General features: G+C 43.6%; 2 protein-coding genes across 4 annotated transcripts; both read left to right on the forward strand.

The window, feature by feature from the left end:
* The first annotated feature begins 22,389 nt into the window (after positions 1-22,389).
* Positions 22,390-54,565, forward strand: ALDH3B1 (aldehyde dehydrogenase 3 family member B1). Its single transcript, XM_063116833.1, has 11 exons — positions 22,390-22,504; positions 34,314-34,701; positions 37,562-37,724; positions 37,865-37,975; positions 38,203-38,323; positions 38,460-38,545; positions 41,561-41,642; positions 44,324-44,710; positions 44,958-45,124; positions 51,523-51,622; positions 54,240-54,565. The coding sequence occupies exons 1-11, from the start codon at positions 22,495-22,497 to the stop codon at positions 54,431-54,433; spliced, it is 1,809 nt and encodes a 602-aa protein (XP_062972903.1). The 5' UTR covers positions 22,390-22,494; the 3' UTR covers positions 54,434-54,565.
* Positions 54,566-60,453: 5,888 nt separating this feature from the next.
* Positions 60,454-69,470, forward strand: NDUFS8 (NADH:ubiquinone oxidoreductase core subunit S8). Of its 3 annotated transcripts, none has more exons than XM_063116845.1 (7): positions 60,454-60,551; positions 61,721-61,784; positions 63,641-63,703; positions 66,195-66,284; positions 67,231-67,403; positions 68,479-68,607; positions 69,254-69,470. In XM_063116845.1, the coding sequence occupies exons 2-7, from the start codon at positions 61,745-61,747 to the stop codon at positions 69,383-69,385; spliced, it is 627 nt and encodes a 208-aa protein (XP_062972915.1). In that variant the 5' UTR covers positions 60,454-60,551; positions 61,721-61,744; the 3' UTR covers positions 69,386-69,470. The 3 variants fall into 3 exon arrangements, with proteins under 3 accessions (XP_062972915.1, XP_062972917.1, XP_062972916.1); XM_063116847.1 differs by lacking the exon at positions 60,454-60,551 and adding an exon at positions 60,838-60,992; XM_063116846.1 differs by lacking the exon at positions 60,454-60,551 and adding an exon at positions 60,838-60,973.
* Positions 69,471-71,834: the final 2,364 nt, after the last annotated feature.

Consider the following 71,834-nt stretch of genomic DNA (forward strand, 5'->3'; position numbering starts at 1 on the left):
GAGACCTGCTGCTCAGTGTGCATATCTGACTTAAATATTATGAAAAACATTTGAATAATACCTGCATGAATATTGGGGGTTCCAGGTCACCACTGGTGGACATGTTGCATTTTCTTTCTTCCTCCAGTGCCATTTGTGCAATTTCCTGTGTATGACTTGAAGTGGCAGTTTTAAGAATCCTTTGTTGTTCATCAGCATTTAAATGCTTTGAATTTATGGCTTAGCCTTATTATCATGCTTTACCAATTAAGGTATTATTATCTGCCTAAGAAAGATGTGGCTTTGCTTTGAGTGTAATAATGTGCTAAGTACACATCTTTATGGAATTTAAAGGCAAGTAAAGTTCCAGCTTGGGAAATCTTTGTTCACCGACATCTAGTAGATGTGCAGATTAATTATCCTATTGGTAGTGGAAAATAAGCATCTATGGATAACGATACAGAAAAAGTATCAATAAACAGCAGATGGTATTGTCTTCCTTTTTAATACAAGGGATCTTCGGTTTAATTTCATCATCTATACAAAAGTACACAATCAAATTAAAACATCAAAATCCAAAAACCTCAAGTTGGCAGAGAGAAGGAACAGCTACAGATTGCATACTATTAGCCAAATAGGAAGGATGGGAGAAGTATCGCATTATGGCAACTGAATATTTGAGTCAGATTAAAAGCCAGAATCAAACTATAGTGAACAAAGGGTTGTTCCTTATTTGATGGACATAGGTGCACATCTTGAAGGCTTTTTGGTGGATGTTCAATTTGTTTTCAAGGACTTTGGTTCAGTAGTCGATGTAGTAACACAAACGCTGGCTGGGATTCTGGTATGGCGGCCACTTACACATAGCCCAAAAAAGAAGCAATGCATCAATAAAAAAGGAGGAAAAAAGAAGACCCCAATTTGTATATTATTTACATATATTAATTAATATTCATAGATGCCAATCTAGAAATAATAACTGTAAATACAATACAGCTCACCATAGTGGGGAAGACTGTGACAAGGTGGTCTGTTTGCTTGCTGCTCAGTCTTTTGCCCAGGTGCTAATTGTGGATGGGCAACTTAGAATCATAGAATAGTAGAGTTGAAGGGGCCTATAAGGCCATCAAGTCCAATCCCCTGCTCAATGCAGGAATCCACCCTAAAGCATCCCTGACCCTGACAGATGGCTGTCCAGCTGCCTCTTGAATGCCTCTAGTGTGGGAGAGACCACAACCTCCCTAGGTAACTGGTTCCATTGTCGTACTGCTCTAACAGTCAGGAAGGTTTTCTTGATGTCCAGCTGGAATCCAGCTTCTTGTAACTTCAGCCCATTATTCTGTGTCCTGCACTCTGGGAGGATCGAGAAGAGATCCTGGCCCTCCTCTGTGTGACAGCCTTTTAAGTATTTGAAGAATGCTATCATGTCTCTCCTCAATCTTATCTTCTCCGGGCTAAACAAAACTTCAGGGCACCTTCTGGTCCCCTTTCCTATGGTGATTTATGTTTAACCATAAGAAGCTATTTTATAATTGTTTTGAACTGCCCAGAGGGCTTTGGCTATTGGGCAGTATAAAAGTATAATAAATTAATTAAATAATCAATAATTGTCCAGAGTTGGACCGGACAACCTTTTAAACAGAGAACACCTTTAAATACAGGTCTGTCCTCTGGCAGTTCTTCAAATAGATGACTGACCCTAGATTCTGGGAACTCCAAGAATATGTCAAAATTACAAGTCCTGTAAAGCAATGGAGAAATGTGTAAAAGAAAGAACGAAAGAAAGCACACATACAGTACCCTCGGCTACCTCACAAGCTTAGAAATACCACCAAAATTAATCATAATACATCCTGAGAATGAGGTAGAACAATGAACCCCTTTTCATGAAAAAAGAAAACTTTCAGGAAATTGGAGGACAGATTTTGGCACAGCATGAGCTCCATCTCTTCCCTAGAGCTAGACGCAACACTACCCTGCTCATACCTGCATTGCGGTAGATGCAAAATGGGGGCCAGTTGATGCTGCGTGCCTGCTCAGAGTGTTGGGCAACTTCCTGGCCCCCGATCTGCTCTCCCTTCTTGCAGTTATTTATCTTTAAATTTGATTTGGACTGGACAGCCCTTCAAGTCGAGGACCAACTTATGTAAAGTAGAACATATGCATAGACATGCACAAGGGGTGTGCTGGGTGTGCCCAGGCACACCCTAAAGTCTCAAGCAATAAGCCCCGAATTGAGGGAGCCATTGAGTAGGGATCCAGACACAGCAGAAATGGTCCTTTGGCTGCGCTCTGGCTGGGTGCACACCCTAATGTAACATGCTGCGCACACCTATGAACACATGGCCATCCCATGCCCAATGCTTGGGCCCTGAAGTTGCCTTTGTATCTGCAAATAGAAAATGCAGAATCTCTGATTGGAGTCTGGCAACCTATTGATGCCCTTTTCTTGGTATGGTTTCAAAACAGGTGAGCTCACAGCTCTCGTGACTGGAGCAGATTGGCCAACAATGAGCTCTTCAAACAGTAGACTGCTTAGTCTACTTTTTATTCTTATCTACCTCAGCATGTGGTTTGTTGTTGTTTATACTAGCCAATGTCTAAAGTGTTACAAGTGCTTGTTGGTTCACTCAAGTTTCTTGAACGATGTAATCAGCAATTACTTCACCGTTCAAAACAACAATGCCAGCACTTAGCAGAGTTCTCTGCCGGGATTTATCCTGTAATTCAGAAGTTTTGTCAGAGCTCATTAACAAGCCAAACAAGACTGAATTTTCTTTTTTTATTATTAAAGGTTTTTTTTCAACAGCATCTACACAAACATCACACATAGTACATACAAACAAAGGTACATATAACAACTACAATTACACTAAAAAAAAATTAAGGGTAAGGTTAAGATATATTTCTTCTTTTGCACTCTTCATGCCAAAAATGCCCATTAATTTCTTAATTACCATTTACATATCCATCCAATTCAATTTTTCTTGTAATTTATCTAAATCTCATACAATGGATTCACAGAATTATGCTTCTTTCCTCCCCTTCTCCTCTTAATACTAAAATCCATAAACAAATACACTTTTCTCTATCTCTTTCAAATATTCTATCAAAGGTTTCCATTCCAACATAAACATAGCTGTTGACCTTTCTCTCATTATCACTGTAAGTTTTGCCATCTCTGCGAGTTCCAACATCTTCAACATCCATTCATCCATTGTTGGCATTGTTTCATTTTTCCAGTTCTGTGCGAATAGCAATCTTGCTGCCATCGCCATCAAGTAGAACAAAAGAAATTTAGAAAAGGGATGTGCATCTATCGTACAGCTTTCTAAAATGGCAGTACAAAGGGCTTTCAAGAATAGTGCAGCTATTAACAAAACAAAACAAAACTCTGAGCCAGGGGGGACCTGGGTTAGCAGGTGGCGAATGTGGTAGCTGGCTGAATGTTCCTGTCTAGGGAAAAAGAAGACTATTAATCTCATCCACAAGTGACAATACTTGAATTTAAGGTGTGAATAAAGAAATTTAAACTCAAACCCTTTTGTCCCTCTGCTTTTCATCTTCCTTAACTATTTTGAAACATGAATAGGGAGCAGTCATGACTCCCATCAACCCTGACCTCCCTAAATGGTGCCTGTCCCCATTATGTGGGATATTTTGGCCACAACGGATTGCATGAAGTTGCAGAAAACCTGTTCTGTGAGAGCTCCTAGTAGGCGCATTCTCAGGGCGGCACTCAGCCAATCTCTCAGCCAGCAATCCAAGAAGCCAAGTTTGGGGGCCTTGCTAGACCTACCTTTAAATCCGGGCATGTGGAGGGGCCAGCCCATGCTAGAAGTAGCATGGTCCGTCTCTCCTGTCTACACATAACACACGACGGGGTAAAGGAAAGCCCTGTCGCATCGGCCATTTTTTTCCATTTAAAGGGGCTATGTGCGCAGGAGCACACCAACGATAAGGTAGGCTTTTTTTTAAAAAAAAGGGTTCCCCGCTCCCCCCCCATGATGTCTGATGCCCCCCCGCCTGCCCGCCCACCATGTCTGATGCCCCCCCGGCCGCGATCTCCCCATCTCTCCCACCGGGTCCGCTCTTCCCCACTGGCTCCCATCTCTCCCCCCCGATTTCCTCCCTGGCCCGATGGGCACAGCGCTCCTGTGGAGCACTGTGCCCAGTGTGTGGCTTCTCCCGGCTACTCACGAGTAAGCTGCGTAGCCGGGAAAAGCTGCGGAACAGGCTAGACCTTCCACAGCCCCGGGCTCAGTGGAAATACTGGGCCACAACTGGTGCCGGTTATCCCAGGCCAAGAGAGGGTCTAGTACGGGCTGACCCCGGGATCCCTTGTGCTTCATCTGGACACAAAGGGGTGAGCTCGGATATCAGCCTGGGCTAAACCCTTGTCTAGCAACGGCCCCAGTCTTTACATTTGGTAAATCTGGCCTCCATAGAATCATAGAATCATAGAATAGCAGAGTTGGAAGGGGCCTACAAGGCCATCGAGTCCAACCCACTGCTCAATGCAGGAATCCACCCTAAAGCATCCCTGACAGATGCTTGTCCAGCTGCCTCTTGAATGCCTCTAGTTTGGGAAAGCCTACAACCTCCCTAGGTAACTGATTCCATTGTCGCACTGCTCTAACAGTCAGGAAGTTTTTCCTGATGTCCAGCTGGAATCTGGCTTCCTTTAACTTGAGTCTATTATTCCGTGTCCTGCACTCTGGGAGGATCGAGAAGAGATCCTGTTCCTCCTCTGTGTGACAACCTTTCAAGTATTTAAAGAGTGCTATCATGTCACCCCTCAATCTTCTCTTCTCCAGGCTAAACATGCCCAGTTCTTTCAGTCTCTTTTCATAGGGCTTTGTTTCCAGGATTTAAACATTTCCCCCTATTTTCCCTGGGACAGGAAGCTTTCTCCATGCCTATCTATGTGACTAGTAGACATGGCTATGTGTGAAAAGTGGGCCCTTTCCCTCGCGGCATGTGGCAGCTCTGTAGCCCACTCCAGGCTCACCTTTCAGACACCTGCTGATTACAGTAACCATATGAAAAGGAGGACAAAGCTCCTGTACAGCTAAAGTGACCAGATACAAAAGAGGGCAGGGTTCCTGCAGCTTTAGCTGTTGTGATGAAGAAGGAATTTCACCAGTTGCTGCATGCATACAAATGACACCTGCTGAAATTCCCTTTTCTATACAACTGTTTAAGATACAGGAGCCCTGTCTTCCTTTTCATATGGTCACCCTACTGTTGATAGTTATTATCCATTCTGGACTTGCCCTCTGAAAGGTTCCTGATACCCCAACCAGGCAATGCCAAGCCTTTGAAAGTGTTCAAAGCACCTGGCATATATTATCTTGTAATTTTCACAAGAACACAATAAGTTAGATCTTGCCTTCTCCATGAAATGGACCTCGTAACTGAGCTGGATTGGCCTTTGGTAGCCACCAATGAACCAGCTGGCCGGTTGACCAGGGGGATGTCTATACGGCTTCTTTACCCCAATGTAAATGCGCAGATTTGCATTTTAGGACACATGACACAGCTGTCCATTCACCACAGCGCTGGGTTTTTAACACGATAATGCGCATGTTTGCATTTGCGATTTACTGCGACTTTTGATCAACGTCCGGGTTTGCACCGCATCATAGTTATGTGTCCTTGGGGGAGTTAAATTGCATTTTGACATGTGGGCATAACTTTGAGGGCAGGACAAAGTGATTGGCCGATTTTCCCCCTTCCCACCTATCGTGTCCTCTGGCTGCCTCATTCCTTCCTGCTGTTTTCATGTTGAATTTAAAATGAAAACAAAGAGGGGGAAACGGGCAGCGAGAGACAGGAGACCTGTTCAGTCCCCCTCTGGCATCCTCCTCTGCTGCCTCATTCCTTTCCCCACTCACTTTTCCTCTTCTATGAATCTGCAGAGCTCCGCAGATAGAATTTATAGCTTTGCTCGTCTATACTCCATAGCATTGTATACGCGATAATGTGATAATGTGCATGTGCACATTAATAACTATAGTACAAAAAAAATATATCAGGAGATAAATCACTGTTGCTGCTGCAGTGTGATGCTCTTTACCTAGATTCGAATCAACAAAAATTCAGGTTTATATTCAATGAGGAGCAACCTCGTTGTCATATAGACGTGGGCCAGGTGACCCATGCTTTGTCCCCAGTCTCCAAGTAGTGTTCTAGCTCCTATGGCCATACCACCCTGAACATGTCAAATTCCACCTTGATGGGCCCAGAGAGTATCTGGATGGGAGACTCTGGGACCCCTAGGATGCCACTGGTTATCGTTTTTACCTATTATATGGAGGGGAAAGCCAAGCTAAGCAAGCAGCGTTCTTGGAGGACAGACTGCTTATGGGGGTCCAACTGGGCCATCAGGTGCTACGTAGGATGCTTGGGGTGGATTAGGTTCCTGAATATAGTTTCAGCTGAAGCAGCACACCCTGCAGTTTACACTGGGGCAGTTATAATCAATTCATGAGACTGGACATCATTTTATATTTGGTAGGGCTTGACTTGATTTTTTTTTAATTTAGGAAAGTTTTGTGTGTGTTTTTAAAGTTTGAAAAATCCCAGAACTGGTGGCTGAAGTGGTCTGTTTGTTGGAGTTTGCAGATCTACCCCTTTTGTGTTTCTTGATGGTGGAATGGTAAGCATTTTAAAGATCCGATTAGAACTTCTCCAACCATGACTCATAAAATTGCAGGAATTGGCAATCCAATAATAATGCCTTCTAATTGAGAAATTATGTTAATGTTCAGGTGGGGATGAATTAAAATGCACATGTATATGATGGCAGTGTATTCATGTTTACTAATAGGCAACCAGCAGCTACCCAACAATTCACGAACAGATGTTGCTGTGTGTTTCAGCATCCAATGTTTTTGCACTGAATGCTTAAATGACAAATGTGAAAGTTTTAATGGGTAAGTTAATAGGGTAGTTAGGTGAAAAACTAAAGGCAGATGGAAATATTGTTCAATAGCTACAGGCCTATGGAAATTAGCTATGATGTCAAATTTTCTGTTATGTGATAACACTGATGATGACGACAATAGCTAATGGCTAAAAACTGGCTCTTACATCTCCCCACTCGCCAAATGGCTATCATGTCATGGAACGTTAATCAACATTCTATCTTCTCATGATGAATGTGTCATCAACAGAATGTTGAAACTGAAACTATGCAGTTCCTGTGAGATGCAGGAGAGCCAAGGAGATAGTGATTCCAAGAAATTGATGTGAAGGCTAAATTTCACATAATTTATTTCAGAATCAAACTACACAGACAGCAAAAATTAAGCCTATTAAACTCAAATTTGAACTCACTAAATTAAAAAGATAACTTTCCCATGGAAAGTGTGTATGTATGTACATTAAAACACAGTATTAAAACATGTCTAACTATAATAAAGGAGCAGTAAAATGGAATGGTCTATTAACTTACAGAACAGGGAAAGCCTGGATGAATAAGTGAATCTTCAGGAGGTGTTTAAAAGATGCCAATTTTTCTGCTTCCTGAACTACATGAGTGAGGGTTTCCCAAATAGTGGGTGCCACTACAAAGAAGGCCCGCCACCTGGGTACTTCACGGAGGCATTCCGTCCCTTTCGGAAGGGGTGCATATTTGAACGGGTGGCATATAGATGGGCATATAGATGCCACCTTCAAATGGATACTAATTTGCTTTTGTTGAAGCCTATGTATGTCTGCTTGAAAATTGTATGCACTTCATGTGTATTCATTGCTATGGTTATATACAAATCCATGTACGTATTTTAAAAATGGTTGTTGTTTTTAAAGTTTTGCGGGTACCGACGAGTGCCATTAGAGGTGCCCGTGTTGGGTTCTGCGTTGGGGACTTGAATTAGGGCATCTGCCAATTTTTACCTGAGCATTGATATACATTAAATTCATATTCATCTGAGATAACTGGCTCTGAACTCATTTTGGTGTTGTAGTGCATAGGAACAGTAAAAGCATCACCCAGTGAAAGGTAGGCATGAAGCGTGTGCACTGACCACAAGATTCAGCTCAAACCCTGATTTTGTGCTTTCAAAAACAGCCTAATTCAACTCAGACCAGTATGGTGGCTGCCTGATTTGATTCAGGTCTGAGCCTGAAGCCAGTTTTGGAGTAAAGCTGTTATCTCCCATGGACTATTTATTTCTTTATTTCTTTATTGCATTTCTATACCACCCAATAGCCAAAGCTCTCTGGGCTGCAGGTATAGTAAACCCTTCTGAGTGTCTGAGCCCTGCCAATTTTAATTAAAAAGTAATGCAGGGCCTTTGGTGTGAAGCTCCTTTAAAGTTTGGGTTTAAAAAAAGAAAAAGAGAAAGGCTCCTACAACTTGTGTATGCGCAGTCATCCCGCTCACTGCTCTGTAACCCTGCCCTCATCTTCACGAGTTGCACCCGGTGGTGTGAGCCAGGGTGCAGCTGCATTGATGCGCCTTCCAACCATCTACATAGGAAGGAGCACAGTCCCGGGCTTTCCTGTCGGACTGGGTATTTTTCTTTTCTTTTTTTAAAAAAGCTGTAAATGCGAAGAATCACATTTACAGCTAAAGGGGGGAAACAAAGGGGTAGGAACGGGGTGCTCCCTCACTACTGGGATTTCCACCACCCCCTTTATTTTTTTCATTTTTTTCTTAACAAAGCTTCGCAGAGCCTTGCTCCAAGCTAAAAAAGTCGGGGTAAGTCCCAGACTTTTTTAGAGCGGAGCTTTGGGACTTTGCCCCTGGATAGCATCGGAGTGGCGGCTGCGTCATGTAGCTCACCTGCCGCCACTCTGAAGCAATCCAGACACAAAGCGCCCATGTGGACAAGCTCCCTCATGTACGTCTGACATCTAGCAATGCAGTGGAGGGGAGCGTCCAGTACAAAGCAGGGGGAGGGGAAACTCAAAGTGGTCGGTGGCTGCAAAGAGAAGGAACTTTAGGGATGGCGGTTATTACTTCAGTAGAATCTGAAGCAGTTTTTTTTTAAAGATGTTCTCTAGGAAGGGAAGTGCCAAAATAAAGGATGAAATTGGCAAAGACATTGACAAGAAGGGGATATCAGTATACTTGGCAAAATACAGGCAGTCTTACCTACTTGTGCAAAACCTTGGTGGGCGTGGGGGAATCAAGACCTGAGAAAATTATTTCCTTTTTTTTTTGTTTTTGGTATGATCTGATGCAGGATGGGGAGTTTTGCTCAGCAAGCACCAAAGTTGTAGAAAGAAATTGACAAAGACATTAAAAAGAGGGCTATGCTGGCAGTCTTGTGCAAGACCCCTACAATAAAATAAAATTAAAGTTTGTGAATGTGTTCCTGCATTCATAATGGCTCAGAAACTTACATCACTTTGGCAATTGGATATGGGGAGGGGGGAGGTTCCCTTGTGACCCAGCAAGCCCAGCAGACCAGTTACAGAAAGGGTACTGACCTAGGGAATGAGGAAACAAAGATTTCTGCTGCAAAGCCCCCTGGGATATGTGCCAGGGAGGACTGAGAGGGACTAAGAGAGAAACACACTACAGCAAGCCACTGAGCAGGTGATCATGTGAGGGAGTAACAGCAAGCCACTCACCCACCATGGATTATTCTCAGGATGGCTTAACATGCCGTGAAAACTCACCCACAGAGCTGTCCCTTGTTAAGAAATCTGACAAATGCCAGGAAGATAGGTGCAGGGATTTTAGTACTAGGCACTATCAAAGTTGATTTTATTGCTGTCCGAATCAGCTCCCTGTGAGTAGCCACTCATGTCGACAAAAGAAACATTCCAGTGGTGGTTTGAAAGAAACTTTACATGTGGTCAGCAACCTAAGAGGCAGGGAACCAGAAGAAGGAGGAAGCAGAAGGGAGGAGGCAGGAAGGGAAAGACAAACACCCCAGCAATCCCCTCCCACCTTGTTCAGGTACACATTAACTCTTTAGCTCCAGGTTCAGTGACCTGTAGTCCAAGTTCTGCTAACAGATTTTAGGAGTGGGAAAATATACAAAATGTGAATGGAAAAGAAACTGAAAGAAAAGGTTTAGGAAAAGAACTAGGAAGTTGGAATAAGGAGTAATGGTTGGAACTGGAGGTATAAGGAATCAGGAAGGAGTAAGTACAGAAGTCAGCCACAAACAATTCCTCCCAGACAAAGCTGTTCGACATGTTTTTGCTCTAGAAGAGACAGAAACAGCAAAAGGAGCAGAAAGCAGCCTTGAGGAAAAGATTTATTAGGCTATGGTCAAATATTGAGTTCTCCCTGTGGGGAAAAATGTCTTAAACAATGGCCACAGCTAGACCTAAGGTTTATCCTGGGATCATCCAGGGTTCGCCCCTGCCTGAGCACTGGATCCCCTGTGTGTCACCTAGATGAACAGGTTTGACCCCTGGACGATCCAGGGATAAACCTTAGGTCTAGCTATGGCCATTGTCTATGAAAGAGGAACCCAAAGAAAACAAGAAAAGAAAAAAAGAGCAATGCAAAAGTAAACACAGCAGGCATTCTAATGGAATTTCACGAGTACTCCAATAACCGGACCCGGAATATTTAAGAGAGAAACATTTCCATCAGAACTGATTAATGGTCAGTAGTCCATAGGCCACTTAAAGTGAAGCAGGTCCAGTAACTTCAGTGAGACGTCCACAGAAATAATGACTATGAATTGAAGATCTAATAGTTAGCACCTAGAACAAAGGAGTGGTTCAAAATAATTTGTGTTAATTGTCATATGAGTAATAGTCATCTGGCCACACAATGAGTGTGGATCTAGTTCACAGATTTTGGCGGAAGAACATGACATGGAGGATATTTATTCTGCACTCTGAAGAGTGTGCCTGATGGCAGGTAATGAACAACTAATAAGCCCATACATACACAGTTATCTCCACTGGATGGAGGCTTACATAGAAAACACACATGTCTCCTTGGCTCAAAGGTTCAAGACCCACTGAGGGGAGAAGGTACCTGTGGGGAGGGACCCTAGCTCAGTGGGAGAGCACATGCTTTGCATGGTGCTCCAGTCCCTGGAATCTCCACTTAAGAGGCTCCGGAAAGATGTTCTCTGCCTGGCACTCTGAAGAGGGTTGCCAGTCAAGAGTAGAGAACTCTGAGCTAAATGGACAAATCCCTGGTTCACAAAATTTAAAGCCACAAATTACAAAAACACAATATAAAATATAAAACCTGAAAACTACAGTATAAAAGTACAATTAAGACCTAGCAGCGATGCATAGATTTAAAATAGAACAGCAGATTTAAAACGACAGAGCTAGGAGACGGGGATAGCAATCCTAAGGCCCTCTAGACAGTGTCTAGGGGGTCATAGGATTGTTTGGTTTCCTGGCTCTGAGGTCAGAGAGAGGGCTCTGACATCAGAACCTGGAAACTGTGTTCCCCTTGTAGCCAGCATGGAGAGAACCACGCCGGCTACCTCTCCATTCTTGGAAAATAGAGCACGGAGACGGGGAAATGGTGCATTCCTGGGGGCAAGGAGGGGAGGGGTTTGCTGCAGGACACCGTTTCCTGTGGCCTCCCCAGCTTCTTTCCCTTCCCCACTGCAAGGTGTCACTGCTACATCAGCAAAATCGCTCATCAAGGAGAAATGCTGGGCGGCTGGAGTGCGGAGGTGAAGATCACCGCCACTATCTTCCCGTCCTGCATTGGATACTGGGAAGCCTGTGAGTTCAGAGGCTGCTGGCTATCCATGTAGCAATACTGTGGGGTTTGGCGACAGAGCAGCACTAACATGGCGCTGTGAAGGCAGGATCCTGGACACTGGGGAGCGGGCAGCTGGGGAAAAGATAAATTATATTTCCCCTGGAAAAAGTATTATTCCCTTCTCAGGTGTTCATGGCTAGATATCCAGGTATCAAACAAGAAAACTGATGTTCTGTGTCAGGCTTCTCCAATTTGGGGCCCACTAGATGTGCTGTGACTACAACTCCCATAATCCCACTGGCTCAGGGATTATGGGAGTTGTAGTCCCAACACATCCTGAGGGGGCCAGGTAGGGAAAGACTGATCTATGTTTCTGTCACTAACAGCTCAGATGTCTTTGCTCCATCAGAACGTATTTTGTCATCTCCCGGATATTTTTTCGCACCACCCAAGAGCTCCAGAATATTTTTTCAATGCCGCTCAAGTGACTTATACAGAAAGAATTAAAAAGAGAGTGTATTATTTCCCTACCCGCTAACTACAAACAGCCCCTGAACTCAAGGATGGGAGAGAATGTCAGAGGATATGACTTCTAGGCATGCTTTAGCCCTTGCATCTAGCACTTTACAAATTAAGAGGTTCAAATGTATCCAACCCCCATCCCAAAATGTTCCCTGTGCCAGTATGGGCCAAGTGTTTTGGTTTTGTGTGAAATCCCACACATCGCTCTCTCCCTCCCACAGGGGTCAAGGAGATTTGATGCTCAGTCACATGAATCTCTCCCCCCCTTGAGTCTTCTTCTTTCTTCCTCCTCCTCCTCCTCCTTCTTCTAAAGCTGCAGGCTGCATCTTTTCTCTTGTGGGTTGAAAAGCATGAAGTTGACAGGAAAAACAGCCTACTAGAAAAAGTCAAGTGCCTCTCCCTGCCCCTTGTCTTGGGCAAACTTTCTCTCCAGACATCTGTCTCTCACTTACTGAAAAGAAAAGAAAAAAGGCGGAGTGGGGAAAGGAAAATATTGACACCAATTAATAGCTCATATAGTTCCATGCACAGGGTGCAAAATAGTAATAAAAACAAGGTTGCTATAAAGATGGAAGAGATAGGCATTGGAGAACACTGAACAATTAAGAGCTGGAAAATAATTAGTCATGTTAATCCTCAGGATGAGGCTATGCTCAGCTTCCAGTGAGTTGCCAAACACATACCAGGCCAAATAGCAACTGCTTCGCTGCTTCAGATGACTTGGCGTTTCCGCCCAGTTCTATATTGAGTCACGCTTAGCAGCAGCTAAATTGTTACTTAACGCATCATGAATAATCTTTCAGGGGCAGTGTACATGGAGGATCATGGGGCCATTGTTGTATCCAATGTTAGTCCTACTTAGAGTAGACCCACTGAAGTTAGACTAACTTGGGATAAAACCCATGGGATTTAACCCTATGTCCCCAGCAATTATAATAGAATGTCCACATGTTAACCAACCTACTACCTTGCTTCTCCTGTCTTTTCTTGGTCATCTCCAAGGAAAAACTGTTATTTTGCTGAACTTCCACAGGGGCTAAGGACGGGCCAGATCTACACCAAGCAGGATATGACATTTTGAAAACAGTTTGAAAACTGTATATGGCGTGTGTCCTGGGCCCCAACAGTTGTCACTACTGTTATAAACTGTTTTAAAGCAGTAGTGTAGATCCTGCCCAGGTCACCACTGAACAGCTGAAAAGTGGCAAGTGTTGGAAGGGAGATGCAGCCGTAAGAGGAGGGGTGCTCAACCCTAACCGTGTCTCCTTTGCTTGCCCAAGCCACTTTCCGCCCAGCCACCTTGTCTCCCCTTGCACCCCTCTTCTGCCACTTTTCATCTGTTTGGAGGTGACCCTTTAACGTGTAACATTAGAAAACTGCTTCTGTTCTTTCATCTATGCCTGTTTCTCTACACGTGAAGTGGTTTTCTAAGACGTTGTAGACAGCTGTTAGAGAGAAAGCTCAACTTGTTCCATCTGTGTTTGTGTCTTGATTAGGTCAGGAGCCAGAACCAGGTAGATGGACATTTGCCACGCTGAAGACTCTTCCCCTGGTGAACTCCAATTGGAGGATGGGTCTATGTGGAACCACCAGGAGCATGCTCTCGGATGACTTCAGTGACCGGGCAGGTTGGTAGGAGAGAAGGTGCTCTCTCAGGTATCCTGGTCCCAAGTTGTTTAGGGCTTTGTACACAAGTACAGGAACCTTAAACCTGGCCTGGTAGAGAATAGGCAGCCAGTGCAGTTCCCTCAAGAGAGGAATTACATGCTGGAAAGAGGCAGCTCCATACATAGGAGATCATTTGCCTCTGGAGAAAATTGAAACTCTTACTTGAATTGCCCTGAAGGAGGACTCTAATAGTCTGAAACGTATCGGCATATACGAATAAATAATTCCTAGAAATATCTCCGTTTCCACCCCTTGCCCCTGGCTTTTTTTCACTTACTATGTACAGCACCATGTACATTGATGGTGATAAATAAATAAATAAATAAAGTCCATCGAGGCCCTCTAGGGCCATCAGCATCCATAGAGGCCAGCCAGCAGTGGAGGACCAGAGCAGGCAGCTCCAGTGCACAGACTGAGCCTGGGACATGCAGAGGTAGGCTTTATATAGGCTTCCCCCAAGCCATGGAGTAGTTGGCTTCTCTGTAGCTCTGAGATGCCTGCAGTCAGCACCTGTAGGCAGTGCAGCGGTAGGTGGAATTGGGGCACCTGCTATCTCAGGGAGCAACATCTCTTGGGACGGCATCTTCCCCTTACCTCTCTAGAACTAATTCAGGGCTGAGTCTCCATTAGGCAGGGTGAGGTGCTAATTTTGGGTGTCATGAATGAGGCATCAAATTATTAATTAATCTATTGATTTATTGCATTTTATTGCCAGGAAATAATAAATATAAATTATAATAATGATCATAATTTTTATTCTGCTGGCATTTTCTATCAGGTGCCAAAACACTTGACCTGCCTTGGTACTTATGCACCTTGACTTGTGGAGAGGGGGCATTTGCTGCTCCACCTCAGGCAACAAAATGTCTTCTGCTGGCCCTGGAAGCAAATCTGATTTAACTCTAACTTTGTGCAATATAATCCTACTGGTTTGTCTTCCCCCTTTGTGGATTTGGCTGGCCAGAGAGAAGGGCCCCAATCTCACTGAAGTTTAATATACATAAATTCCAAGCACACATTGACACAAATTAGTCACAACTAACTTATTCTAAGGCAAACATAAATTGGAGCCCAATTGGCAGAAGGAGATGCCTGGGGAAGGGGTGGGGTGGAGTGGAGTGGTGAAACCGGTGCCTCTCCACTTTTAATTCCTGCTTCTGAAGCAGTGCATATATAAACCCAACAGCATTAAGGCGTAACTACTAAAAGACAGGTATTAGGTTAGAGTGTCAAACTAGCATCAGGGAGATGTGACCTCAAGACCCCACTCAGCCATGAAACTCCTTGGATAACTTTGGGCTGTCACCATCACTCAGCCTAGTCTACCTCATAGGGTTGTTGTGAAGATAAAACGCCAGTTCAACTCTCACACATATCGGCTTCTATCACCCCACTATATTGGAGATGGTGCGAGGAGAGGGAATTTTTTCTTCATATATGGTGGGACTGCAACCTTCAAAAACACTTCTGGAAGACTGTCTTTAAGACAATTTCGGATGCCACTGGTCAGACAATTCTGCCAGAACTGAGTCTGGCTCTGTTGTCCCTGCCAAATGTTTTAAACCCGTCCCTCATCCATAAAGAACTTGTAACTATCTTGCTAACGGCAGAGCGCCTAGAAATTGCTGAGCATTGGAAAGATTCGAAGGGACCCACATTAAATGGCTGGAAGAGGAAAGTATGGGGCATAGCCTGTTCTGAAAAGTTAACGTACCGTAGGGTCTTGTCGGGGCAACTAAGACATGATCCTTTTGAAACAATATGGTCCCCTTTTGTAAACTATGTTAAAGATTCCATTGACTGAATTAAACCTCTACATAATTTCTCCTTTACCATTGCTACTATCCAATGAGGTTGAAACGAGATTGATATATATATATATATATATATATATATATATATATATATTAGATAAGATAATGCTTTACTGTTAAAACCTTTTAGTATTTTAATTACTGTAATCATGCTTTGTAGAAATAACTGTAAATATATCTTTATCTTGTAATAAAATATTTTTTTAAAAAAAGATAAAAGAGGGAGCAGGAAGACCCTTGTACACAACCTTGAGCTCCTTTGAGCAAAGGCAGGGTGTAAATGTAACAATTTATGAATAAAATAAAAATCCAGAGACATAGAGGGGAGATTTTTCTACAGGGGCAGAGATATGCAGCAGAACCTTGCGCAACCTTGTTGCAGAAATATACCATGGGTAGAGGCAGGTGGATATCCCTGAAGAGGTGCAAGTGGAACCAGGAAGTTTATGCCTCTAATATTTCATCCTTTGACTCATTCAGCATACATCACAACATGATACATCCTCATTAATCTGCAGAATTCCTGTGCTATACACATGGCATAGCTTTTATTTAGTGGCAGTGGCATAGGTTCTTTCTCCAGAAAGTAGCTGGGGAAATGAATAGCCAAACACAGCCATACAGGACGGAAAGCATACACCCCCCATTAACAAATGAAATGTGTATGTACTTCAGAGAAACTAAGAGGTTCTTGTGAAATTCTCCCCAGCACCCAGGACCCTGAGAAGCTACTGAAGTCCCTGAAATCAACATGGGCAGGACACACCTACCTTACCACAAAGCATTTGGAGCATCTTGGGGTTGTTGGTTCTTACGCTACAGGAGCAGGATATGATCTTGCTGTTTTAATGCTATCAAAATGGCGTAGAACGAAGCCACACAAGAGGTTATGTAACTGGGTAGCTGTTGGTTATGTAAACAGCAATCAATGTTGCATTGATTTATTTGGGCAGGTATTTAAGATAGGCAGCCAGTACTAAAGCACTGGAAAGGCATTTGGGATATGGGGATATGAGGAGGGAGTGGGCGAAGGAGGTGGGGGATAAACAACCAAGGGATTGAGAGAACAAACCTGCCAGAGAAACCCTGGCTAGGACAACAAACCACAGTTTAAGTAAACAAATGCATAAATGTGATGGGCAAATCCAGCCTTAGAGTGCTTCCAGATGGAGGGCTCCTACTGTTACCCAGCCATTGCTTTTCTGCTGTAAGCTACTTGAGGAATTATAATTGACCTTCCCCACTATTTGGGATATTGCAATTTTTATCTGTGGACACCTTATTATGTTCTGTCCACAACAATGGGTATAACATAGACCTGTGGATATAGAGGGGGACTGTCCAATTCAACTGACAATTTTTAAAATCATCTCCCCACCCCCACCCACTGGCACAGCCAATCATATTCTTTTTTATAAAACACCACCACCACCACAATTACTTAATTTGCACAATAGCACTTATTTATATTAAGCCAATTGTGACAGTCATAGACTTTGGGATTTGTGTTGCTTTTTGTCCCTCTAGTGGAGGGTGTGACTACATGGAAGCAGAGATGGGGGTGGGAGGGATGCCATGTAATCCTATTATCAATGCTAAAAGGTTAATTTCTTTCTCTCACATGTGCTGGGTGGGGGAACAACCTTCAAAACCTTTTCCTTCTGGGATCTCTCTCTGTGTGTGCGTGTGTATGTTAAACACTTTTGTGCAAATGTTGCAATTGTTTTTTAAAGCTAAAATGGGTGGGGTGGGGAGGTGCCCAGAAGTGTCAGGAGCCAAGTGTCTTCACTTTCTTGTCTTTATGCTGCTCAAGGTAGCTAGAAGAAGGCACAGTACAGAGAATAAAGTTAGTTAGGGTGACCATATGAAAAGGAGGACAGGGCTCCTGTATCTTTAACAGTTGAATAGAAAAGGGAATTTCAGCAGGTGTCATTTGTATGCATGCAGCACCTGGTGAAATTCCCTCTTCATTATAATACTTAAAGCTGTAGGAGTCCTGCCCTCTTTTGTATCTAGTCAGTCTAGTATAGCTCCTGCAGCTTTAAGTGTTGTGATGAAGAGGGAATTTCCCCAGGTGTTGCATGCATACAAATGACACCTGCTGAAATTCCCTTTTCTATTCAACTGTTAAAGATACAGGAGCCCTGTCCTCCTTTTCATATGGTCACCCTAAGTTAGTTAGCAGTTGCCTGGCAGCATCCAGAAAACAAGTAACAAAGCAGTTTCCACCTCTGTTCAAGCCAGTCTGGAGAGTGGGAGGCACAGACAAGGGCACCAGCACTCAAGGGAATTGTAGGTTAAAGCATCTGGAGGACCACAGGTTGTCCACCCTTGCTCTGTATGATGAAGGGATTCTTTCATATCCTGAAGCTGTACAATTATCTGTACAGCACTTGCCCTTTTACCAGTTCTCATAAGAGTGGTGGCCCTTGCATCCATAATGGAGAAGGTACAGTCTATAAGGCCCCTTCTTGCTATAGTGGTTTTTTGCTGGTTTGTGCTTTGGTGTCTTGTTTGGTACTTTCCAAGCATGGTTTTGATGTGTGTGAACATCTGTGGACATAAAAAGCAGTGCAGCAGTACCCACCTTGCTGAAATCAAAGGATCAAGCTGCCTGCCCCACTTGAATTTTTTGGACATAAAGTTTAAATTGCATTTTATTTTTCATTGGAGGATTGTTTTATTGGTTACCTTTGGGTGACAATTCTATTGAACATACATAAATACCATCTGATGTTATTAAGCATAAGCTGCTGAGTCTCTGTGAAAAAGTGGGATAATTTTAAAATTAATTAATTACTTTTTTCATCACCTTTACTAAAAAGCAAATGTGTAAAAAAGCAAACTTTTGTATGCCAGCCACTAGAGCAGGACATTATGTATTTATCAAATTCACTAAATACATATAGTACTGTTATAAAATAGCTACCTGGATAATCTGCTGATCTATGGCACTTTTATTTAAACAACAAGACATTGGCTCAATGGACCTATTACACAGAAAACAGCAAGCTGAGTTGAACTAATATTTGGAGCTTTTAAAGCAGCTGTTCCATTATAAGCATACAGAGGAGCTACTTGATTGACATGGACCATTTAGGAACTGTTGGCTGGAACCAGCTGATCCCATAGCTTTGTGCTTGGAAAAGGTTTTCAGGTGGCATGAAATTGGCCAGATCTGCATTTGCCACAGGAAAATGCAATGTGGATCAATGTTGTGTCATCAGAAAATGCCAATTAGCTTTGTATCATCTTTATGATATACAGCAGGGATAAGGAACCTCTGGCCCGTGGGCCAATTTGATCCTCCAGGCCAGCCTTTAGGGCCACGGGGCCTGAGCTGAAGCCCCTGCCCCTTCTCCAAAGCACCCGCTTGGAAGGTGAGTGGGGAGAGGAACCCCTGCTGTTATTTCTAATTATTTATTGCAGAGAACAGCAGGGACTGCCCTGAACACCGCTTGCCTCTCCAATTGGGAGGATGTGCAGCACCCAGGGGAATTCCTGCTCTTATCTCCAATCAGTGACTGGATTCCTCTCGCCAACGGCTTTGCCTGCCCCATATCCCCCTCACCCCCCAGCTAAGGAAAGTCTGCTTACTCCAGCCAGAGTGCTTCAGCCAGGGGTCACATTATGACATTTGTTCTGCAGAGGGTGGTGGTGGTGGTTTTGTGGACCCCCCCAAGCCAGTTTGCCATCCTGATTACAAAAATATGCAGTAGTAACCTACACAATGCACTTTGTACCTATGTACTACATACATGCTTATTACAGTGAACTATTTATACTGGGAAAGACTAGAAAACAGTTGCAGATGAGGGCAGTGATTAAGGACCATGAATAGCCAAACAAAACAAAAAGCATCGCCCACAGAAATACACCAAAGATGGGTTAAATCCTGCAGCCTGAACCTGCAAGCCAAATTATCTTTCTGAATGGCTAATGAATTGCATTGGGATGAGTTGGATCCTGCACCCTGAATAAAACCCAGAGTAAAAAGCATGTCATCAAATTGATTTATGAATGCCCATAGGAATGCATTGCTATGAATTTTGTAAACTGAATCAGTTTTCCCATTATTGGGGTGAACTCTCCAGTGTGAACCTTTCAATCTACCTTCTTGTGTCCTGAAGGGATTCAGTCTGCGGACTCCTTCAAGATATTTATTGTACGGTTAGCTCTTAAAAGCTTGGAAGTGGCTAAGAAGAATAAACATAAGAGCTGATCCATTATCCATCACACTTTAGCTTCTTAGCTATTAAAGGACTGGATAAATTCTACTTGGGGATGTTGTGTGTGAGAAAGGTAGCCTCTTTTGTTTGTGTTCCAAGGTGACCTTAGATTGTCTAGAAAGGATGGGCGCTTCCACACTAGGCTTTTAGTGTGGAACTGCCATGCTTTGATCACTCACTGTTTAATGCTGTCATTTAATCACTGTTACCTTGTATTTTCCCTTTGGCTCTTGTCTTTGCACTACTTTCTGTGATCTGAGAAATCCCCACTGGTAAAGGGTACTTCTAGGTGGAGTGCTCGTAGTGCTAGCAACCAGAAGGCATTAGGGTGGCAGTTCCATATTTCCCCTCTCAACAGACTTTTTGCAGTAAGGAAAAAGATTGAAAAAGTGGTGAGAAAACACAGAACTATGAGTGATGTTGTTATCTGGAACCTCCATACAATGAAGTAGGATGATTGCTCCATAAAACCCTTATCTGGAAGCACCCCAAGATGCCCTTAGCACTATTCCTCTATCTTTCTTAAAGAGCAGGGGTTTGAAGTAGGCAGAGACATATTGACCAGGTAAACCTTTCACCATTCAGCACACATTCACTATAACCCCTTGTGGTGGGCACCATTTTATTACCCTGTTTATTTTAGTAACTGATCTTTAAAATAGCATTAAAGTGCTTTTCCAGACATAATTTCTAAAAAATAAATATTAGTGAAATACCACTTAACAATAAATGAAGGAATATTAGAGTGCTGTGTCTCTACCATGTCAATTTGTTTAAAACAGGTTTGGGAGTTTGTTGTATTTTAAAAACCTTTTCTAGCCACTGCCATTAAAAACATGGTCACTAGAAAGTTTTTTTTTTAAGGATGGTCACCAGAAAGTTGTGTTTTTGTTTTTTGTTTTAAAAAAGAGCATTATAGTGCTGTTAACGCCATGTGTACTTCCAGACAGAGTGCTCTTAGCAACACCAATGGAAAGGCATTGTGCTGTTATTCCATCTTTTTCCTCCCTGACAATGTTTTTGAGATAAGACAAAAGGTGGAAAAGGTGTTGGGAAAATACTAGAGGGTAACAAACGGAAGACAATGTCATCTGGAACCCCTGTAAGCCCCTGCTGTGTTTGAGGCAAGGCAATTGCAGGATAAAAGTCTTGTTTGGGAATACCTTATAATGCTATTTTTAAAATCACATTTTTTGTGAACCGCCCAGAGAACTTCGGTTGTGGGGCGGTATATAAATGTAATAAATAAATAAATAAATTATAGGGTGTTCCCAAATGAGACTTTCCAGTAATATGGATTTCCCCCTTATTAAACAATCTCCACTTCTGATCCAAAGCAAACATTACATACTTTGTTTTTGACATTTCATAGGTAATAATGGACAATCATGCTTAAAATAAGAAGTACATAACACTAAATTATTTTTTTAATGATTGCTTCAAATCCCCACCACCACCAATGGCTACTCAGGTGAACTGGACCTTCTTCCCCTTCCCTTCTCATGGCAGCTATGTCACACCAACTGGTGTGAAAGAAACACAGAGGGATGAACAGACAGAAAAGTACAATATCCCTGAAATTCTGCTTATGGCTTACAGTGGAAAATCAATGTTTCATTAGTGTAAGGAGTCATCTATCGGGAAGTAGCCCATGACTGCAATTTGCAGATAGTCTTGGTTTGTGACAACATGCCAATCAGACTCCATCCAAGTGCCACACATTGCTAAGAACGTCATTAGATAGATTCTTGTGGCTGCACAGGTGACTGTACCCAGTAAATGTGTCAAAGATTTTCCAGCCCTGCCTGTTCCTTCCAACACAGGATGCTCAATTAAGAGTGTTCTTCAAGAAGATGAAGGCTCTAAAACTCTCTCATTATGTGCTAAAAGATGACACCATTTAGGCAACTTAATTGTTTTCAGGTATTTGGAGGAGTGGGGAGGGGTTGGGCAAGCAAGGTTCCTTTATCACATGAAAGACTTGATTTGGAGTGCAGTGTTTCAAGTTTACTGCTCATTCCAGTATCTCCATAAGGATGATAATCATAATCCCAGCATCTCCACAAGCCAGAGGGGGTATCTGCTCAAGAACATTTCCCCTCTCCAGCTGATGTAGGGCAGGAGAGGCATTCTGAGGAGCAGAGTGAATGGCAAGGAGAGATTAACTTCTAGGCCAAAGGGGCACTGTCACCCGGACAACAATGAGAAATGGACAAAGAAAACCATACTCTAAAACATGAAGGGGTTGCCTCATTGAACTCCCCAGTCTTTCTTGGCTCTATCCATCCAGTTCCTTGAGCACACCTCAGCCTCCACGTGCCCTGTATGGATTTATCTCCACCCTCCCAGTCATATCCTTTGCACTGAATATGCCTTCTTATCCTTGTGGTTTTGGCAGAGGCTCCTCCCTGCCTTCTTCAGCCCCAATCAGCACCTAGATGGCTTTGGACAGCACCCAATCACCGTGGCCTGGGAGGAAGTCCAGGGAATACAAAGCAGCAAAAATGTGCTGAGTGAAGGCAGTTCTCCAAGAAACAAGTACATTGCTGAGACTTCTACTTTCCAGTTGCACCCAGAGCCAGGCAGGCATAAAGAAGTAGAAGCACGGCTGAGGAAAACAACAGCAGCAATGGAAAAAGGTACCAAACAAGGATATAGGCTGGAGAATAGCCAGCTTTTTCTTCCTAGGGGGTTCTAGTTTTGGCTCAGCTACAGGTTTATGGGATTGGCAGGCTGAAAAGGAAGGAGACTAGCAAAAATAGTTCTCTTCTAAGATGAAACAATTCTGCCTGCATATGTAATAAGAGATTCAAATGGACACAGACGGGAGGCGTCAGTCAGACAAAAATAATGGATAGCATATTTATGCTCTTGTATTGGATATGAGAGACTGGTTACATTCCCAATTCCAACCATTGGAATTCACTGCAAGGCCTTGAATATTTCTGCCTGTCAAATGGGAACTGCCTTACAGCATTGTTGTGAAAATGAGTATCACAAGGAAATGTTGTTGCATGGCTTGAGCCTTAGGGATAAACATGATTATTCATTTTTTTTATAGTTTAAAAAGATTTATGGGATGCCTTTTAGGGGACGCCCAGGAGGGTGTACAAAATTAAAGCCATAAAACACAATGAAACAATGATCAAATAATGTTACAAATAAGACATAATTTTAAGAATTAAAACCAGCCAAGGATGCTTTCAGACAAAGGCTTCGAGCACCAACAATCGCAAGGAATTGTGCAGCTTTTCTGGATTTGGATGGATGTTCTGCCTTCAGAGAAAAAGTGGAAGAAGTGGTGAGAAAACACGGGAGTATCACGAGTAGAAGAGCCTATCTTCTGGACCCCCTGAAAATTTCCATGAACGAGGCAGGGCAATGGTGCCCTAAAAGGATTTTTGGCCAGGATCTAGTTAATATTGTCATGGATGAAGTACAGAGAAAAGAAGGCATCAAAATGTGCAGAGTCAAAGGCAGTTCATTTATTTAACCAATTTTTTTTCTCCTTAAGTGTAGCTTATATTAAAGGAACTGGAATGGCTGACAATGACGGCATGGGCTATTAAAGGTTTCTTTACATAGGGCAAGGCCACAGGAATATATCAAGGTGCAAAGGAGCCTATCTACTGATTTGGGGGTAGCAGGTACTTCAGCCTCAGATTTTACAAATTTTTAACTTGGGAGGTGTCTGACGGGTTAAAGTGCCTATCTCTGATCTGTGTCAGGATGCAGGGGATCTACATAGTGTACTGAAGGCGCACGCAAGCGCCTTCAGTGCGCCCCCAAAACGATTGTGTAGATCCTGCCCAGAAGAGACGCAGGAAGAGGTGGAGGAGGCGGCGGCTGGCCCCCAGCCAAAGCCCCCCGAAGCGCAGCGAGGAGAACCAGGCCGGGCCGCCTCCCTCCCTCCCTCCCTCCACCTAGCAGCAGCAGCAGCTCCGCCGGTCCGGTCCGCACCAAGCATTCCCTTCTCCGCCGCCGCCGCTGCGGCTCTGCTTAACTTACTTACCAGCAGGAGGCCGGCGAAGGGGCTGCTTGGAGGGAGGGAGGGAGGCGGCCCGGCCCGGGTCTCCTCGCTGCGCTTCGGGGGGCTTTGGCTGGGGGCAGCAGGAGGCCGGCGGGGAGGTGGGCGGCGGCGGCGACAAGGACGCGGCTGGATTCCCCAGCCTCCTCCTCCTCTTCCTCTTCCTCCGTCTCTTACCAGCCAGGATCTACACGATCGTTTCCGGGGCACACTGAAGGCGCACACAAGCGCCTTCAGTACGACGTGTAGATCTCCTCCCAGTCCTATTCTACCAGGGATCACTGCTTCTCAAAAAATGCTATCCCCACCCTGCAGGCTGGCTAAACAGGGACTTCAGGGAAACATATTGCAAACAATGGCTATGGTGGTGGTGGGTAAACGTGAGCAAAGGGACATTCAGAAATCTGCTTAGTTGGTGGTAGCAACAGTGACTTTCTTGTTTGCCTTTGAACTGCAGCCTATGCTGTCTTTTGCTACTGTGCCTTAGCTTCTCATTAATGTGGCCCTTTTACCCAGGGGACTGAGGAGGAGTACTTTGCCTGTGAAGCATTTGGGGCTCCCAAGATGAATGGTGCCTGAGACCTGCCAAGGGTCAGCACTGTTAGTCCCTGTCTAGGCCAAAGGACAAATCTTGTGCCAGATCAAAAGTCCACTGTTTGCAACATCAGGCAAGGCTCCCATTGCAAGCAATATCCAGAGGCCGCGGATAGCAGATACCAACTGCTGGATTTTGTCTGCCTTTTGCTTGCTATTTACCAGGGAAAATGGGGAAAACTAAATTATACTAAACAAACAAACAAACAAGCACATTATAGTATTTCTTGACTATAATAAGAGAAATTATTGCAGTTTTGTGACAGTTTTTCAGTTATCTGGGCTGCTTATTTTAAGTCCAAACAAAGCGCAAACATGTTTTAGTGGAACCTTTGCTAAGGACAGGCAAGTGGTAGTTACTGGGCTCCTTGGGTGATGCCACAGGGGGTCTCGGTGTTAAAGAGAACCCTCAGTGATAAAGGGATGTGGTAGGAGGCAACTTTTGGAAGGAGAGGATTGTGCTCTGGCCCTCCCTTAGGCTGCTCGTGAGAATGGTCCCTCAACAAAACTAGTTGCTAACCAGGGTGGTGCTCACTTGGGTTCCTCATATAGAAAATATTTTTAAACAAAGAAGCCAACAAACAAACGAACTCTAGCAACTGAGTTTAGCAAGTGCAAGGAGTGAGTGTGGTATGGTGCTTAGTGTTGGACTGGTAGTTGGCAGATCTGGATTCTAATCCCCACCTGGCCATGGAAGCTTGGTGGGTGACTTTGGGCCAGTCACAGACTCTCCACTCAACTTACCTCACAAGGTTGTTATGAGGATAAAATGGAATGGATGATTATTATGTATGCAATTTTGGATTCCTTTGAGGAAAAAAGACAGACTATAAATGCAATATTGTTATTTTTAGCTCAGGAAAGATGGAAGATGGCCCACCTAATTCATGGGCATTTTGAGAGTTGATGTAGATGGTAAAGACTCTGAGGGCTGCTAGTTGATGTTGCTGCACATGCATATATAAACCTCTGAATTTTCCTTTAAATTGCATTTGAGCAAAGTGTGGGAACAGACCGAGTCCCAGCTTCTGTGTATTTTAGGGTGGAAAGATGACAGTTGTTATACATGTGTGCCTTCATATCTGATGTAATAAGAATGCATTTTGTACTTAGGTACAGGCAATACCTGCTTACTTGCAACAATTTCAGACCTACCAAATCCATTGAAATTTTAAGTTTCTAGAAACCTAGATTCCTATTAATCAGCTGATTTTTACTGATTAGTTTTTACTGATTGGGTCAACAGTAATTTGTCAATTGAAGGGTAAAATCCAACATAAATCCTACCCAGAGTAGACCCATTGAAATGAATGGGATTTAAGTTAGTAATGGCTTACTTTTGATTTCTAAACAGGATATACGTTGGATTTTTCCCTAAGGCAGGAGTGGGCAACTAATCGCCCCCAGATGTTTTGGCCTACAATTCACATCAGCCTGAGTTGTAAGTCAAAACATCTGGAGGGCCACAAACTGCCCATCCATGGACTTTAAGGTCTTATCAACAGGTCAACTTTATATTGTAACATGACCGATATTAAAAACAAATCCATATGCAATACTGTTGACTACTGCTACAAATGCACTTCTGAAACAAACAATACAGATAATACTGTGTTGACTAGTAATTTGAATTTGGTTAATGAATTAAATATGCTATATCTCTATCTATCTATCTATCTATCTATCTATCTATCTATCTATCAATATGAACATATTATGTTGTATGTATGTGTATACAAATACACATGTATCATCATCATCTACATACTATACACACCCCTTCCAAAAATCAAATAAAGTTGTATATAGAGAGGTCGGTGTTAAGTGTTCATTAAACATTTCTACTAGGTTTTTTAACCTTGAATTTAAACCAAAACAGTATTGTTTTAAACAATCACAGTTTGAATAAGTAACTAAAATATACTAACTTACACAGCAATGGGCTCTGAAACACGAAAGCTTATGTCATAATAAAATCATTAAGTCTTTAAGGTGCCAGAAGAGTCTTTGTAGAATTAAAACTGAGAGTGTAGCAGTTTTGGTTTTTTAACCACTCTGGTAAAAACAAACTCAGGATGATAAAACTTGCCCGAGTGAATAGCATATCAAGCTGATTCTGAGCATCCCTCTGCTCTGCTAACCAAGGCACAACCTTTGCTCCAGTGTAATAATAATAATAAATTTATTTCTTACTCGCCTCTCCATTTTGATCGAGGCGGGGAACAACAATAAAAGATAAAATACATAAAACTGAATTAAAACATAATATACATTGTTAAAAACATCCTAAAAAACATCCTAAAAGCATCTTAAAATTCCACTGGATAGGCCTGCCGGAAGTAGTCCACCGATAATTTCCTGGATCAGTGGAGACTCGTATTTCAGTGGGGTTGTGAATCTGTTATGGATTTTAGTCAAAACCAATCAGAACCCTAAAAGAACTTTCCAAGGTGCTGAACCCATTTTGAGGATAGGGCCCTTTCTTGTGCCAGTAGCAGTTTTCTAACAACTTTGGCAGAGATCTTCTGGAAATCTGCTGATAGAGCCTTTTAACTGAGGATGGGGATCTTAACTCTATCAGCCTCCAGTGTTCTGGGAATATGGAGCTAAGTTCTTTCCTAAGGGGGAATCAACTGCACAGTCAATTGGCAGGGTAATGGGAAACACCCTTTGCAAAACTTCTGGCAAACCATAAAAGTGTTCTCTTTCACAACAAGGCAGTTTGGGTACCTAACAGTGCTAGAGGGGGAGACATTTGCTGCTTCTGCAGAAAGAGACAGCTCAATTTACTTAATTCTGTCTGCATCACTAACCCATATTACCTAGGAAGGCTGTTTGACTTGGGCTGCAATCCTAAATGCACTTGAAGTTCCACTGATTTATTTATTTTAATTTTTTTTAGTTCCTACTATGCTTTTCAGGGAAAAGCTCTCCCAAGGCAGTTCACATCCGCAAACAAAACCATAAAACATATCCATCTGCATTTGCTTTCAAGTAAATCTAATTGGGACCAACTTGAAAACAAGAAATATACCACACATGCTGTGCGCCTGAGGGAAATTCAGGTGTTTAAGGCATGGAAATTATGACAGCCCTGTAATTACCTACATTGTTTACACCTAGAAATTAGATGTAAAACAACTCTCCAACATCAACCTCTGTAGGAACCTGTCTCTTACTGGAAGATGATCATAGTAGTTTCATCCAAGTTCCTTCCTGCTCTTTTTTTTCTGCTGCAGGTCACACATATCCAATGAGCGTTTTATTGCACGCTTGATACTGGGCACTCACGGAGTTTGCTCAGGTCCCTCACATGACATTATCTGCCTCCCACCCCTTCTGGCCTTCCTTGTGCTTCCAACCCCCCCCCCCCCCCATTAAGTCCGATGTTTTTTAAACTCGGAATCACTGCTCTCTCCTGCTGTGTGCAGGAGAAGCAGCGCCATTAGAGCAGCAGACTCAATGTGCCTCCTGCTGGTTGTTTACTTCCTCTTTTGAAAGAGGAAGTAACTGAGGAACATAAACACGGGTGGAGAAGCGAAGGTAGGGAGTGTGTTAACCCCCAGTATGATGGAGCTTATAGTGTCATTCTTTCTTGAGATTGCTAGAAAGCAGCAAAGCCAAGTTGGTAGGAGGCACCTTGCATCTTTCAGCTTTGATGTGGCTCTCCACCAGCCTTTTCTTTCTCTTATATTGCACATTCCCCTTTCCTCTATGGAACAACTGCTCTTTTCTGGTTTGCATGCAGACGGTTCCAGCTGCAATCCTTTGCATCTTCAGTTAAAAGCCCCTCTCAGTTAGACGACTTGAGGAAGATCTCCATTGAAGATTTTAGAAAACTGCTATTGGTTGGAGCAAGAAAGGGGAGAGGTATAGAGCTGGGGTGTAGATCTTCAGGTGTCGGGACACCAATCCTGGCCTCCAGTGTTCCCCAGAAAGTCACACCCCTTTCTGCCAATGAGTGATCATTTGGTGGCTTCCTAGCTTTTGTGCAGCCCCCTGCCCCCAATTCTAAATGGATGAAATCCCTCTCCTAAGGCTTAGTTACTGGAAGTCAAGAGTTTTAAGTTCAACTATGCTGGTAGATTTGGCCCCACCCTTTTTGCCCCACCCAACACTGGAACGTGGCCACTGAGAGCTTCTCTGAAATGGAATTTAGCCCTCAGGGTTAAAGAGGTTCTGCACCCCTGGCATAGGGAACGCCATGACAGAAAAAACAGAGAAATATGAGAAGGAAGCAAAGGGGGATAGTAGCAGATGAGACAGGATGGAGCCATAAGTAAGGTGACATGAAATATAGTTAGGTCAGAGGACTGGAGTTAATACATCTAGGCATGTTAATTGCTCATTGACTCTTGCATTTAAATATGAGAACTGCTTTGCTGGGTCAGATTAAAATTCATCTGGCTCTGTTTCTAAAAGCAGATAAATGAATACTTGTAGAAGCTCACAAAAAGAAAACAGAGGTAGGGATGGACAGCTCAGTCCATCCCCAGTCCACGTCATTTTCACATGTGTTCGTGAGTCCATTCCATCCCGTTTCTGCATGAATGTGTAATTTTTTTTAAAAAAAACCAAACAACTACACAAACTTATGTTCTTGAACTTATTTTTTCACAGAATACACATTTTTCTAAATGCACACATTTATAAATGTTTTAAAAGTGGGACAGCAGGGACGTAATGTTGTGAAGGTGGAGATTTAAGAAGAGAGATCATAGAACCAGAAGGAACGGCTGTAGCTGGGGCATTCATAATATGCGGTCCTGGCTTCAGGTTTTGGAGGGCCTTTGGGCAAGATACTCTCAATGGGCCTCCTCCCTCAGTGAGTCTACCTTCTCTCTACTCTCAGCTGCCATTGCTCCTCATCTTTTTTCTCATCACTGCTACCACTTGCTTGTTTTACAAGTGTAGAGTCAGTGAGCAAGTTGGCTGCAGCATCTGCTGCTCCTCCTTCTCACCACCAGTGTAGTCTGGGCCAAAGCAAGAGGCAGATGAGCAAGCAGGTTGCAATGGTGAACAGGCGGAGCAAGTCCAAAAGAGGGAGATATTGTAGGACTGAGGCCCACTAATGGCTGTGGTGCAAGAATGGAGAAGGTATGTCCCTCCTGTTGTTTTTGGTCTCCAACTCGTATCATCTTTCACCATTAGCTATGATAACTAGGGTTGATAGGAGTTGCAGTCCAACAACATCTGAAGGCCCACACATTCAATATCCTCGCTGGTGTATAGTGCAGATATGCTGAGAACTGTCAGGTCTCAGAAGGATGAGCAAGGGCTTTAGGAGTAGATCAGAGAAGAACAAGTAGATCTTGGAGATATAAAAAGGAAGAAGTGATGGGATTTAGTGACTGCACACAAAAGAGAAGGAATGGAAGAAGACAGAGATTACCCCTATCTTGTGAGACTAGTGAATGAGGGACATTGGCTTAGCTCTACTACATGAATGCATACTGGGGTAGGTAACCTGATGCCCTCGAGATGTTTTAGACTACAACTCCCATAAGACCCAGCGAGCATGGCCAATGATAAGAGATTATAGTTTAAATAAAAACATCAGGTTGCCTAACTCTGAGTAGGCCAACCACAGCACTTTCTGAGTCTTAGAAGTCCCAGAATTTGGCGAGGGACCCAGCTTCCCCTAACGAGGCTGTTCCTTCATATGCTTGTGCTTTATTGCCTCAAGACTAGTTTGGCCAGTTCTACAGCAGATATAGTTATAATAATCTCAAAATGTCACTAGGCTAGCGTCTGTGTGACACATCACACAAGTCCTTGGCTAAACACAGTGTTAGGAGTCCAATTCACAAGCAGATTCCTGAGAGCTTATCAAGGGCCCATCATTTCCCCTTCTCTTCAGGCAGGCTGTTATCTCCTACCTTCCATTAAGGGTCTTTTCACACATTTGTTTTTATGTCTACAAACAAAACATGCCTTATATAATGCAGGGATCCCTGAATTCAGCCAAGTGAACAAAACACCACTATGGGATGAGAGTCAGAAGCCAAGTCATGAATCTCCCTGCTCTAACCATTGGGAGTGGAGGGCAGAACACCACATTCTGTGTTAGCTCTAATTATCCTGGTATGCTGACTCACGCAGGTTACTTCAGTCACTGTAGGGTTCAAACTTTTCAGGCACTGCTTTTGATATTAGCTAGTAAGCAGTGAACATTTTATTTATTTATTTATTTATTATTTATTTATTACAGAAATTTGTATACCGCTTCCGATAAAGTCATCGAGGCAGTTAACAGGGTAACATTATAACAGACACACATCTTGTAGAAACAAAACTGCAAGGGTAGAGGCAAGCTGAGAATGCCATTTCATAAATTTAAAAATGTAGGTCACAGTGAGCAGCTCTTAAGTCAAGGGAGATGGAGGAGAAGACACAGAAATAGGCTCTTCATTATTTATTTATTTATTTATTTATTTATTACATTTCTATACCGCCCAATAGCCGGAACTCTCTGGGCGGTTCACAAAAATTAGGACATTAACTTGTCCTTTGGTTTTTTGAGCTGTTTTTAAAAAAAAAAAAAAAAAAAAACACCCAATATGTCAAGCTTCCAATTTTTTTATGAAGTTCCCATGGAGAAGAGTTGGTTTCTGAAGGAAACTAACATTCCTCTTTATGAAAATACCCCAAAAAACAGAATTGTTGTTAAAAAGAACCAGGAAAACCAGTTCATTTCAGCGGTCATGTAAAACTCAGTTAGAGTTTTACTCTATTACTCTATTATTTATTTATCTGGACTCCACTTCTTCCTCAACTGTCCTTTTTTAGCGTGTTTTTTTGTTTTTGTTTAAGTTTCTCTCCTCTATGCTACTCACTCATTATCTCTGAATTGAATTCCTCATAGTGTCCTCTTATTTAATTATTCATTTGATTAATTTCTACCATATTAAAACAAAGTGTTGAGGTGTAAGCTGCCTTGATTTCAGTAGTGCAATGATGCGTAGAAGATTTCCACTAATTTATCTTTCCATGGTGGGAGGAATCAATTTCTAAAAATTAATTGTTTCATAAAAATAATTCATAACGTAATTAATGGATATTAATCCAGTCGAATTGGGCAGTCTCAAAAAGTAATTAATTCCACACAGTCAATTTATTTGTAAATGGGGAAGGGGGGTAAACTGAAATGAATTGTTTAGTATTTCAAACATGTTAAATCAGATTTCAATCTATTTAGAACACTGGGAAATTTTCCCATTCAAAGTTTTCCAAAAAACCAACATCCCTCGAAAGAGCTTTAACCACAATCTGTCTCAAGATCTGTCTCTAGAATGTTCTTAGGTCCTGAGATCAAAACATTACTCAATTTGATTTCACTGGGGGTGGCTTTGAGTAAATCAATCACAGCTATAGAGATACAGATAATCTGCAATACAGGGGTTGCTTGTGCAGATGAATGAGATTGTACAGGTACCTGAATATTAAAGATGCTATAAAAATCATGGTATGTTGTGTGCCAACTAAAAATAATACCATAGAAAAATCTCAAGCACTGTTGAACAGAGAGTTCAGTATTTTCAGATGGCTACCAAGCCACATGATTAGAAGCCCTTGTATCTGTTGCTGGATTTACTAAGAAAGGCTAAATTAGTTCAGGATATAAAAAGAGGTAAGATCAATGAAAGGCCATGGGAATCAGAAGCCAGTGTAAAGTAGTGGCTAGAGTGTTGTACTTGAACTGGGGAGATGTGGGTTCAAATCCTCTCTCAACACATGAAGCTTACTGGATGGCTTGGGGTAAGTCACTTTCTCTTAGCCAAGCCTAACTTACAAGGTTGGTGTGAAGATAAAATGGAACCACACCTACTGTATGTACTGTACATGCCGTCCTATGTTCCTTGGAAGAAGGACATGGTAGGGTGGATTCCTGCATTGAGCAGGGGGTTGGACTCGATGGCCTTTTAGGCCACTTCCAACTCTACTATTCTATGATTCTAAATACAATTAGATGGACAGATAGGTCTGAAGTTATTGAAAAACTTAAACACAATAATAACTAATGAAAACACTATTACAACCTATGCTTCTGTAACTTATTCTGTTTTTCTACCTACACCTCTTCTATTGTATAGAAATATTACTAAAACAATAAGGCCTGTCACTACCGTCCCTGTTGTTTCCAAATATGTCCCAGGCAGCAAAGTTCTTCACACAGAGTTAAGGTTGCCTTTTATCTGGTTTAGTTTATTACATCCAGCACCAGAGCTCTTCTGGCCCTTCCACTCACTGCCAGCAGAGTACATTGGTCAGTTAATTTGTCTAACGTTGCAATCCTATGCACACTGACCTAGGATTAAGTCCCTCTGCTCTTAATAGACAGATCTCTGAGTACACACAGGCACTCTGGACTTCCAGAGCTGCCTCTGACTGTCTTCACACTCATCAGAAGTATGTGGTAGAATGGACTGTACCACTTCGGGCAGCAGGTGTGGGGTGGCACTTACAAATGATGCCCCGTATTTAAACACAAACTCACACTGAAAATCTAAGAACAAAAAGAACATGAAGAAGAATTTTTCTAGCTCAGCTCTTTGCCCGCTGCACAAAGAGAGCATAACATAAGAGAGCACGCAAAAATGTGACACCCCCCCCCGCCATCTAAAGTGACACAATCGATTCTACCAAATCATTCTGCTAACTGCAGGCCAGTCTTGCCTTCCTAGCTTGTTCTTCAACTGCTCTTCATCCATTCTTTTTTGCCTATAAATAAAAGCCTCAGCCTACTATGCTGGTTTCCTATTAAGCGAGGCCAATATTTTATTTCAAGACTTACCGCTGCAGGGCAGATGGTGGAGACCCACTCCCATGGCGGCTCGTTCCATTCTGACAGAAAAACACATGTAAATGCAACGGTTCACACAGAAGTGGGTACAGGAGTGTTCTGGTGTGTGGGAATGTGGCTGGCTTTCCCTGGAACGCTTGTTAAGCACCTGTGCGCGTCAAAGCTGCCATTTTGGCATAGGCTTGTCGCATTTCTACCACTAGTTTCAGGTTTGACCTGGTTTATATATTGGCCCCTCAACCCAGGATGAATGTCTACAGTTTCATCAATCTTAGTTGGGTTGACGAAATGTCATACAACTGGAACTGGGCGCCAGTTGGCCTGTGGAGAAGGACAGCAGGGCTCTGGCATCATATCAATACATTTACAGGCAAGAGCAGCCACCTCACATTGCTCAGTAGAGGAAAGAGCACATTATGTCCGAGTTAGGTTGATGTGACAATGAGAGTGAGTGGCAAATGCAGAATGTGATTGTCTGCAAACGGAGACAGTGGAGGTGCAGAAAATAAATGTTCTGCATTGCACAAGAAGGAAGTCTGTTTGCCAGCATGATAATAATGTTTGGGTTCACTTGACAGCCCTGCTGTTTTGCCACCCAAGCACACACTGCAATTTTGACTCACTTCTCCTCAGCCCCACCACTGCAGATTAACTGAGTTCCATACAACCTGTTCTGCCCAAATCTTCCCAGGGCATGCTAAGCTGGCTCACTTTGCGCAGAAAATATTCGGGGTCATTTAAAGTGTATCATACTATTGTGTGTGAATGGTGGAGGATGCTCTGAAATGTGCCAGGGCTATGGCCACAGGCACTCCCCTCTTTAATACAAAATGTAGCATTATTTTGAGCCCATGGGCATAGGATAGCCTAGTGGAAGCCAAGATTCACCTGAACCAGAAGTATTGCAAGAACAGAACAGCGTCACCCCTGTTTGTTTGTTTTTGTGGGAGGAGGAGGTAATAATTTCTAGTTAGTAGCCAACAAACCAATAAGAGTGTACTTGATTTATTGTCTCTCTTTCTAGCTGGAGAAATAGTGCAAAGTGTATTCTCTGGACAGTGGGACCTAAAGCCAAAACGCAAAGTTCTGGAAGTTCCCAGCCAAAGCGAAGACACGCAGGGCACCATCTTTGTAGGGCAGCAAACACAACAACAGAAATTCCAGGATGTTCCCCTCCAAAACAAAGATAAGCAGGGCAGCCTCTTTGTAGGGCAGCAAACACAACAACATAAATTCCAAGATGTTCCCCTCCAAAACGAAGACAAGCAGAACATTAGAAGACAGCAGAAGCTTCCAGACCTTCCCAGCCGAAGCGATAACAGGCAAAGTAGCTCTGCAGGGCAACAGAACACAAGACAACAACCCAAAGTCCAGCAGGTTCCCGAACAAAGCCAAGAACAGCAGAATGCCAGGTAAGGAACTGATACTGAGGTTAGGAGGGGTCTCTCTTATTTTGTTTTCTATTTAGTTCAGGGGATGTGAATGGCTAAAATGGCAAAACCAGAGCCTGAAGAGGCACAGAGCCTCTGTCAGGAGAAACAGTAGCAACAGTTGCTCAGCTAAGCGATAACTGAAAGAGCTTTTGGCTACATTGCTTTCTCTCAGCCTTACTTTCCTATCAGTAAAATCAGAATGACAATGACTGATTTTGTAGGATGGGATGAGCAATATAAAATTGTAGACGCACCTTCCATTTTAAAGGTGTAATTCTAAATGTAGTATGAACTAAGTCCTACTAAACTCAGTGGGAATTACTGCTGTGAAAACCTGTTTGGGATCAGACTATAAAAATTCAATCTAATTGCACTCTAAATAATTATTAACAAAGCAATAATATATGCTGGGCTGTGCAGATTCTGTTTCATGAAACAGAAGTAATGGGGGGCTTTCAGAGGTACACGCAGTGCCTTACAGAGTTCCCTTCTCTTTGTTCACATCCTTCTCATCTGTCAAAGCTAATATCTTCCCTCTTCCTTGTTCTGAACCATCTAATATATTACAAAATATTCCAAATGGGAGCTGGGGGTGGGGGTGGGGGGATACTAAGCCATAATACTAAAGTCAGAACAGCCTTTCCCAATCTGATGCCCTCCAAATGTTTCGGACTTCAACTCCCATCAGTTCCAGCCAGCAGAGCTACTGGCTGAACTGGGAATGATAATGTGAAACTTCTGGAGGGCACCTGGTCGGGGCAGACTGGAATACGGTATACACATTTAACTATTCTTTTTAACAAGATGTTGAGTTTCTGGAGCAATGTATACCTGGCCTTGCATTTATTTGTGTAAGTTTGAGAAACAGTCTCTCTACTACAGTGCAGGTCATTTGCGCATGTGTATAACTTATTTCCATTGTACATTCTTGTTTTTTCTTTAACTTACCATTCTCATCTGTCTACTTCCACTCTTCAATTCTGTTCAAGAAGTGTGAGAGGCTGTTGACTTCCTATTATAAATAAACTGACCACACATTGTACCAGGTTGCATCCAAGACCCTAGTGAAGAAGGCCCCATGCTTACTATCCAATTACACTATTTGGATTCCTCCACAACCATTCTCTTTGATAGCCATGACAACATGGTTCACAATAATGTCCTCCAATGCATCTTGTACTTCTCTGCAGCCAGCATGAAAAACCCAAAGGGTTTAAACAGCCACAGGTTCATAACAGGAAGACTCTTATAATGGGAGCCAGTCCTGCAGGTTACTCAGCAATTGCATTGCATCCACCTGACCTGGTCAGCCAGTTTTGCTATGCCTCAGTCTGCTGATCAGTTGGCAAAGACCTGTGTTGCTTTCATACTTCCATGTTGTTGATCAAGGCAAGGTCTCGGCCCTGGAATACATGATAGATTAGTAAACACCTTTGAATAGGTACAGCATCCCTACTGAGTAACCACAATTTTGAATTACTGGGAATGGCTTCCGGGGGAGATACTGGGTTGTATCCAAAGTTAGACTAAAGTCCCATTCATTTCAATGGGCGTACTCTAATTAGGACTAGCATTGGATACATCCCATTGTGATCTCAGGGCTGGTTTAAACATAAGAAGTTACTTCTATTCAGAGAGAGATTATCAAGTGCATCTGGTCAGAAGAAGCAGGTTAAGTGGGGAGAGGCTCATTCCTGGTAGAATGAAGCCAAAATATAGCCTGGTACAATTAAAGATGACCTGCAAAACAAGTTCCTGGATTAACAGAACCACCGTAATGTCAAAGTGAAAATAAAAACCTGCAATTTGGTAGGCAGCTTTTTAACTGGGTCAGGGCGAGGAACCCCAAATTTTGCAGAAGTACAAAAAAAAAATAACAACCCCAAACAATCCTCAGTGAGGATTGAGCATGCTCAGAGGCCTTCAGGAGCTATGTAATGTTTACTGATTTAGACATCCATAGCCACTTTTCTTTATAAAATAAACACAAAGTGGCTTCCAAAAAACCCATAAAATGTGTCAAACACAGAAGGTAAAACAAATCCAACAGCTAAAATCAATTTCATACAATAAAACCAAAAGGAGAGTAAAACGATTGAAACATAAAACACAAACTAAAAGTTCATTGAAACAAAGCTGTCATAGCAGTTTGCCTGAAGCTGAAAAGAGAGAGTGCCAACCTATCTAGAGTGTCAGTTGGGAAACAAACAAAAGCAGAAAACTGGCAGGAGGGCCCAGTGGGATGGTCCACTTAAGCCCCTTATGGCTTATGGTACGTTGGAGGAGGGCATGAGTGTCTGGCTGGCACTGGCTGGAGCTTTAAGGACTGGAGCACTCCTGTTAGGTGGTTAGGATATACGGCAACGTTTTGTTACAGGTCCCATTTGTATTCACATATTGCTGTTTTAGTTTTTGATGCTAGACATGAAGGAAAATACTTGGCAGCTACCTGGATATTACCAGCTGAGTTTGTGAGGAAAATATGGTGTGGTGACTGCTTCCAACATGATGAGAAGCTGCTCCTGAGAGAAGGATAATGGCAAAAGTGTTGGTGTGAAGGGGCAGGGAGGAGGGATACAGCATTGACCCTTCCCTGAGGTACAATAGTGGTTTGTGTACCTTGCTACTGCTGTGTAGGTGGGTTGGGAAGCTCTTGAGCAACGGATGAAGCTCCACGGGCTACACAATCGAAGAAAGGCAAAAAGAGATATCCATCAGAGCTGATATCATTATGGGTATCATGCCTGATTGGAATTGTGTAGACGGAGAGGACCCATTTGTGCATGTGGGGGTCCCTTCTGCAGCCCTTTGACTCTTTGAGCACTTGCTTTCTCCCCAGCACGAACCCCTATGCGGTCCAGGTTGAATGCCTGCGTACCACCTGGCTATCAGGAAAGACACGCCCTATTGAGTATCGGAGAATGCAGCTGGAGGCGCTGGGTTGCTTCCTGGAGGAGAGGAAGGTGGATATCATACATGCCCTTTATGAAGACTTCCGCAAGGTGAGGGTGGTCATCCAGCCAGAGGTTCTACAGGGCCTCAACTCTCCTTCAAATCAGAGGAACCGTTATTGCATGGTTAGGCTCTTGAGCCCAGTGTGGACATCACTCATGCCTCCTTCATTTTTTTGTCCTCCTCACAGCCTGCTTTTGAATCGGAGATCTCGGAGATTACTGTAACTAGGAATGAAGTGAACGAGGCCCTTAACAACTTGTGCTGCTGGACGAAGGACGAATGTGTGAACAAAAACCTAGTAAGGAGGTCAAGCTGAAAGGGGAGGACATGTGACCTCACATGGGGGAAAGGGTGGCTGTGCATGATGGGGAGGAAAGACTAGAATGAAAGATTAATTTGGGAAGCACACTGGCAATGGGCCTATACTTCGAGGCCGAGCAAGGGCTTTCATTTCTACCACTTGCATTATTATTTTTCCCTCTGCAACACTTGCTTCACAGACCTCCTGCTTCCACCCCCTTTTAGGCTACCAAGCTCGACTGTGCCTACATCCGCAAGGACCCCTATGGTGTGGTAGTCATCATTGGAGCCTATAATTTCCCCATCAACCTTGTGTTGGTGCCTCTGGTGGGGGCAATTGCAGCTGGTGAGTGAGAAGCTACCTGAGGGCTGCCACCCTCAGCTGCTGGTCTGTTTACTGTGGCTCCTGCTGGCACGTGGTGGGTTTGTATCAGTTGCTACCATGATGGTGATGATGATGATGTGTTCTTCTCTTCCACCAGGAAACTGTGCAATTATCAAACCTTCAGAGCTCAGCAGCAATACTGCAAGGCTCCTTGCTGACACGTTGCCTTGCTATCTTGATCCGGTGAGTTCCTCGGTCAAAACCTACTCCAAACACAGCTGATGCTCACTTCCTTGCCTTTTTCCTACTGCTGAAAATTAAGGGGGAAATCCTACTCCTGGAAATTAAGGGTGGTGTTGAGATGTTAGCATGTAAAGGGTTGCACTGATCCCATCTCTCAGGAGGGTGCGGGTGGGAGAAGACTCTGCAATTTGAGGTGTATGAATGTGATTCCTGCAAAGGGGTCACATGCAACAAGGCTGGGAAGAAGGTAGATCATGATCTACTGGTAGGTCTCTTGGTGATTTGTAGTAGATCAGGGGTACTGAAGCTCAGGCCCTGGGGCCAAATCTGGCTCACCCAAGGTCCTACTCTCCAGGGTTCCTCAGATTGCCATGTCTCCTTCTCCATGTCACCAGGTGGCTCCCATTCTGCCACCATGGACCATTTGGTGGTTTCCTGGCTTTTATGCCTCCCCACCCCATTCTAAAAAGTTGGTGTGTCTTTCCTAAGGGATAGTTAAGAGCTTCAAGATAAAATATGCTGGTAGTGTGTACAAGCCAGAAAGAGGTTCTCTGACACTGGGGCCCTTTCTACACCATGGATTTTTCCTGGGGTCGTCCCTGGGCCCTCTCTGTGTGTCCAAATGATGCATAGGGGATCCTGGGAGCAGGCAGGGATGGCCCCTCTGTTTTCCCACGATAACTGCTTTTGCAGTTATCCTGATTTTTCCTGCAGTCCCAGGATGATCCCTCAGACCGTGGGCGGTGTGGGCGCCCATCCCGGTTTCTTCCCTCTTCTCCGCGAGTAGCGGGGGTCAGCAGAGGGAAGGAGCCGGGCAAAGGGGTGGGGGAGTCCAGGGACATCAAGGGTGGGAGGAGAGCAGGGTCGGGGTTTTTTGTTTGTTTGTTTTACTTACTTTTTGCTTGAGTGCAATTGAGGCCACCATTTTTTTAAAAAATGGCGGGTGCGATGTCCCTCTTACCTCCCGGGAGTTTCGCTTCCATTTGGATGCCCAGGAAGGATCAAGGAAGCAGGTAAGGGTGTGATCCTCCCCCCTCCCTCCCTCTACACCCTTAGGTGTAGAAAGTGCCTGAATTTGGTCCTGAGTTCAAAGTTCTTTAATGTCAAGTGTATGTCTTTTGCACCAGGTTGCTTGATCTTGGGGCTCTAGTAAAAAACAAAGAAGATCCCACAAGTCTGAAGTCTGCCCATCTTGACACACACATAAAACATTCCTTGAAGATTTGTTGTCCCTTAACATGCCTTAACCACCTTTTTGCATGCCTGTGGATGAAGTGGGGCTTCTAAGTTGCAGTGATTTTCAAGTGTAGAGTTGTAATTCCTGCCAATTCATTCATCTCTATTAATAAGTCGTCACATTCTTGATATCATGCTGGTATGCATGTGGTTAGTGAACGGTATGTAGAGGGCACAGGTTCATTATGGGATGATGCAATTTAAATTTCCTCCTATGGAATTCCCTGTCTCTGGAGGTCAGGCAGCCTCCAACTTTGTACTCCTTTCAGCACCTCCTGAAAACACCTTTATTCCAGGAAGCCTTTCCTTAATATCCAGCCTTGAGTCACTGTATTTGCTTCTTTTAAATTTTGTTTTAAGTGTTTTATTCTGTTTTTATTTTCATTTTATCTTGTACACCGCTCTGAAATTTTCAATGGGGAAGAAAGGAAAGGAACCTCTCATGCAAGCACTGAGTCATTACTGACTCTTGGAGGGATGCCAGCTTTTGCTGACATTTTCTTGGTAGGCCTTATAGTGGGGTGGTTTGCCGTTGCCTTCCCCGGCCATGATTACCTTTCCCCCAGCTAACTGGGTACTCCTTAAAGATTTGTTTTATCAGCTCAGGCTGATATACCAGCTGCGCCCTTATCTGGACAGAGATAGCTTAGCTACAGTTATCCATGCTCTGATAACCTCTCGTTTGGATTACTGCAATGCGTTATATGTGGGGCTGCCTTTGAAAACGGTCCGGAAACTTCAACTGGTGCAAAACAGGGCAGCACGCTTACTAACAGGGACTGGCCGACGAGACCACATTACGCCAGTCCTTTTCCAGCTTCATTGGCTGCCAGTCCAGGTCCGGGCCCGATTCAAAGTGCTGGTATTAACATTTAAAGCCCTAAATGGCTTGGGGCCAGGTTATCTGAAGGAATGCCTCCTCCCGTATGTACCTGCCCAGACCCTAAGGTCATCTTCAGGGGTCCTTCTCCATGAGCCCCTGCCAAAGGAAGTGAGGCAGGTGGCTACCAGGAGGAGGGCCTTCTCTGCTGTGGCACCCCGGCTGTGGAATGAGCTCCCTAAGGAGGTTCGCTTGGCACCTACATTATATGCTTTTAGACGCCAGGTGAAGACCTTTTTATTCTCCCAACATTTTAACAATCTATAAATTTTAAATAACATGGTTTTAAATTTGTAATTTTGCATTGCTGCTGTTTTTATCTGGTTGAGCTTTTATATTGTATTTTATATTATGGTTTTATACTGTTGTTTTATATTTTGAATGGTTTTAATTTTTGTGAACCGCCCAGAGAGCTCCGGCTATTGGGCGGTATAGTAATGTAATAAATAAATAAATAAATAAATAAATACTCATTTTACCGACCTGGGGAGGATGGAAGGCTGAGTCGACCCAAGCCGGCTGCCTGAGAACCAGCTTCCGCTGGGATCGAACTCAGGCCGTGGGGAGAGTTTCAGCTGCAGAAACTGCTGCTTTACATAAATAATAAAGGCCAGGCATTGTATTTTCTTTCCTTTTAACATCCAAGGGTGCTATAAATGGCTGCCTACATCTTTCCCACAAAAATGTGACACTGAGCCCTTATTTAATGAAAAAATGCTTCGGGAGGGGGAAAGTTAGAAAGGAGGACAGTCATTGGTGGGCTCACTTAACCTTTTCCACCACACCTGATATTTCCCTGCTCCATATTGCACTCCAAGAGCCTTTTCAACCAGCAGGGTTCCAGCCTGTGCATGTGCAAGCAATCTAACTGCACATGAACCTTCTCCCTTGTTTCACAGGAAGCCTTTGCTGTAGTGACAGGCGGCCCTGAAGAGACAGGCAAATTACTGGAGAACAAGTTTGATTACATCTTCTTTACAGGTGACCTCTCTTTTTAAATCACCTTTTAAAATTATTATAATTGTTGTTGTTCTTTATATTATTATAATTATAATTATAATTATAATTATTATTATTATTATTATTATTATTATTATTATTATTATTATTATTATTAGTGAATAACTACAATGAGTTTTCCCATGTCTGTGCTAATGACGGGGCTGAGGACAGCCTTCCCCAACCTACAGATGGGTTGCATTACAACTCCCATGATTCCCAGCCAGCATGGCCAGGGCTGGCTGGGAATTATGGGAGTTCCCGTCCAACAGATCTGGAGGGTGCCATGTTGGGGGAAGAGTGGCTTAGGGCTTCTGGATCCCATAGTGTGACTTATCCCATCAGATCTAGATGCTTGAGTCCTGGCACCTCTCATTTTAGAAAGCAACCACCAAGCCAGTCCCAGGCTAATATAACATTTCTATGGCTGGACATGTGAAATACTGTATGGGGCGCATGCAGGCCTGTATGTACTCTGCAAGTTTCAACAACTAGCATATAATCCAGCGTGGAATGTAGAATCCTGAATCTCTTACACCTTCCTCCTAAGCTTTGCAATGCATGCTCCAAAGTTGCCTATCCCTGCCCTGAAGGTATTTTTCCAATCCCCATGGTGGCAGAGCAAAGTTTGGAAGTCTTTCACCCATATTTGGTGAAGGCTCATGAACAAGAAGGGGACTTGTCAAGATTCCAGTTGTCTGTGGATTGGGGACATCCATTTGTGCAGAACTGCCTGTCCCAAGTCTAGTAGTTTCTGTCTCCCGAACCCAAAACTCTTGTCCTTTTCCTTTCTTTCCCCATTTGTTGTCTTTTACAGCATGTAAGATTTCCATATTTTCCCTTGAAAAGAAACCTTAATCTGAAAAGTTCAATACGTTATGCAAAATATGTACAGGCTAATTACTTGTGTCTAATTATTTTGTAAAATATTTTTATTATAAAAATATTCAAAAATATTACGTGTTAATTGAAGGAAAAATGCTATTAAAACTCATATTACTAAAACCTTGTAAGCACTGTTTTTTGTTACCTGGATTTGCACTGATTTCCTAGATCAGTGCAAAGCACTTCCACTGTGGGTAGCACTGCAAATTCATCTCTAAAAACCAACTGTGGAAGAATTTGATAGCATTTGTTGTACCTAGGATAGGAGCAGATGGGCATTAATGAGTGGGAATGGATACATCTAAATGCAAGGAGACAGTTCTCCTAAAACGAGTAGGAGACAAAGAGAACTGATCTGCTTCCTTCTGTGACATGCATTCATGCACAACAACAATGACACACACATACACAATCACTCATAATATTAAAGGCACTGGAACTGGCCTTCCCATTTGGCAAATGGAACATTTGTCCCACACATGGGATCTTCAGGGCACACCATAATTTTGTCAGTTGTGGTCACAACAATATCACACACACAAACAGCACCTACATTTTACAGGGTGATGTGTATACCTGGGAAGGCTCCTGTCCTGATTCCCTGAATGCCTAAAGCTAGCTCCAGGGAAACATGATTATTTCAGATGGAATCACCACCACAGGGCATCCAAACTTCCTCCCTCTGTTTCTCACAAAAGCAGGCTGATTTTCCCCATCACTCATTGTACCAGTGACATATATCAACTCCTCCTGCCTCTTAGACAACACACTCAGGCACACAATTCAGTGTCAGGAATTGAAAGACATGGGCCACAGCTAGACCTAAGGTTTAAACTGGGATCATCCAGGGTTCGCCCCTGCCTGAGCACTGGATCCCCTGTGTGTCACCTAGATGAACAGGTTTGACCCCCGGATGATCCAGGGATAAACCTTAGGTCTAGCTATGGCCATGGTATCCAATCATAACACACAACATTTACAATTTTCAAAGAACAATATGAAGTAAAAACAGAATCTGTATGTATAATATAATTGTTGGACTTTATCTTGAAAACTGTTATTCAAGAAATTTATAAGTGGGGACAATATTTTGACATATCTGCTTGTAACGTCTTCAAAATAAGTCAATTTTATTATTAATGCAATATCCCACATTTTTTAACCAGTCTGTGATTATAGGAATTTGTGTCAATTTCCAGTGTTCTGCAGTACAAATTCTTGTAGCAGCAAATAAATGAAAGTTATAAATCAGTGATTTTAGCCGCCAGGCTCAGATGTCACTTTAAACCATGATGAATTAATAAACTACAAACAGCTACTTATTTTGAAAATAAGCTACTGTTATCCCCCATACAATCAGACAAATAAGCTACTGTGCATAATCTGAGTCATCACACATCATTTAACTGCCCATGGGTTATCATGTTGTCTGAACCCAGTCAGCCTTTCCTTTTAAATAGCCCAGAAGGTTTATCTTGAATCAATAGAATATCATAGCTTGTTCTTTCTTTGACTTTATCCAAGGCTATCCTTGAAAGCCTTTGTAAACGTGGATAGATTTTAAAAACCAAGCAGAGTTGCATTGCTAACAATTGTTAATAGTTTTTGAATAAATTTCTGATAATCTGTGTGGAACGAGGTGCCACTCATAGACTGTTTGATCATTCTTTTCTAAGCACAGAATTTATTTCCTTGATGTTAGAGGTGGGATTGGCGTTTTGGGTGTAGCAGCCTACGTATCTCACCATGATTGCCCTAATCTTGCCATTCCTCTGTAGGGAGCGTCCATGTAGGAAAGATTATCATGACTGCAGCGGCCAAAAATGTGACACCGGTGACTCTGGAGTTGGGGGGCAAATCTCCCTGCTATGTGGATAATTGCTGCAATTTCCAGAATGCAGCCAACCGAATAGTATGGGGGAAATTCTTCAATGCTGGCCAGAGCTGCATTGCTCCAGACTATGTGATCTGTACCATTGAAACCCAGGAGAGGCTGATGCCCTGCCTTCGCCAAGCGATCCGTGAGTTCTATGGGAACTGCCCCCAAGATTCACCTGACTTTGCCCGCATGGTCAACGACAAGCATTTCAAGCGTGTCCGAGCCTTCTTGGAGTGTGGCCGAGTGGCCATTGGTGGAGACTCAGATGAACATGACCGTTACATTGGTAAGTGGACTGGTGCTGTGGGGGGGGGGGGAATGGGGGGGTGTAAAAGAGTGGGAGGCCCTCTGCCATTGAGGAAGCTTGCTATGAAGTGCTTAGTCTATGTGGGTGAGGATTAAGACAGCAAGAAGCCCTGCATTTGTAGGCTTGAGCATGGGGAAGTGTAGCCTTGGGGAAAGTTCAGATCCATAATGGAATGGGAGGATGGCACAGGAGCATAACATGTCTTGATGAGATCTTTTGCCCACAGCCCCCACGGTGCTGGCTGATGTGAAGCAGTGGGAACCAGTCATGCAAGAGGAGATTTTTGGGCCCGTCTTGCCCATTATGACTGTGGCAGACTTTGATGAGGCCATCAATTTCATCAACAGCAGGGAACGCCCACTGGTTGCCTATGCCTTCTCCTGTGACTGCCGGGTATGTTTTTAGACTTATAGCCCACCTTATCCAGGAAGCTCATGATTATTAACACTAACTCTCCTCAAGCTGGCCAACAATGAGAAAGGTCTCATGCTGCTTTCAAAATGTGCTCAGGCAAGGGCTGTGTTCAACCAACACTGGGAGGACATTCCGTTAGAATGGAGCAAGCTCCCAACAACAGTGGCATTAAGGACAGCAGCGAGACTTTGAGGAAGAGGCAGGTTGCACATGTGGGCATATGTTTACATGTCTGGTGTATGTTTATGTGTCTATGTGATAAATGAATAGCACAATCCTATGCTTGCTTATTCAAATGCAAGTCCCGTTTGGTTAAAGGAGACTTATAATGCAAACTGATACATGTCTGTTCAGAAGTAAGTCCCATTGAGCGGGGAAGGAAGCATAGGGTTGCAGCCCAAGCCAAAAAGAGGAGGCTATATCTGTACCCTGAATCTAGATGATAGGATTGCCAGATGCAAAAAAAGGGCAGTGCTCCTGCACCTTGAATGGTTGTGTGGAAAAGGGAATTTGAGCAGGTGTAGCTTATATGACTAACTACATTTCCTAACATTCCCTCTCCTACACAACTATTCAAGGTGCAAGAGCCCTTTTGCATCTGGCCACCCTACTGGGCATGTGTTGACCATATACCAGTCAGCACATGTCCACCAAAGCTTTTCTTTATTTACCAGCAATACAACTATTCACATTAAGTACAACCAACCCAGTGTGCAGCTGTTAGAAAAATAATGTATATACTTGCAGTTCAGAACGTGTTCTGTGGGCAACTCTCTGCCCATCTCTTTCCCATTAACTTAGCCTAAAATTGAAAGGTGTTCATTGAATAAAGGAAAACTTAGCCGTAACTGGAGCTGGAAAACTAGAACGTTTTAAAAAAACAGTGTGATATACTATTGGGAATGGGAGAACTAGCAATTTTTGAGCTTGCCTAAATTCTCCAAAAATAATTTCAAAACTCGTTCCCATTTTCATTTCGACCTGTTTTCTGGTTCATTCAAACATTTAGTGTGCATTTCAAACAGGAAAAGTGCATATTTCTGTACATATTTTTCAAAAGTGCACACTTTCCCCTCATTGATTGAAGTGTGAAAATGTGTACATTTCAAAGTGCACATTTTTTTTTAAAAAAATACGCATTTTTGAAACATAATTGCAAATTTGGGAATTTGCAAACATTTCATGGGGAAAAAAGTACCCCTGGTTGCCTTCACTTATCTGATTGGAAACAGGACATGTCCTCATGATTTGTGAACAAACATCCCTATATACCACTTCAACTTGATCCCTTCAGCAGTGGATGATAAATCTGAAAAATGGGACCCCAAAAAATGGGACTCTGCCAGGGTTGTTCCAATAAACTATGAAATAACCAGAGGCTTTTTTTTTAATCCAAAGGTACGCAATAAGAAGATATGCTGAATCAGACGAAAGGGCTGTCTAGACTGGCATTGTGTTCACACAGCGGCCAGCTAGTTGCCTGTGGGAAGCCCACAAGTAGGACATGAGAGCAATAGCATCCTCCTGCTCATGTTCCCCAGCATTGAGAGGCAATGCATATCTGTCATGACTAGTCAGGGCCGGTGCTACCATAGAGGCCACTCAGGCGGCCGTCTAGAGCACCATGCTAAGAGGGGCGCCTGGCACAGCGCAGCACTCACGCACGTTGGCTGTGAGCCGGACCGAGGATTCAGCTGGGCCTGGGCGGGCGAGATGGCGCCCCACGCCCGCCCAGCCAAAGCGAAGCCTGGTACGCTGGGGTGGGGGTGGGGCAGCTCCACGTTCGGACTTCTGCCTGGAAGCTACACTCCCAGAGCCGCTCTAGCCACCCGGAAGCTGCCCTCCCAGAACCACCACAAGAAGAAAAAGCACGTGGTGCGCTCAACCCTGGCCCAAGTCAGCCTCTGCCTTACTCCCGAGGAAAGGGCACCGGGTCGCCTCGCCTCTCTCCTCAAACAGGCCTCGATGTCCAGGCAGGCGGGCAAGCGGGACTCCCTCTCTCTTCCCCCAGGAAAGCTAGGGACTTGTGGACTCCTCACAAGGCAAACTCTCCTGCTTCCTGATCCTGCGCGCGTGGATCATGGGACTTGCATCCGAGAAAGCGTGCGGCCCGATCCACCTATGCCTCCTTACTCGGAAGCCTTATTCCCCTGAGTAAACGTGCAGAGGGGATCAGGACGCCAGGCTGCATAGCGGGTTGCGTTCGCACGGAAGTAAGTCCCAGTGAATTCCAAACGGCTCGGTCCCAAATTGAAGTGAGCCAGTCCCAGCTCTCCAGTCGGCGCACACGTTTGGACTTCTGCGCAATTTTGGGGTGTGTGTGTGCAAGTAGCTCGCCTTGCCTAGGGCACAAAATAGTCTGGCACCGGCCCTGTGACTAGTAGCCATTGATAGCCTTATCCTCCTTGAAAACTCTATAAACAGTAATAGCTTCTTATCTCTAGTGTACACAGGTAGGTGGAATATCCTCCTCCTTGTATATACTCAGTGACATTTGAAGTGAGCCAGGGTGTGTAGTTGAACCGCCCTAGAATTTCTCTGCTGTGCAGAGGAGGTTATTAACAGCTTTAGATATCCACAGTTGCACAAACAAACGTTAATTATAAAGCCACAAAGACCAAATTACAACCAACTACCAGTTATTATTTACATCTACTCAGAGGCTTTATGATCTCAGGGGCTTACAGTCATGAAGTGAAGAGTGGGAGGAGGAAAAGAGACGATCTTCACCTTCTCATCCTCCTGCTCTGGAGAGGGGGAAGGAAGGAAGCTGGAGAAGCCTCAGGATAATTCATATCCTGGCCTATCCAGTCTCCGTCCCTCCCTGCCCACCAGAATACCTCCTTTATCCTCTCTCCAAGCACGAGTTCCCACAGCCGAGGTCGGAGTACTGTTTCCACATGCAGATCCGGGATGCTGTCTAGGGGCCATAGAATTGCTCCCCCCATGTTTAGTGTGAAATGTTTAAAGATCAAGAAGTTTTAGAATGCTTATCAGTGAGCTGTAGCATAGCCTTTGCTTTTCTATTATTTTTTAAAGAATTCTTTTTCTTAGGATATTTCTACAAACTAGATGCTTAGGATCTCTTTCACAGAATCATAGAATAGTAGAGTTGGAAGGGGCCTATAAGGCCATCGAGTCCAACCCCCTGCTCAATGCAGGAATCCACCTTAAAGCATCCCTGACAGACAGTCTTTTGGGTCTTTTGAGGCAGTCCTATTCACTTGGGAATACTGTGTGGGGCAAGTGGCTATGTTAGCGTTTGATGCGCTTATTGGATAGTGGCTATGACATTACTGCATAATTCCCTAGCCAGCCTACTTGTGACGTTTTGAGCCTGCTGTCTATTTTTTAATTCCCAACATTTTGCTTCTTTTTGTTTTAAAATTCCCTCTGGAGACTGTGCACTTCTGCCCATGGCTGGTGTTCACACACATACACACGTTTTAAAAGGCTGTGCTCTGCACTAGCCAAAGAGAAGACTTTCTGTCTGGAAAGGCCTTAGAAAGTTTTAAAATCCTAGAAAACCTTTTGAGTTGAATGAATACATGAAGATGTCTCCTTTTCAAAAATACGTATTTCACCTGTTACTTAAACTGTAGCAAAATGGCTACTGCAGCACAATCCTATGCATGCTTATATGGAATTAAGTCTAAGTGACTTCAGTGGAGGTTTACTTTCAGGTAACCATGCATGGGATTGCAGCCTGAATCTATTAGGCCATAGCTAGACCTAAGGTTTATCCCCGGATCGTCCAGGGGTCAAACCAGTTCATTTAGGTGACACACAGGGGATCCAGTGCTCAGGCAGGGGCAAACCCTGGATCATCACAGGATAAACCTTAGGTCTAGCTGTGGCCTTAGTCTTTAACATGCCATCGGTTTCTTCATTGTTTTGCTCAAAATTTCAGTTTACATTGTTTAAAAACAAACAAACACACACCTTATGATTACAGGTGGGAGAACCTTAACCAGTGTGTTACAAGCTGTTACAAATCTTTAGGGTGTGTTACAATGCTTTAGGGTGGATTCCTGCATTTAGCGGGGGGTTGGACTCGATGGCCTTGTCGGCTCCTTCCAACTCTACTATTCTATGATTCTATAAGGTATAAGGAAATTAAGAGCTTCTAAATTTTACATGGGAACAATCCCCTGGAAAGTTTTCCTTTGCAAACTTCATTGAAATGAATGCAGACTGTGCAAGAATTCATGCCCAGATGTACATGTTTTATTCGTCAGATTTAATCCTCTCCATTTCTAGCCACAACAAAGCCTTCACGGCAGCTATGCTGCTTATCTGCAGCCTCATCTCTGCTTCACCCACATTAAATGGTGGGATGACCATAATTGCCAACCACGGTTTGCTCATCCCAGCTCTGTGGGAAGTGTGCCTGTTTGAGACGCACTTTTGCAAATGCATGTTTGCTGAATTCACAACACTCCATTTTTTACATGAGATGCTTTTGAGTTTGTACCTTCAAAATGCCCTGTGTGAAGAAGGCCTTGGTGTCTGTTCTCCACTGGGGGCACTAGGCTCGCTTCCCAAATATAAGAAGTTCCTGCCTCATCTATTATCAGGGGCCAGTAGATGGTGCCAGTGTAGCACTTTTTGTGACAGAGTTTTAGTTCTTTTATGAACCTCTTTTCTCACCAGCTTTATTATCTGCCAGAGGTCTGTGTTGCATAATTTTCTTTCTCAGAATCCAAACCCTGTTAATGTGTGAGGTTGGTATATTGGAAGAGGACTGTAATTTCTGTAGTGCATCAGCAACACACACACCTTTTGTAGCTCCTTTAGATTCAATACAGTATCTTCAGTGTCGAATTTTCCATGCTTAGAGCTTAAGAGTAGAAAATAAGTCACAATTGCCATCGAGTCCCCGTCTATACGACAACGGGATTGCTCCTCATTAAATATAAACCTGAATTTTCGTTGATTCAAATCTAGGTAAAGAGTGTCACACTGCAGCAGCAACAGCTATTTATTTCCTGATTTTTTTTATAGTGCAGTTATAAATGTGCACATGCGCATATACGATGGTACAATGCTGCGGAGTAGAGACAATGGAAGCTATACATTGTATATGCGGAGCTTCGCAGATTCATATACAAGACAGTAGAATCAGAGAATTCAAACTAAAAACAGCGTGAAGGAACAAGGCAACTGATAGGTGGGAAATCGGCCAATCATGTTGTCCTACCCTCAAAGCTCTGCCCACATGTCAAAATGTGATTTAACTCCCCCAAAGACACATAACCATAACGTGGTGCAAATTCAGACATGATCCAAAAGTCACGGTAAATTGCAAATGTGAATATGCGCATTTAAGTCGAGGTAAACAAGCCATATAGACAAGACCAGGGATGCTACGGAAGATGACCTCTCACTCATCCTGGCTGTGGTTGCAATGTGTAGGAAGTCTCATCATACTAATTGGGGAAATCTTTTCATGAGTCTCCTCTCCACATCCTTCTTTCCATTGGGGCAAAGAATGCAGAGTGGGAATGTAGAGAATCAACTGGGATGCTCAATTTCACGTAGCAAGTACTACCTCACCTTGTAGTTGGGCCAGGGACACTTTGCCACAAAGAGGACAAGATTGCCAGCATTCCAGCAACATTGTTAGAAAACAGACAATTGAATACTGCCTCATTTAGTGGTGGAATGCCTGTGGCATGAACTGGACTGTCCATTTGGGTTTTGAGATACAAAACATGTTCAAAACATACATTACTGGACCAACTTTGTAGGTGCAGTTCTTAGATTACACCAAACTCCATGTTGCCTGATAATCCAAGATTTGTAGAACTCAAAAGCTTGCAAACTTCTACACTCTCAGTAACCAAGGTGTGTTTACACAAGTGATATATAAAGCATCTCTCTTTTTTGTACCTCTATTGGAATATTACTTTAATATAGAGAGATATCTCCAATATAAGAGAACAGGAAACTTTTTTGAGATTCCGTGACTGCTAATATTTAATTTTTTCTCAATAATGTGAATTTACTTATTTTATTAAATCTTGGTTTTTCTTGTAACTTTAATTAAAAGAGTTACATCAGAAAATGCCATTTCACTTTGGATACGTGAGTTGAGCTTCGAGGCATAACCCAAAGTGACTAGGTCTCAGAGCAAGGTGTTTCTACCATTCTTTTCCCTATTGAAAGGTGTTTTAAAAGCACTACAGCTCTGCAGAATAGAAACTGTTGGGAGACCTTGTTGGAAGCTCCTGGAACTATCTCAATTATTGCCCCTCATTTTCTACAGAAGATTCTACATAATGTCCCTTATTACAACTTGGAAACCTGTCGAAACCTTTGCTTGGAGGACCACAGACAGGGCTCCTGATACTCTTGTGATCTTTTTCTCTCCATAGGTTGTGGACCGGGTATTGGCTTGCACCAGCAGTGGCGACTTTTGTGGCAATGATACCTTGCTCCAAAACACATTGATCAACCTACCATTTGGCGGCATCGGTATGACTAGGCCTCAATTTCGTATGTTATCTCTGTCCCCTGCCTCTGCACTCACCTTTCCTCCTAATCTGGGAGCATGTAAGGCTGTCTTTGCGGCAGCCTTCCCTCAAAATTGATCCAGGGACAAGGAGGGGCAAAGTCTTTGTTGGCTTCTGCACTACCCTTGGCATGTTATTTGCAGATCAGGTGCACAAAATGCAAGAAAGGAATTAATTCTATCCCATCACGTCATGCCAAGCTGCAGGCTCATTTGCATGCAGAAATCCGGCAGGATATATTGCGGTCTAATTAATGTCGCTGTTAAGTGGAACATAGGCAGTGGCCTTATACAGAGTCAGACCATTGGCCTATCTAGCCCAGTATTGTCAACACTGGCTGGCAGCTTTTCAGGGTTTCAGGCAGGATATTTCCTAGCTCTACTTGGAGATGCTGGGGACTGAACCAGGGACTTTCTCCATGCAAAGTGGGTGTTCTATTAACTGAGCCATGGCACCTCCCAAAGCGGGGGCAGAGTGGAGAGAGGTTCACTGTTTTTTTTTCTAAATAAAAGTTTAGAAGTGGGATCAACTAGAACAGAAGCTGCTTGGTAGGACTATGGTCTTGGTAGCAGTCTGGAATCCTGTCTCTCTCTCTCTCCAGCATGCCCACTGCTGTGGAAGGCTTTAGGCAACTTGCCACTTGAAATGGCATGTTAGTGGCAGGCTACGAGGGAGGCAACCCCCTGGATCGACATCTAGCTTGCTATTTCAAGCAGCAAGTTTATTGCGGGCAGGATTCCTACTGCGATGTTTGCCCAGACATCATGACAATTATTGTGGGAGAGGCGAGTACCTATTTAACGAAGTACTCTTTTGCCAGGGACACTGACAATTCCCAGAAGCGCAGTCCCTTTTGAGGGATTCCGTGCAGAATATGGTGTAGGTTGCTTCAACTTTTTTTAGAGACTGGAAAATTAGCTGATAAAGATACTCTGAACTGGTCCACATGATTAAACAACTCACAGTTTGTTAACAGAGAGCTTTGGCTATTGGGCAGTATAGAAATTTAATAAAATAAATAAATAGAGGAGTTTGGAGGAGTGCGTTGGAGCGAGCTGGCTTCTTTTGCTAAACAACCCTGGAGAGCCTGTTCCTGGATTATGCTCTGTGGCATTCAAACTCTGAACTCTGGGTTGTTGAGGGAGAAATGACCCAGAGATTTAATGCAAGAACAAACTATAGGTTAAAACTCTGGGTTGGTTTTTTTTAGCGAAGCAGGCAGGAGAGTCAGCATGCTTCTTTTTTCCAAAACAACCCATGGTTAACAAACCATAGGTTATTTAATCATGCAAACCAGATGATAAGGACCACCCAGGCAGAAATTAAATACCCCAAGCTTAGAATGCTGCATAGATAACTGCACCCTTTCCTGCTTGTGCTGGGAAAAGTTTACTTACCTGATAACCATTAGAATTGGCTGGTCACTTCTTGCTTCTGGGGCATTTCAGTTTGTATTGGCCCATGATCCTCCTTTGTCCATGATTCCTTGGAGTCCCTTGCTGTGACAAAGGCCATGGCTAGACCAAGCCTATATCCTGAGATCATCCCTGTACATCCAAATGACACACAGGGGATACCGGGAGCAGACAGGGATGACCCCTCCATTTGCCTGGGATAATCTTTAGGCCTAGCTAAGGCCAAAGTCTCTGTTCAGTTCAGGGCAGGTCTGAGCATCTCTAGGTTCCAGGAGAAGTACTTGCATTCATGTCATAAGTAGTGCTTATGTACACATTATACTTTTGCAACATTTACCCTGGATAACTATCTATCCCCGTAGGAATATTGCACACATAAAAAGGTGGTTTTATATCCAACTGTGCTAGAAAATAACCTCCTTTCCCCCTCCAATATTCATATATGGCACACTTAATAAATGTTATGTCACATTTATTATGCATATTTACCCAGAAGTATGTCCCAGTTTGTTCAGTAGGCTTCCTCCCAGGCAAGTATGCGTAGGATTGCAGTCTTAATTTCTTTTACATTACTGTCAAGATTGCTAGAAAAGAATTCGTATTTTAAAAGCTGTATGCCATTTTTGGAACATGAGTCAGTTTTACTGTTGACAAGACAGTGGTGAAGACTGTCCCTACATCTCAGCAAATCACCTAAGTATATATTCTACATTTGGCTGCTATTCCATTTTGCTGGAGGAAGGCTGTTTTTATTCCTGCAGAGTCTCAGTTGCTTCTTCTGGATTATTTTAGGAACTGCTAGCCTTAGAGGCAGTCTTGCAGTGGCCTGAAGGTACAAAACCTGGGAAATTGCCTGCAGAGTAAATGCCAAGGGCTATGGATAGAGAGCACTTTATGGGCATACCTGGAACCCTGCCTAGGTCCCTGTCTTTGCAGCAGAGGAAAACGTGCGAAGGACTTGGTGAACCATTTCTCCCTCTGGCTGCCCGTTCCTCCCCCCCTTTCTTTTAATTTTTATTATCTGTATCTGCAGAACTCTGCAGATATAGATAATAAAAAATTAAAAGGGGGGGAGGAATGGTCCCTCTCCCCCCCCCCCCCCACCAGGGTAGTTTCTGCCAGCAGGCAGAATTTGATCTGCATCTTTTCCTTCTTCCTTTGCAGGGCTGAGCGGTATTGGCAAGTACCATGGCAAGTTCACCTTCGACACGTTTACTCACCTGCGGGGCTGCCTCTCACGCTGCATGGGCTTTGAGGCATTGAACATGATACGCTACCCACCCTACAATGAACAGAAGTTGGGACTGCTGAGGACGGCTCTCGATGTCAGGCGCAGGGGCCAGTGCACCTTGTTGTGAGCTCCCCCAATCGTATGGGCCTTACGCCCCCGGGAGCTGTGAGGAATAACCTTGGCTGCTGGAGAGAGGGATGATAGTTCCTTCATCAGCTGGCCCTGGGATTCTGCCTCATCTCCTGAAAAGGCTTTTGCCAAAACTCTACTTTCTAAAAAACCAAAGAAGCCTTGCCCCACCTACTGGCTTGGTTCTTTACCATGGGTAGTATCCAATGTTATTCCTACAAAGAGTAGAACCATTGAAATGAATGACACTTAAGTCAGCAATAATTAACCTATGTCCCAGTCATTTCATTGGGTCTACTCCAGTGGGCTTCAACTGGTCCAGATCTGAGACCCACCTTGGACTCCCAACCTACAACATGGGACTCACTTTTACAATTGCCCAACATGGTGGCAACAGCAGCTTTGCTGCGATCCATTTGGACTGATTTAGCAACCCACTTTTGGGTCACAGCCCACCGGTTGAAGACCACTGGTCTACTCTAGATAGGACTGACATTGGATACTACCTCATATACCCTCCCCCTCCTTACTGCAGTCTTGGTAAGCCTAGTAGTAGCCTATGTTCAACATTTACGTAGTGGTTAGAACACTTCTGAGTTGCTTTCTTTATCTTTTGGCCCTTCTGATAAACATACTCTTTGTTCTTACATGGAATTTTCACCACTTAGGAACACCTACTTCCAGGGTGGGCAAGTTGGAGATGTTTTGGCCGACAACTCCAATCATCCCTCACTATTGGCTGTGCTGGCAAGTGCTGATGGGAGTAGCAGCCAAAACATCTGGAGGGCACCAGGTTGCCCACCCCTGATTTACTTCAATTTGTTAATGATGAGTGTGTGCAAGGCCTCTGCACTAGGTAAAGATCAGAGTTTAATCATTTCACTTTTAATACAGTTTTCATAGAATCATAGAATAGTAGAGTTGGAAGGGGCCTACAAGGCCATCGAGTCCAACCCCCTGCTCAATGCAGGAATCCACCCTAAAGCATCCCTGACAGATGGTTGTCCAGCTGCCTCTTGAATGCCTCTAGTGTGGGAGAGCCCACAACCTCCCTAGGTAACTGATTCCACCGTCGCACTGCTCTAACAGTTAGGAAGTTTTTCCTGATGTCCAGCCGGAATCTGGCTTCCTTTAACTAGAGCCCGTTATTCCGTGTCCTGCACTCTGGGAGGATCGAGAAGAGATCCTGGCCCTCCTCTGTGTAACAACCTTTTAAGTATTTGAAGAGTGCTATCATGTCTCCCCTCAATCTTCTCTTCTCCAGGCTAAACATGCCCAGTTCTTTCAGTCTCTCTTCATAGGGCTTTGTTTCTAGATCTCTGATCATCCTGGTTGCCCTCTTCTGAACACGCTCCAGCTTGTCTGCGTCCTTCTTGAATTGTGGAGCCCAGAACTGGACACAATACTCTAGATGAGGCCTAACCAGGGCCGAATAGAGAGGAACCAGTACCTCACGTGATTTGGAAGCTATACTTCTATTAATGCAGCCCAAAATAGCATTTGCCTTTCTTGCAGCCATATCACACTGTTGGCTCATATTCAGCTTGTGATCTACAACAATTCCAAGATCTTTCTCGTTTGTAAGTAAGTTTTATGACGCCAATTCTGATTTCATGTCTATGAGTACCAGATTTTTTGTAAAGATTGACCAAAGCTGCTCCACTTGTACACTGGCACAATCACCCTAATTAATATAACTGTCTATGTGCAATAAAAGTTGAAGCATAGATGCTGAATGGTCACTTAAGGAGTGATTAAACTACTTTCAGGAGAATGTGTAGAGGCTGGGTCCTTAAACCAAAACAATTTCAGAGGGATTCAAAATTAATCCCATGCAAGGTGTTGTGCAGACAAGTCGTACTTTCCATGCAACTACATGCACTGTCCCTCAGACATGCTCATTCTGATAAGTAATACTTCTTCCAACATCCGTTTCTATACATTAGTAATGTTCTTAATTCATATTTCTCATCCCATCAATCATCTCTACAGCTGGCAATCCTAAACATGTTTACTCAGAAGTAAGTCTTAGTAAGTTCAAAGACTTACTTCCTAATAATGATGGTTGTGACTGCAGACTTAACTGACATTGATTGCACAGTCCTGCATTTTGCAGGTATATGTTTTGCTTGTGTAATAAAGATCTTGGCACCAAACATCACTGGTTATTGTATTATTTACATAGCACATTCCATAGTGACATGAACCAAAACCAGTTCTTACACCAAAAAGCTTACAATCTAAATTAAGATATTATGAGAGAGAGAAAGCAGAAGGAATTGAAGAATAATGTGATGTACAAATAATTTACCACAACAGCTAAAAAATAGAGAGCATTTTGGTGTTCTAGCAGCTTGGCAGTGGGTGAAGTATTCATTGCACACAAAACATTCTATAGTACAGTGGTAGAGGTCAAGTCACCATGGGATTTTTGACAGCTTGGTTTTCAAACACACACGGTTCTTGAGTGAAGTGTATGATAGTCTTTCCATCTCTCTATGATAAGAGGAAGGGTAACAGCTTCCCCTCTTTTGGGGTGTACTCTGGGTGTTGCCATTGTGGCCATGTTGTTGGAGGCATGATGGGAATTGCAGTCCAACAACATCTGGAGGGCCACATGTTTCCTGTCCCTGCTCTAAGCATTACAGCATTCTTTCCTGAAAGGTACTCCGAATATAACAATTGCATTCCCCCTTTTATAGAATGTGGAATTTTGTAGACATTTGTGTGGGTAGAATCGGATAAGAGAGGCTGAAATACAGAAACTTGGATAATGCAATACTTTTCCAAAGGCAAACAGGGCTGGGGGCAGGAAGCAGAAAAGCAGTAGCAGTACTGAGTGAAGTCACAATTGGCTCCTACGATGGGAGTCTCCACCCAGAATATATTTGCTTTTCATTTTTGCAGGAACTACCTGTACGTTACCTTGTTTCTCTATAAATCATAATGACTTGTTTTTAATTGAAGTGACATTCTCAGGGCTCCCTGCATGCTCTAAGACTTCAAGTTTGAAGTTTTACTCTGCATCCCACAATGAAATTACAGTCTGTAGTTCTGAGGGCAAGCTGCATCCCATGTAACCTGCAAGGCGAGCTCTTTGATTCATTGATTGAAAGACTGACCCCTCTCAAAGGGTTGCACAGTAACTATTCAACAGTACTAATGGCCACACCTACTGGGAGAGATTCCTCTTGGCTCTATGTAAAAGCGGAAATCAGAGTTTTCCTAACTTTCCAAAGCTTTTGCTCATGTAAAATTGACGCTGCCATCCTACATCCACTTACTTGGAGATAAGCCCTCACTGGGTGCACTAGGACTTACTCTGAAAAACATGTATGGGATCACACTGTACAAGGTATCACACCAGTTGCTAGGGAATATGCAAGTTGCTGGGGAACTTGGACAGGAGGGTGCTGGTGCACTCATGTCCTACTTGCGGGTTTCCACAGGTATTTATTTATTTATTACATTTTTATACCACCCAATACCTGAAGCTCTCTGGGCGGTTCACAAAAATTAAAACCATGAAAAGAATAAAAACAACCAACAATTTAAAAACATGAATACAAAATACAATATAAAAAGGTAGCTGGTTGGCCACTGTATGGATTAGATGGACCCTTGGTCTGATCTAGCATGGCTCTTTTTATGTTCTTATATCTAGCTATATAAAAACAAGGGTATTGGGAAACTCCCAGTATAGCTGGTTTTGTATAGATACTCTACAGAAACAAGGCAGCTGCAGTAAAGAAATAATAATTTTTTAAAAAAAAAACCAATCTGGGTGACACTGAGCAATATCCACCCTGTGGCTGAGTCATCCCATTTATCATACAGCATTCAGTTAGGGAAAACAACAAAGAGTCTTGGGGCATTTTCCATGACCAACCATATGAAAAGGAGGACAGGGCTCTTATATGTTTTAACAGTTATTTATTATTATTTATTTATATAGCACCATCAGTGTACATGGTGCTGTACAGAGTAAAACAATAAAATAGCAAAACCCTGCTGCATAGGCTTACATTCTAGTTAACCAGTTAAACTGCAGCAGTCCTACCCTCTTTTGTATCTGGTCACTACAAAAGAGGGCAGGGCTCCTGCAGCTTTAACTGTTGTAATGAAGAGGGAATTTCCCCAGGTGCTGCATGCATACAAATGACACCTGCAGAAATCCCCTTTTCAATACAACTGTTAAAGATACAGGAGCCCTGCCTTCCTTTTCATATGGACACCCTAATTCTGGGGTAAGTTTTTGTGGACTCTAGTCCTCTTCATCATTTTGTGAACTGCTGAGAGATTGTATTATAATCAGCAGTATAGAAATGTTACAAATAAATACATTCCTCAGCTGCATCTGATGGTGGACAGTGTCCATGAAAGCTTATGTCAAAATGAATTTATAAGCCTTGGAGGTTGCCACAAGACTTTTTTTCTGCAACAGACTAACACAGCTACACCTCTAGAAATATTCACATTCGGTTAATCATACATTAATTTCCTATCGGACTAGGACCAATTCTTGAAGCCTCAGTCTCAAATATTCCTATATGCAAAATTGATCCCTGTTTGCTGATACATAAGGAAGGTTATCCCTGGCTTTTTTTATTGCACAGCTGCACAGCACATGATCTGCTAGTTATGCCTCAGCATCTTCAGCAACAGTGCAAGAAATCTTGAGATTCATTTCTTAAAATCATGAAACGCATCTGCTAGGGATTGCAAAATGTCTTCCAGACATTGGCAAACAATTGAAACCAAAAAGACTGCACAGAAATATATTTATAAGTGATAAGAGAACAAAGGGTTGGAAAACAAAATTAAGGGATAAAACCCAAGGGCAGCTAGACACTGGAAAGCGAATCAGCCTTTCTTGAGCAAAGCAATCGAAAAATGGTTGCCAGATAGTACACCCAACTTACCACTTATATATCCACACAGATATGCACACTTCATAACAAGGCAACATTTTGGCAATCCAAACAAGCATAACTGGCTGTGTCCACGCCTGTTCAGGCCCTTCCAAATGATTGGTTTAAAGAGTAGCAAATGTGCAACTGTTTCTCAGTCAGGGCACAGGAGTCAAATATGTTCTCTTGAGGAAGTATTTACACAGTTTTCATATTCAAACAGAATTAAAACTGCAATCTATTCTTGAGAAAATGCTGTTCCTTCCTCTGTTAGCAGAGACAATGGCCTGGTTCAGACAACACACTAAACTATGCTGCTTAACCACAAAATGGTTAAGGGAATGCAATTAATTGCAGTTAATGCAATTAACCATTTTGTGGTTAAGCAGCATGGTTTAGTGTGTTGTCTGAACCAGACCATTGCAGTTTGGAGTGCACTCTGAAATGTGGTTCTGCACTTTTCTGGGTGCCTGTGACATTGCTGACTATGGCTGTAGCCCTAACAGCAGTACTCAACAAGAAACAATGGGATTGTGGTCTGTGTTCTTCTGTTTGAGAGACAGCAAGACAGCATAGCTTTCTTGGTAACCTTTACATAGCAGAATAGTCCTTTATCACAGGCATGTTCAAACACCACCATTGGCCACCACACATTCACCAATGCAAAGGAAGCAGGATTGCATCCACTGACCAACTGCCTTGCAGCCCTGCATTTGACATTGACGTAAAAGGGCCCACCTCTATTCCCGCGAACATGGCCTAGCTTGCAGGTTTTAAATACACTGCATTCCGACTGCTTAGCAGAAGAGACACCAGCGGGGAGACACGTCAAGCTGTAGCGCCAACGCCAGACTCGTATAAGAGCGGAGGCTACCAGCACCCGGCGCGGGTAAAACACGGTCACGCGCAGCCCCCGACAACATAGAGCCAGAATTCCACAAATCTCTGCCAATCCACGTGAACTTTAAGCTCCCTCTCATCCAATCACCGATTGGTATTGTTGGCGTCATCAGCTCTCATCCCGTCCCTTCCTCTCAAAACATCCCGCCTTTTCCCATAGTTCTATCCAACCAGAGAGAAGGTCCCGCCTCTTGAAGGGCATCTTGAACCAATGAATGCTGAGCTCACTGGCAATTCGTTCCAGTTGTTAGTCCCGCTCGCCGGCGGCTCGGAGCAGAGCGGTGGTCCCTATCGCCGTTGTCGCGGGTGAGTCCTTGTCGACTCTCTGTGACGCTACCCCGGGCACGCGCTTGACTTGTCAGACTGCTGGAAATTCTCCCCGTGCGAAGACGGTGGTGGTGGTGGGAAGGCTGCAGGGGCACCTGGTCGCGGGGACCTTCACCGGGACATCAGAGGACATAGAAATGCGCATGCGCAAGGCCTGCTTGGTTGCTAACGGCGCAGGCGCCTGGCGGGGTTTTGAGGGCGAGTAGGAGGAGTCGTAGGGAAGTGCGCATGAGCGTTGTTGCTTTGTAGAAGCCGGGACATCCCCCACCACTTTCCCTGCGTCCCTTCTCTACTGCCTGAGCTCTTCGTCTCACGTTGCGCCTTTGGTGTTGCCTGATGGAGCGTAAGCAACGCCCTGCATAAGGCAATCTCGTCGGCCCTGTCTAATTGGCTCCTGCAGAGTGAGTGGGCTGCCTCCTGGTGGGTGTTGTACTAGAATGAGGGTGTAGACTCTGGGAGGTGTATCCTAGCCTTCCCAAACCTGGTGCCCTCCAGATATGTTGGACTGCAAGTCCTATCAACTCCCAATGATGGGGGTTGCAGTCCAACAGGTTTCCCCCAACCATTTTGTCTTCAGTCTGCCCCTTTGACCTCCCCCACCAGTGCAATGCGACCCTGAAAGCTCTGAGATGGAATTTTCCCCTCCGGCTGAAAGGGGTTCTGCACCTCCTTGTAGTACATAGTGCTGTCCTATGCATGTTTACTCATTTAAGCCCACTGTGTTTAGTAAGGCATACTCTTGCGTGTATAAGTGTAGGATTGAAGCTGTGCAGAGAAATCGTATGCAAGTATACTTGCAAGTCAGACCCACCATGTTCAATGGGATTTACTCCCAGGAAAGTGTTATAAGATTGCATGCTATGTTTGCATGATGCCTCCTTTTCTGTACTTTAAGATCATTGCAAACTGCAGGTGGGGGCTTTTTCATTATGCCTAAAACATGTTTTTCCTCCTCCCCCACACACACTTTGGAAAACTTTATTTAACATCTAACTTGCTTGACATCTGCCAAACTGAAAAGTGTGTTTGCTATTTTGTGAAGTTTTAGTTGGTCATATTAAACACTACATTACATTTAGACTTTTAAAAAAATAATAGACCTAACTGACGCAGCAACCTGCATGTCTCTCTTCTTGCCCCTTTTGCAGAGGAGACCCTAACTCAAGCTGAAAATGCCTGTACTCTGGATTATGCGTCAAGCTTCCCGGACAGGTAGGCTGCAGGAGAATGACACTTGGATTCAGTGTTGTCTTTTGATCTGTTCTAGGTTCAATACCCATTTTATCAACTTGCTTTAATGGCTGTGGCAATTTGTTACTTGTTGGTTACATTTCCCTTTGGTAAAATGGGAACAATATTGAACTATTGTCTTGGGATTGAGGCTCTTAAAGCACAGGTCATGTTGAAGGTTCTATGTCAGGGGCAGGCAACTTCAAGGAATCTGTTCTGATGTTGAAAGGAAGAATACTAGAGGAGCGGAAGAATACTAGAGGAGCGGAAGAATACTAGAGGAGCGGAAGAATACTAGAGGAGTTCTGCTAGATCAGATCGAGGGATCAGGGGCAGTGTTCAGCCCAGTATCCTGTTTTCAAAAGTGGCTGGCTACATGCTTCTAAGATGGCCAGAATCAGGGCGTGGAAGTAACACCCACCCCTTGATGCTTGTCTCAGCTCCTGGTATTCAGAGGTAGATTGCCTCCGAACCTGGAGGCCCAATATATTCATCATGGCTAATTGCCATTGATAGGTCTCCTTGCCATAAAGTTGTTTAATGCATTTTAAGCCAGCCAGTATTAATTATATCTTGTACTGAATTTCCTAAAATAATTATGCAGTGTGTGTGAAGACGCACTTCTTTTTGTCCTGAATTTACTGTAGGGGTGCCCCCCCCCGGTGTTTTGGGCTATAACTCTCATGATCCTTCATAACTAGCTATACTAACTAGGTCTGATGGGAGTTGTAGACCAGATATTTGGAGGGCCAGAAGTTCCCCTTGCCTGGCCTAGTGAAATGATTCCCACTTCAGGTGTGAGAAGGCCTGGTTTCAAATCCTAGACATGCCCTTGAGGAGGAGGAGAACAAGGCTGTGCCTTAGGAATGGGACCATAAACCAGTGGGACAGCACATGCTTTGCATGCAAGAAGTCTTGGGTTCTATCCCTGGCATCTTCATTTAAGAAGATCAAGTTAGAGGTGATGGGAAGGTTCTTGTCCTGAGATCCTGGAGAGGCACTGCCAGTCAGTATTGGTCTAGGTAGACCAATGGCCTCATCCAGTATGAAGCAGCTTCCTATGTTCCTATAGTCTTAAAGCTAGGTTGATGCAGGCATGCCAGGAAACAGAAATTGCTCGCTCTCTCTCCCCTCCCCCCCCCCCCCGCAAACTGACCTTCACTCTTGGTCAGTGACTGAAAACCACAGGAAAAAAGTTTCTCCTCTTCATCTGTGGCAGTTTGACTTGTACAGATATTTGGCTTTAACCAGCTGCTGTTTATCCTTGGTAGAGAGAATGGGCAGGCACATACGTTTCCTCCATATAACATTCCAGCTTAGGTTCCGGTTTCTGTTGCCTGGCACTGTTGACTGATCATCTTTCAGAGATTCTACTGAGCCGCTTGGTGGTGTGTAGTAGTTTTAATGCTAATAGTTTGGGAGTGATCCTTTAGAACACCCTTGTAAACCACAATAATAATAATAACAATAAATACCAGCCTGCATGGAGCCGGCAGAAGAAGGGAGGAGAACCCCTTATATTCCCCAGCGGCCTGCTGCATTTCTATGCTGGGAGCAAAGGAGGAGGAGGCTTCCTTCATCAGGCAGCCTTCTTGGTTGGATGCTGAGTGCCAACCTGTATACTTGACTGCATAAAATTCCTTGTTGCCTGTGGCTGCCAGGCTATTGTTTAAATGCAAGGCTGCTCTAGAAAGGACTTGGGTCAAGGCTCAAAGAAGCTGTGCCAGGAGAGCCATGGATTGAACAGTCTCCATATTCTTTGTGCTGTTTGGGGCATATTGAGACTGGGGTCTCTGTTTTTCTCTCAAATGTTGCTAAATTTTTCTGTTATTCCTCAGGGACTCCATTGTGCCTGAGCCTTACTCGGCATCTCAGCAACACAGCTCCAAAAGCTTCCTACAGTAAGTGCATAACAGAGTCCATCTGCCTTGCTGAAGGTTCTCTCTAAGAATGTAGTAGCTGCTAGCATTGAAGATGGCTTGAGTCATTTTGCTCTCTTTTAGTCCAAAGATACAAGAGCTTCTCTTAGAAATTCTTCTTGTGGGGACACAGAAATCAGTCTGGACCCGTCAATGCCATCTATGTCTCCCAGAAAATGTCACTGTGCCTGTGTAACTCATCGGGGCATCATTCTTATGAAAACTCATGGATTCTTCTGTGAATGGTGTATTCAAAGGAATTGTCCACCAGTGCTCATGGTTATGGACATTTTCTTTGTTTCAAAAGATGTTTATGTTTCCAGAAACATTGATATGCAGTGTCTTTGACTACACTGTTTGTGTGGTAGATCTTGGGGCACGGTAATGGACTGGATGAGGGCTAACAAACTGAGACTCAATCCAGACAAGTCGGAGGTACTGTTAGCGGGTGGTTCATCTGTCCGGCAAGGTGATGTTTACCCTGTCCTGGATGGGGTTGCACTCTCCCTAAAGGATCGGGTCCATAGTTTGGGGGTGCTCTTGGATCCAGAGCTGTCACTTGAGGCACAGGTGAACTCAGTGGCAAAGAGCACCTTTTATCAGCTTAGGTTGATATACCAACTATGCCCTTATTTGGACAGAGATAGCCTAGCTACAGTTATCCATGCTCTGATAACCTCCTGTTTGGATTACTGCAATGCGTTATACGTGGGGCTGCCTTTGAAAATGGTCCGGAAACTTCAGTTGGTACAAAACAGGGCAGCCTGCCTACTAACAGGGACTGGCCGGCGAGATCATATCAAGCCAGTCCTTCTACAACTTCATTGGCTGCCAGTCCAGGTCCGGGCCCGATTCAAGGTGCTGGTATTAACATTCAAAGCCCTAAATGGTTTGGGGCCAGGTTATTTGAAGGAACAACGCCTCCCATATGTGCCTGCCTGGACCTTAAGATCATCCACAGGGGCCCTTCTCCGTGAGCCCCTGCCAAAGGAAGTGAGGCAGGTGGCTACTAGGAGGAGGGCTTTCTCTGCTGTGGCACCCTGGTTGTGGAATGAGCTCCCCAGAGAGGTTCGCTTGGCACCTACATTGTTTTCTTTTTGTCGCCAGCTGAAAACCTTTTTATTTTCTCAGTATTTTAACACCTAAATTATTTATTTATTTATTTAATTTCTATGCCGCCCAATAGCCGGAGCTCTCTGGGCGGTTCACAAAAATTAAAAACGTTCAAAGTATAAAACAACAGTATAAAACACAATATAAAAGCTCAACCAGATAAAAACAGCAGCAATGCAAAATTACAAATTTAAAACACCAAGTTAAAATTTATTTATAGACTGTTAAAATGCTGGGAGAATAAAAAGGTCTTCACCTGGCGTCTAAAAACATATAATGTAGGTGCCAAGCGGACCTCCTTAGGGAGCTCATTCCACAGTCGGGGTGCCACAGCAGAGAAAGCCCTCCTCCTGGTAGCCACCTGCCTCACTTCCTTTGGCAGGGGCCCATGGAGAAGGACCCCCTTAGGGTCTGGGCAGGTACATACGGGAGGAGGCGTTCCTTCATATAGCCTGGTCCCAAGCTGTTTAGGGCTTTAAATGTTAATACCAGCACTTTGAATCGGGCCCGGACCTGGACTGGCAGCCAATGAAGCTGGAAAAGGACTGGCGTGATGTGGTCTCGTCGGCCAGTCCCTGTTAGTAAACGTGCTGCCCTGTTTTGTATCAGTTGAAGTTTCCGGACCGTTTTCAAAGGCAGCCCCACGTGTAACGCATTGCAGTAATCCAAACAAGTGTTTATCAGAGCATGAATAACTGTAGCTAGGCTATCTCTGTCCAAATAAGGGCATAGTTGGTATATCAGCCTCAGATGATAAAAGGTGCTCTTTGCCACTGAGTTCACCTGTGCTTCAAGTGACAGTTCTGGATCCAAGAGCACCCCCAAACTATGGACCCGATCCTTTAGGGAGAGTGCAACCCCATCCAGGACAGGGCAAACATAACCTCGCCGGACAGATGAACCACCCGCTAACAGTACTTCCATCTTGTCTGGATTGAGTCTGAGTTTATTAGTCTTCATCCAGTTCATTACCGTTACCAGGCATTAAGTTAACTTAAATTTAAATTAACTTAAATTTAAATTAAGTTAAATTAAAACTTTGTTGTTTTAATCTCATATTTTAACCTATATTAATTTTTTGCTGTGTGGTTTTATTCTGGTTGTGCTTTTTATATTGTATTTTGTATTTGTGTTTTAAATTTGTTGGTTGTTTTTATGCTCTTCATGGTTTTAATTTTTGTGAACCGCCCAGAGAGCTTCAGCTATTGGGCGGTATAAAAATGTAATAAATAAATGTGTGTTTTTAACCCATGAGTATTTTTCATTGGAACGCGTTCTCCGGTTATACGATGAAGTGTTTGGGACTTCTGGAGAGCAGCAACATAGACTTCTTTTTTTGTGTGTGTTTGTGTGGCTACAGAATATGTGAATCTCAGGGAGGAGCCAACAGACCTGAGATCTGTCACTGACAAGGCTGCACAGACCCTCCTGTGGACTGAACTTATCCGAGGTGAGGACAGTGGTGGGATCAGGGTGATGGTTGGAACATTGAGGGTAGAGAGGGCCCTAACTCTGCGGCTTTCTGCAGATTGGCTGAAGGGGAAGAGTCTCATGTGCCATCATAGTATGGGTTGCCCAGAGAAAGCTGGCAATCTCCTCTATCCATGCACCTCCTACCCCCAATGCAGCAGTTCTCTCTCTAACTCTCAGGAGTAGGACTGTGTCCTTGCCATGGCTGAGTACAACTAATAATTTATCAATACCACTGCAGGGCCTGAGATTAAAGTGGAAGTGATACAGGTAGCCTCTCTCCACTCACCTGTACTATAGCCTCAGCCCTGCTACTGCTTTTGTTCTCCCTCTGGCAATGTGGCAGTATCCTAGGAGCCCAGTCTTTTAAAACTAGACAGGATGGTTTTTTTTTAGTGCTGTTGCGCGTGTCTGCAGCAGGGAAAATACAACCCAACTAAATAGCGGCCATGCTCATTGCTTTCTCTAGTTTCTCCCCAAAAGATCTCGAGCTGTCAACTCTCAGGTCATGCTATGCTGTGGCAGTTGTATGTATTTGCTGTCATTCAGTATTTTCTTTCGAACTTGGGAGATGGAGAAACGGAGAGTTGCGAGGGCATTGCGGTGGTCCCACCTGCTCCACCTTCTGCCTACATTAGCAATGGGTGTGAAGGAAATACGTATAGGGTATAGTTCACCATTGAACTGGTCACCTGATGGAAATTGCAACTCTTCCTAGGTGAGCAGGCAAGTGGCAAATTGCAGCACTGCAGTATGCTGTGGAATGCAGTTGGAACATTATTAAATCTATTTGATTCTAGCTGTTTTATTTAAATATTAGCTAGATAACCTACATTTTGATATCTGTTGTTGACCCTGAACTTTGGCGATAAAGTGAATTGTGTATTTAAATGAATAATATCTTTTGTTTTGGCCCACCTCCTCAGGCTTGGCTATGACCATGAGCTACTTGTTCAGGGAACCTGCCACAATCAACTATCCCTTTGAGAAGGGTCCCCTAAGTCCTCGTTTCCGCGGGGAGCATGCCTTGCGCAGATACCCATCTGGAGAGGAGAGGTGCATTGCTTGCAAGCTCTGTGAGGCCGTATGCCCTGCTCAGGTGAGGCCCATGTTGTCACCTCTTCCTTTCTTCCTTGATATGGTGTCTTCATAGTAGAGATTTCTCCATATAGTGCAGGTGTTCAGTGCAAAAAAACCCCAAACAAAATATTTCTGGCTACTGGTTGCATCTTGCAGGCAAACGTTGTAAGAGTATGGAAGCTTGCAAATCTCTGAGGATACACACTCTTGCATGCCCATCAGGATAAGATTGGTACCACTGAGTTCAATGGGGCTTAGAAGCAGTCTTGTCCAAATCTACTTGTGAGTAGGTCTCATGACTTCAGTGGGATTTACCTATTTATTTCATTTCATTTCATTTCTATACCACCCAATAGCTGAAGCTCTCTGGGCAGTTCACAAAAATTAAAACCATAAATTGCAGCTTAAAGTATAAATATGGAAACTTAAACCGCAATATGAAAGTGAAACCAGAAGAAAAAAACCCCAAAGAGCAATGCATAGATTTAAAATTCAGATTTTAAAAAAGCAGAGTTAAAAGACTAGGCTGGTAAAATGCTAAAGCCCTGGAAAAATAAAAAGGTGTTCCCTTGGCACTGGAAAGAGTACGATGTACTTCATCTGAGAGGGTGTGCCTGTGTCCCAGTTGACTGGCAAGTTTCCAGTTGCATGCAGCTAGTGGCAAGAAATGAAAGATTTTGCCCCTGCTCGGTGCTGAGCTCCTTCCCTAATGGTATCTATCATTGTGTGGTAGGTGACCTGATTCTGCTCCCCCACCCAGTTGCTGAGCTGATGCTTAAAGCAGTGCTGTCCCTTTGGGCCAGGTGCTTCTTCAGCAGCTGTTCCCTTCTGCTGGCAGAGTTCTGTTGTTTATGGCATCCCTTCTGTTCTTTACTATGACATACATGCAGCTGTGTCCCAGTCTCTGTAACCCTGATAAATCCAGCGGTGTCTTTTCTTCCCCAGCCCTCCATATTCCTAATGAGCTGCCTTCATTGCAGCATGGATAAATTTTCTATTCACTCCTCCACTTCAGTGTGGATTATCCAGGCTGCTGCAGCGGAGGTTTGTTGAATGTGACAGACTAGTAAATTATGCTTCTTTCTCTCTTGCAGGCCATCACTATTGAGGCAGAGCCCCGTGCTGATGGCAGCCGCAGGACTACTCGCTATGACATTGACATGACCAAGTGCATCTATTGTGGATTCTGCCAGGAAGCATGTCCCGTTGATGCCATTGTGGAGGTGAGTGGCCAGGAGGGTGGGGGATGTTTTCAGATTGAGTAAGACTGGCTCAGTTCAGACAGCAAATTAATCAATGCAGTGTGAAAACGCCACTCAACAACATGTTCTAACTTCACCGTTGTGTGACTGTGGATTACTGTGGAGTTGAGTAAAATCCATTGCGATGTTTGACAATTCCTCCACCCTCTCTCCCTTGGTCCTCCCAATGGTATCCCATCAGCCACTGCTGCAAAAAAACAATCCCGGTGGCTCTCCCAGACCGGCACTCACTCCTTTTGCTGCTCCTGCCAGGGAACTCTGTAGCCAGTGGGAAAAGTCAATGTAACGCAACACAAAACTCTACGGAGCCCTCCACACAACACGCACCGCAATGGTTGTGCAGGAATTCTCCTCTGCACAGTGTGGATATTCTGCATGGAGTGTTTTCCAAAAGAAACCTCCACCGTTGTGTGGAATTTTTCCACCAGACCGCATTTCTCAATGGTGGTGTGGAATTCTCAAACCACCGTTGAGAAACGTGTTGTCTGAACTGAGCCACTGTTTCATCTAGGAGGTGGAGCTACTCAGAGTACGCAAGGCCCCTAGATTTAGTGTTGGTGTGTATGGGTGCATATGAGTTGATCTGACTTTGTTCTGTGTTCTGCAGGGCCCCAACTTTGAGTTCTCCACTGAGACACACGAAGAGCTTCTGTACAACAAAGAGAAGCTACTCAACAACGGTGACAAGTGGGAAGCTGAGATTTCTGCTAATATACAAGCGGACTACTTGTACCGGTGATGGGGCACTTACCCGGACCCCTCTTCACACATCCTAACCAGCCAGCTCAACCGAAGCCAAGCCTCTAATAAAGGACATGCACTCATTGCTTGTTTCCCTGTGTCTTGAGGATGAGGGAGAAGTTGTAGGCAAACTTTCTGGGGATGTTGTAGGATGCACAGCCCTTGCAGGTTGGGGGACAAGCCCCACTATCCATCTTTTCCTTTAACTTGAGAGTTCTGATTGTTGTACCGTTGAGGAAACCTAAGGGATAATGTAAGGGTATTGGTTTGGGAAGTGGTGATAGTTGAGAGTGAGAGGTAAATGGGGGGGATCCATTTCTCTTATTCTGTATCCCCCTTGGTCAGCAGCTTTTTAAATTATTATTGAAAAGGACTCTCGTGGAACTAGTATCCTGTTTGTTTTCTATTAGGGAGTCAATTCAAGGATTCAGCAAAACATGTTAAGAGTCTTCCTGGGATTACTAGTACCATTCAGAAGACTCTTGTCAAGTCAGAAAAAGCACTTCATTTGGAAAACTAGCCCATTGAGAGAAGGCTAGACTAGAATCTTTCTCCCTGTTACTTTAACTTTCCTCACACAGGAAATGTTTTGACATAAGAGAGAACTCGAACAGGCAAGTTCTCTGTCTCACAGACACACCCACACCAACTGCATTCTTATTGGTAACAGTTGTGAGAAGCCTATGCCACATGCCTTTTGCAGGGGAGTGTTTAAATTGGCTTTGAATAGAATTTAAAGGGCTGCTTTAGCACGAAGATAAGAATCCCTTAGAACTAAGATAAGAATCTTATGTATTCTGCAATGAAAGTTTTGCCAGGAGTGTATATGTGTGTGTATATAAAAAAGACTTGAATGTGTAAAGAAAAGTCTGGTGTTCAGCTTATGTAACAAGTCCTGCTTTGAAAAATGGGCACAGACCCTCTTCAGCTGTTTATCCACTCACGGTCCAAGCAAGGGAGAACTATCTGTCTCTCACATATTGTACACTGTTCTGTGATACAAAATGTAGCTCTTGAGTCAGGTGGGATTTCCTTTTCTTCATGTTAGTGTCTTGTACTACTGAGTTATACTGCATTGTTGGCATCAATGGGACTTCTCAGGAGATAGGTTGTACAGCTCTTCTTCCCAGCCTCCACATTTAAGAATGTGACGGAGGTAATTTTGTATGCTTTTGAAAAGGATCTGAGTAGCAGTGCTGCATTGTGAAACCAGCATGGCTTGGCCTCTCGTGTTGCACCCATTTCTGATTGTGTCATGTAGCTTATCTTTCTGTTCTAGCAAAGCATTTGCTCAAAACTTTGGAGGCTCTGGGCTCTATTAGGATTCACTGACTGCAGGACTGTAGCACTTTCTTCTGATGGCCACCCTTTCTTTTTCAGTGCAGATGGTTTTAAGATATGTATAAGACTCGGTATGAGGAATTTCAGAATAAAGCAATACTACTTTAAAGAAAACAAGAACATGATATACATATCTCAATGTACTTTGACTAAACCTTTATCAGTATGACTAAACCCTTATCAGTAGGATTAAAGTAAGTTTACAATAGTGTCCTCCCACCCACAATGCTGGATGAGACCAGCATTCTGTTTAGGCAGTGGCTAACCAGCTGTCAACCAGGAACCCACAAGCAGGACACGGTGCAAAAGCACCCTCCTGCCCATGTTCCCTAGCAACTGGTGTACATAGGCTTACTGTCTCTGGTACTGGAGTTAGCATGTAGCCCTCAACACTAGTAGCCATTGATAACCAACTCCAGGGATTTATTTAATCTTTTAAAGCCATCCTACATCTTGTGGTAGAGGGTTCCATAGTTTAACTCTGAGCTGTGTGAAGAAGTGTTTCCTTTTATCTGTACTGAATCTCCCACCAATCAGCTTCATGGGATGAACCCAGGTTCTAGTATTTTAAGAGAGGACTATGGCCTATCTGCATCAAGATTTTATGGGATTTTCAATCAATTCTATCCTCTACCCAGGTCTGACCTGTTAGCTCACTAGCTGTGGTAATCCGCAAAACTCAAGGTTCTTCCGCTATATGTTTGCTATCCTTGGTATGTACCCCTGCCTTGCAAATAACAGGAAGCTTCACTGAAATTTGACCTAGAGTGGGGAGGGAGACTAAAAGGTGGAGGAGTTATGAGTGCAGGAAAGTTAGCTGCAAGAAAGCGCTAGACAGAATATAAGATGGTGGTTATGTTCCTCCAGAAATATGGGAAGCCCAGTGATTAACTTCTGTTATTACATGTTCCTTCTCCCACTGATACATTTTTAGTGAGAATGAATCAGGATAATCAATGTACTAAAATAGCATCTGAGACATATGGGGAAAAAGGAAGTAAAAGTGTGTCAAAATACTCTTTGGGCAGAAAAAATTAAACTTGTCATAGTTGTTACTAGATTGATCTCCCAAGCAAATTGGTGGTTTCATACATGTTTGGATCAAA

The sequence above is a fragment of the Elgaria multicarinata genome, chromosome 2, assembly GCF_023053635.1.
Source record: "Elgaria multicarinata webbii isolate HBS135686 ecotype San Diego chromosome 2, rElgMul1.1.pri, whole genome shotgun sequence".
NCBI lineage: Eukaryota > Metazoa > Chordata > Lepidosauria > Squamata > Anguidae > Elgaria > Elgaria multicarinata.

Bases quoted from the DNA above. Each gene is read 5' to 3' on its own strand.
- NDUFS8 (XM_063116845.1), top strand. From the start codon at position 61,745: ATGCCTGTACTCTGGATTATGCGTCAAGCTTCCCGGACAG. The intron at 61,785-63,640 runs GTAGGCTGCAGG...GTTATTCCTCAG, and splicing joins GCGTCAAGCTTCCCGGACAG to GGACTCCATTGTGCCTGAGC. The intron at 66,285-67,230 runs GTGAGGACAGTG...CCACCTCCTCAG, and splicing joins GTGGACTGAACTTATCCGAG to GCTTGGCTATGACCATGAGC.
- ALDH3B1 (XM_063116833.1), top strand. The intron at 38,324-38,459 runs GTGAGTGAGAAG...CTCTTCCACCAG, and splicing joins GGTGGGGGCAATTGCAGCTG to GAAACTGTGCAATTATCAAA. The intron at 45,125-51,522 runs GTATGTTTTTAG...TTCTCTCCATAG, and splicing joins CCTTCTCCTGTGACTGCCGG to GTTGTGGACCGGGTATTGGC.